Source organism: Thunnus thynnus, chromosome 18 (assembly GCF_963924715.1).
Source record: "Thunnus thynnus chromosome 18, fThuThy2.1, whole genome shotgun sequence".
Classification (NCBI taxonomy): Eukaryota; Metazoa; Chordata; class Actinopteri; order Scombriformes; family Scombridae; genus Thunnus; species Thunnus thynnus.
Window position 1 is genome coordinate 11,440,940 of NC_089534.1, and position 72,089 is coordinate 11,513,028.

Consider the following 72,089-nt stretch of genomic DNA (forward strand, 5'->3'; position numbering starts at 1 on the left):
CCGTTTTATAACTTATCAAAGTACTACACCTTGATCTTGAAGGAAGCAAAGAGAGCAAAGGGGAAAGAAAGAAAGAAAATCAAAGGTGGGGGAAACAAAAGAGTGGTGAAGACATAACAGCAAAGAAAGAAAGAAAGTATGTGAAAAAGAGAGAAAGAATGTGAGAGGGAATGAAAAATACGAATGAAAGGAAGAAAAAAGAAAACAAAGACAGGCAAGAAAGAGTGAGATGTGGGCCATTCATAAGCAGACTTCTCTAAGGGATCTCGGGCCAGCACACCTGCTACTATTCACTTCAGAGGAAATAGACACTCTGTGGAAGAGAGGCTCTTGGCCTCGGGACAAAACCGCTGCAGCGCCAAATTAGAAACAGGAAGGACTGTGGGTAAGGCTCAGATTAAAAACGCACTCCCCACATGGACTCAATATACTGCAGCCCTGATCCCGCTCTGGAAACCCAAAACCCAACAGCACTATTTTATGTCCCAGTCAACAGAACACCCGCTGTTTGCACAGTGACAGTACAGAGATTCAGTCCAATGTCAACTCCTGAATGTTGGTAAACTGTGGCCCTCTAAATGCTGCCCATTCTAATGAGGAAAAGAAGTTTCTAAGTATACTTTATCAATTTCCCCAGTCACAACTGTGGGTACTTAATAATAGTGCATCACAACTGCTTTTTCACCAAGACTACTTTGCCCTTAATACCAGAAGGTATACTTTATATGAACCCAGTTATGAGGAAATCATGTGGATGTCAATGAATACCAGTGGTCCTGAGTCTTCCTTTTCTCTCGCAGTGGCCTCTTTCTGGTCTGTACCATCTATCAGCATCAGAGCCAGATGGATGTCATGCACACACCAAAAGGGAGGACACAGCACTGAGTTTCCCACAGACGACCATTAGAGCAGCTAATGTTGTCAACAGGCAGCTAGCAAGAACTAATGATCCATAACACAGTCTATAAAGGAGTGAAACTAGCAAGAGGTCTGTGAATGTACCAGAAACGGAAATGAATATTGATATATGCCTTCTCCTTCCTCTTGTAACCCTTGACCTCTAACGGGTTTCTCCTCTGCTGACGGGAGCTGTAAGGCATTTCCTGCTCGTTCACGTACATACTCGCCCAATCCGAGGGAGCAAAGAGCCAAAAAAAAGGTTGGTTTTGTAAAAAAAACAAAAACCATCACTTCTTACAGCCCAGGATAAAGGAAAAAAGTATGCACTCATTCTCATACAATATTTCCATTTACTCATGGGCCTGTCCAAGTAGTGTGTTCCCCTCAATCTATCATTTTCACTGCGGTCACCGATGGTAGAAAGGCCTACTGTAATTATTCCCACAGATATTGAGGACATCTAGAGGTTGTTTCTCCTCACTGGAAAACAGAACTACTTCTTTCACAAAAAGGTCAAATTTTCATTACGTGAAGCTCAGTAAGAATTCACTGAAGGATTCTTACAAGTAATTGAATGCACAGACACAAGGAGGCAACAAAAGGACATATTTGTATCTTTGTGAAGGAAGAAGCAAATGAGAAAAAAATCACAATAATCCAGCTTGGAGACGGAATTTATGTTCCACTAACCACTGTCCTATTCCTCTCCTGTCTGTTTGATGTGCCTTTCTACTCTGCAAAGCCTTTGCCTCACGGAAGAGGTCATCACTAAAGCTATGAAGGGCTGCATTCACCGCAGGTCCGCTGACTGATGTCTGAGCCAGGCACACTGATGGATGTACACACATAAACACACACACATGTATACGCACATTATGCCAGACGGGGAGTGTGCTCTGTAGTGCGACTCCAAGAGGAAAACCTGCCATGACATCACCCAGGGGAGTGCAGGTGCAGGGCCGGGACAGGAAGTGAGTCACAGGAAGCTTGGTGAGGCAGGCTTTGCCATGCCACTGACAGGCTATGGGACAGCAGGGTGAAGGAGTGCGAGTTACACCTCGTAGCTGAGCTGGCTTGGGCCCTCAGGTTGTGGAGCTACTCTTTACATAAACAGGCCTGTCTCATCTCCCTCTGCAATCAGGTTGATGAGGCCTCCTTTGAAAATAAGTGACGGGTATGGGAATGTATTTTTCTCACGCACCACTGTCCTAGTCCTGTTACAAACAGAATATATAATATCTTCCTCCCTTTGATGAATTGTATAAAATTAAGCTGTACAAAACAGTATATGCATTTCATAATTCTATTTGGTGTACATTTGGCTCGGCATCTGATCAGCAGGTTCTAATTGAGTACAGAGGATACTATTGTATACTACTGTAATTTCTGTATGAGTTCTTACACAGCACATTATATGAAACAGCAATGCGAACATGACACAGTGCATGGTCATGGGGTAAAGATCGTATGTATATAGGTTGGACATAGTTCAAAAAAGTGTCTGCAAGCATTTCATCTGTACATTTTCCAACCTGAAGTGCCTCAGCACAGAGATGTATGACAGATGGATGGATGGAAGAGATGGTGTATGTGTCCTTGACAATGGCAGTCCAGTGGTTTAAACAAAGCTTATTACACTAATGAGAAAAGTGTGGGGAATGGATTTGTCCCATACCACCCAGGGAAAGAGAGCCTGTTTCCCCTGGTGCACTGCATCTGGAAGCAGCCTCCTGGTAATCTGCTCTAAGTACAAAAGGTTCAGCACCAGCTTGTTCTCATAGACCACCAAGTGAGGCCCCGAACTCCATAACAGGTCTCCTTTCATAGCTGAGGATCAACTGATGCTCGGTGGACTTGGTTCCAGGCCTGGAGCTCTTCAAGGTTCCGCATCCACAGTTTGTAACCCATGACAATATTACTAGTGTTAGTATTCTGTAATCCTAAACTGTGAAAATTTGTTCTGTGATCAAAAAAGAAGTCAAACCTTCCTTATCTTCCTTATCTCCATTGCTGCCAAGACATAGAGGGGAAGATAGGACCCTTTGTTGTACCAGTTACAGTGCTGGTTGTTGCCATCTACTGGCTAAGGACAAATAAAAGGTCATATTATGTCATTAATTTCTAACTTTATCTAACCTACATACTTGTTATACACATATAAAGACTGATTACACTTTTTTATACTTATATAAGGTTACTAAAAGCATTTTAATGCTCTAAAGTAAACTAAAGAGTAAAATCTTTGACAGTAAATCATGTAGACAGTGCTCATCAATTTTAAGCCAAATATGCAGAATATTGTCTACCACAGATAAATAAGCAGAGTGCTTGAGATCTTGACCATATAGATAAAGATATGTGTTTGATGTGAGTTTGAGTGTGTGTGTGTGTGTGATATTGTAACTATTTGGCAGAGTTCACTGTGTGTTACGAGTGTACGTCTACTATCTGTCATCTGACAAAACAGATGAGTTTTGAACTTTCTTTTCATTGCTAGCTCTGAATGAGAACATCCGCGATTTGAAGTTGTATGCATGGTAATGCATGAGATTTACTGTGTCAGAGATTGACATTTATTTAACAGGCATGCTGGGGGATGTCATGTAGCTCCCTTTGATTGATCTCTTCACTTCCTGCTACAAAGATGGAGGCCGCTCCCGTAACCACACTACCCCTTTCAAGCTCAGGGTGTAGGAGACGCCCTTCGGCAAGGTTCCAGGATCAGTCGGGTTTACCCTTCCCCCCAAACTTAACTGTAACCATCAGAGGAGTAAACACGACACTGACCTTAGATCAGTGTCTAGAGGCAAATCCATCCTCAAGCCTGTTTTAGAAGCCCATATGTGGTCCATATGGAACTCTTTCCTGTATCCTCTGTGGAAATGTGTTAGTCCACAAAGTGCAAGGTACACATCCTGAAGTCCATTCTTATTTGATCACAGAATAACAGTTAAACATAAAAGTAAGGAAAAACTAATTATCTTATCAAAACAGTGAGAGAGAGTAGGGTGGGATAGATTTTTTCACACCGTGTTCAGACATTACGAGATATGTGTGAGTTATTCAAACTACTTGGGTGAGAGATGAACAGCTCTGATATTGCAAGGTCATTTCTCCTGCTGCTGCCCCCCATTGTCCATCGATAAAAAGTGTCTGGGGTAAGGTCTTGTCCATCCTCTAAGGTTTCATTGCCTTGTTCTCTGGAGTATCATAATGGTAGACAAGCTTTTAACTCTGTACTGTGCAAGACTGTTCTGCTGTGTGTATAAGGCTATATAATGGTCTCTTCCATTGAGTCCCAGCCAGAGGTAATGACTTCAGCATGTCACTCCAGGCCAACTCCACTGTGATTGCATGGATGATTAGCTCTTACAGTAATGGTAGTAGCAGAACATATTTCAGGAGCAAGTTAGCGATAGCTTTTTAGTAATGTTGCTGTCATTTCCTACATGTGTTTTGTAATGTGAATGTACTAATACATTTGATAAGTCAAAACGAGTGCATGTGTTGCACATATGCTCACAGATACACTTTAATTCATATGTGCTTGTATGTGCAGACATATGCACATGGAAGAATGAAAGGCTTAGATTGTATATATGTAAAGTACTATCATCCGTGCAGTGATTCTGGAAAAGTAATTTCCATATTTGCTCTGCTCCTGAATCTGTGGACGCCTGTCTGTTTGATGTGTTCAGAGCTGCAGCGCAGATGCCACAGTCTTAGCTATGCTGGACGTCATCTTACTGGCTGTTCTCGGAATACAGAAAAAACACCATGTGCACCACCTCTAAAATTAGTGTGTGCAGCACATGAAGGAGAAAAGTAAGAAAAGACTCTAAAGTGGCCGCTGTCTCTCTTCACTTCTCTACATTTTCGTGTCCCACCTTGGCATGGAGCCAGTTGAGATCTCCCATAGCGACTGAGCCCTCTGTTTCATCAAAGATACACGGCACGCCACATACTTTCCAATTCTGGGCCAGCCAGAAATCTGGAAATCTGATTTTATAACCCTTATGATTTGGGTTGTTTGGAGCTGCAGATAGTTTTGGTGTGGTTTGCTGTGCACTAAACAAAACGAATGAGCCCTGCCACGCTAGTAGGTCCCAGCTTCCAGTGTTATGCTCATCAGTTGTGCGGCTGCTCTGTTGTGTGTTTGTGCGTAAACAAAGACGGCGAAGGACACCTTTAACTGATTTACCAGATGTTCATGGAGAAGGAAGGGGAAAATCTGTTTTCGGAGAGTGACTTTGCAGAGGTCTGTGCAGCAGGTGAAGAGAATCTTGCCAAGAACACAGTTGCGCTTTTATAACTAAATCATAGAAGTCACACAGACTAAATTTTTAGCTCATTCTCATTCTTTCATGCCATAAAATAAATAGTTTTAGAATCCATGTTGTGCACACGCAGTACAAAAAGGATAGGTTCTGAACTGAAACCATGTTCTTAGTCTCAATCAGTGGCTGACCACACTTGAAGCCACTCCATCCGTGATGACGTGATGAGCCTGGAAGTCAGTCAGTAATGGTGGAGATAATAGGTCCTTATTACTTTGACCTTTGACCCCTGTTCTTAGTGAGAAGTTTAGGAGAGGTCCCTAAGGAGCTGTCTGATACTAACTTGGCTCGAAAATAAGAAGCCCAAGAAGGTGGAGGAACAGTGACCAACTCACAGTCTAACTGGAACCCAACTCAGCTGGGACGGGGTGCAGGAGGGGAGTTTCAAGAGTGAGTGCTACCCATGTGTCACCCACCCTGGGAGCAGTATTTCCACCCAACCCAATGAAAGGTTTATGGACTTAAACTATAAAGGCAAACCACTAAATCTAACACTTTTTTAACGCAAAGATTTTTCCCCTCTCCTGATGTTACCTTTGAAACTCTTGGCAGAAACGTTTTTGGGGTTAAGGTTTTTAGTGTTGATTTTTATCAAATGTTCATTAAGTGTGCCAGTGAAGTGACTTCCTCCTGAAGTCCATTAAAATTGTGCTGCTACTGGCAGAGGTATGCGCAGCCCATGTGCGGGGTTGTGGTATGGTGGGGTCCACAGAGGAGAAATGGACACCAGATGGGACCAAGGGGGGTGGAGATGCAAGGTAGAATAAAATAACACATGCAGAAGATTGAAACTGAAATGTGGTAGGAGGAGGGGGTGCATATATGTGTGTATGTGTGTGTTCATGTGTGCATATCGGCAGGGTATAAAATAATTAGATAGTTGCATCATCTAAAGTAGATGGGTGATATACACCCTTGGAGGATAAGAATGGGTAAACAGGCATGATCTGAGGCACATGAAAAAAATGTGACATTTCAATGTTTTTACTGCCCGTGAATAAAGTCTCACGGCTCCTTCTGAATGTTTTGATTTACATTTCCTATATAAGTAACAAGCGTATCTTTGTTCAATGCACATTTGTTTTTGAAGAGAAAAAGCCCACCAGGAAACCCTTGAATAGATGATTGAAAAAACAACCGCATTGGTTTTCCATGCAAGCGTATGCATGTGTCTGAGATTGAAAACCAACATTCCACGGTCCCAAAGTGCGCTCACATAAAAAACATTCTATTTAGAGCATTTTGAGCTGCCTTGTGATCCCTCCAAACCCTTTCTAATGCAAACACAGCAGAAAACGCAGTCAGTCAAACTCCGCAAAACTCTCCCTCTCTGTTTCTCTTCCCTCTCTCATTATCTGATCTGCTATTGTGGCTGCACTATAAATTTTCATCTATGTCTTTCTGGAGAAGTTCTAGTCATTTCAGTTTGGTCTAGAAATTATATTGTTTCCATCAAAAACATTGCAGTATGAAGATATTGACACAGGTGTTCCTGCTTCAAACTGTCTTACTGCAACATATGATATGTTTTGTTTCTGCCAGTCAGCCATCCCCAATGTCTTTGTGAATAAAACATGACTCTTAAGCTTTTTTTTGGTGTTAGTATATGGTTTTGTTTGTGTTGCATGTCTTTATCTGCTGCTGCTGAGTCGTTTTGTGAAACATTCCTGATTTCCAACTTGGGATTTTTTTTTTTTTTTTTTATTGTGCCGAAACACATCAGAGCCTTATGACTCAGAGACGACAAAGGAAGGCCGCCAAACTCTGTAAGTGGGGAAGAATCTGTCTGAGCATGTGCAGTATGTGGACAGGTGCAGGGATGTGTTTGTTTGTCTTCATTAATTAAAGTGCCAGTAGATTCTTTTCTTGCTGTGGGCCTGTTGGTGTGTCTGTTTGCCACAGTTTGCAATCTTTCAGTCTCAAATCTTACTCTAAATAAACTTTCCTCAGAAGCCCTGCAGTACTATACCAACTTACAGACAAGTTTTTTTTTTTTTTTTCATCCGTTAATATTGGTTAGGAGCAGAAAACAAATTGGAACTAGCTTTTAGAAAAGCCTTCCCATGGATCTTTGTAGTGATATGTAATGCATGAAAACATGCTCTGGTGTTTTTCTAGTCCTCCCTTGGGAGTCTATCACATTTGTGGGCTTGTAAGTTGTCACTCCCGTCCTGTGACCCTACACCCTACTGCAGTTCATTACACCAGTGGCACCCTGACCCGGCCCTGTCACTTTCCACTCTACTCCTCTATTGTTGTTAGTTTCCAATTACATTTACCAACAGAGCTCAATGCTTGGTTTGCAATCAGTGTAAGAGTGTGAACTTCTTGTCAAGTGTTATATTTTTCAGCTAATTTCTGTCAGATTTTGAAACTCTGTTATTCATGTATACTCAGCCATGCATGTTGTCCCCTGACACAGATACATCAACAGGGGCCTGGTGTTCACTGTGGCTGATCTTGGAAAATTGGAGTGACCACGTTTTCTCACGATAAATACACATTATTTATTTACAAATAAAGTGGTTATAATAGAAATAAATACAAAATAAAAATCTGAGCATTATACTTCATGTGGTATTGCACCCATTTCGAAATGTACATCAGAAATACATTTTCAAAACCAGTAAAGGAATATTCCTCTGATTAAAATATTTATTTTTCCCAACTTTACGTAGACATAAATATATTCATATATATATTTTTTTCTTCTTCCACAATAGCTCTGTTTTGTGTTTCTTTCATATAAATAAACGTCTTCATTGGGAAACCGGGTGTCCATAATAACCTCTGATGTCTCTTTCAGTCTTTCTTTGCCCACTCTCGCTTTCTATCCATACCACTGTCCATTTCTCACCGGCAGCCACATCCCTCCACCACCATGTCCTGGTAGTTTTTAAGGATGACCTTCTCATATTCATCCAGGTAGAGCAGAGAGATGGGGCTGAGGTCAGTGGGCACACAACAGGCTCTGGGGATGTTTGAGTTGACTGAGTTGACCAGCGTCTGCACAATGGCATGATTGGTAGAATTGAGGTGGTCTGCTAGGGGGAACGGACATTCCCCGTGGCAGTAAAAGGCGTGGTAGCCAGGGGGCGCCACTATCCACTCGTTCCACCCCACATCACTGAAGTCCACATACAGGGCATGCCTCTTGCAGCTGGCCTTGTGCTGGTGCTTCCTGCGTTGTTTGCGGAGTGCCGCCTGACGTTTTTCCCGTGTGTGGAGCACTGAGTCCCCACGGCCGTCATGGCCATACGTTACCAGTAGGGGCCGAGCCTGAGGCCACGAGTCCTGGTCCTGGTGCAGGGACCGGCTCACCCTGACATGCCTACTTCTTCTCTGGGCATGCCCCCCATCTATTTCCCCCTCCTCTGGGTGAAGCACCTCCACCATGAAGCCGTGGTTGTGGCCTTTCCCAGAGGTCCACTGAGATACAGCGGGGCTGACGTCAAAGCTCTCCCATCGGCTCAAAGAGTCCTGCACTAGCCGAGTGTCCAGCAGACGTGCCAGAGGTTCCCCACCATGAGCTGCAGGAACCCCAAACATCTCATAAATGTTGATACGGTGGAAGCCACCAGCAATAGCACTATTACTAGTGCTGCTGTTTCTGGAGCTGTTGCTGGGGGATGTAGCTCCCATAACCTGATCCCTGTAGATACGTAGCTCTGCGGAGGTGATGAGCTCCTCCTCCGGGATAGAAGTGAGGTTGAAGTAGAACTGCTGGGTCGTTTTGCCTTTAAGGCTGGCCAGGGCCTCCATAGACTCTATGAGAGATAGCACAGAAACAAACATCATATAAGATGATGGGGATGTGAAATGCATGGCAAATGTAAAACAAAGAGTTAAAGCATGGTACAAGAATGAGAAACAACATCTATGATTAAAGCCTAGTGGGTTCATGGAACCACTGTGAGCAGGGAAGCACTGGCCAAGGATGGTTTCTCACATTGTTTCTTTTGCTCTCTCCCTGTGCACAACTTGCAGCCTTCTTTCTTTGCAGCCAGCCAAGCTGCCACGTGGTTAGAGTGAGTGGGTGTGGGCCATTGTCACACAGGCTTAACATACATCAAGACTTTGCATGTGTGACTCAGTTTAATCGCAGGGAAATTCTCACGGTGATGTAATACCATCATTAGTGTCATGTTCATAAATTTACCTGATTAAATGTCAGAAGATGAAAGCAGTGCGCTTCCATCAGTTGATAAGATCAAATAGCACATTTGCCTGATGAGATGGCTGCTGTGCACAATTCCCACTAATAGTGCACATGAAAAAAGTTGTACCATATCTTGATGTATTGTCAAATCTAAGTTTTTACAGAGCAACATTGAAATCAATATGGAGTCAATTAGATGAACACCAACGTAAATGCCAACACTATTAACCTTTGCAGATGTGGCTAGCTCTGAAATATCATCCATTGTTGAGTGTTTAAATGTGAATACTGTGTAAAATCCATTACCAAGAGAAGATGTAGGATACTGTTCATCTAAATTCAGGAGAGAATCTATAGACCTCAAACAGGAAGTTGGGTATAAAATGTTTGATATTTTAGTATTAAGATGGGCTAACAGTTCTGAGTCTGGAAATGCTATCATCTGAAAGTGCATTTAAGACACCTATTATAACCATCCTGAGTCATATAAAAGTCATATATACAGTATGTACTTAGGCTCATTGGTATTTCCCTCTTTAGTGTACAGTAAATGACAGAAATCTTAGTAAAAGCTGCAATTTTCTTTGATGCAGTCCCACTTTGAACTCTTACTTTATGAAGATCATAGATGATATACACTTTTTAATCTGTTTGGTGTGGTAAAATAAACACAAACTTTGAACTCTGTGCTTTTTCAAAGGAGGCATTTAGGAAATTCCACCATCTCATCCTAAACCTCCCTCCAGAGGCACAAAGACCTCAATTAGGCCTATCACTCCTTATTTGATGTGGGAAAGCCCCCTGATTCTCTTTCCCTCTCCTCTGTCCCCAATCCCTCTCTTTCTCTCGTTCCTCAGCTCCCAAATCCCCTTCTCCCTCTGTTCTCTTAGTCCCAAATCCTCTTTTCTTTCAGTCTCCCTCTCTGTCACTTTTTCTTTGTTTCTTTCTGCTGCAACGTTTTCACTCTCTCCCTGTCTGTCTCTTCTCAGAGGAACGGCTGTGTGAACAAGTTGAGGCTTGTCAAAAAAGTGTGAACCACAGATATGAGTGTATCAACATTCCTAATTTCTTTTTGCACTGCATGCCAAAACAAAAGATAAAGGCTAATGTTAGGTCATTTATCACAGACCTGTCTCTGGCAGCCACTTCCTGTGTAATGGTGGAAATGTTCTATTTGGCATGGAAAATGGTTATTTTTGAAAACTGATAGCAGTGAAACTAATTATCCTAGTGAAATTAATATCAGCATCAGATGTGATGAACGATTAGAGCTGTTTGCTTTGATGTACTGCACTTACATCTGTAGATACATGGTTATTATACGGAGTAGCCATTATTTCCACGTCTCTTGACATGGGAAGACTAACAACCCTGCAGCTCTGTTAGCATAGGATGAAAGAGCCAGGGGAGCATATGTAAACAAAGTGAACACATTCGTAATGGCCGGTGGTGTCAAGGTGTGTGCTGGCCTGGTGCAGAGGTTTCCAGTAGTGGGCTGGGAGCAGTCACTCAGCCTGGCTGCTTGGGCCGGGGTTGTTTGTAGTGTGTCAGAGTAGCCACTGGGTGTCATTGCACTAGGCCTCTGGAGAGCACCCAAGCAACCACTCAACCACCCCTCTGACTCACCCCTGATGGAAACTTCCCCACTGAAACACTTAGGACTCTGTATAAGGACTCTGTGTGGAGCCCCTATGGACTCAGTGACTGGTATGTTGTAAAAACTGCATCATGGACCACAGGAAATTGAATGGTAGATACACAGTTGCTACGTTTGACAGTAAAAGTTGCAATCCTTTTTATCATACATAAATCATTTTAATATTACGACCAGGTGCACCATTCTGCTGCTCAGCAGATAAACTTAATATATAAATAAAGCATCAGTTATGTTTTAATTCCACCTGTTGAGTTATTTTAAACAGTTTCAAGTAGCCACTTCATCAGTAACATTGTATAAACACATTCTGTATTACTGGTGAACTAATGCACTTTCTCCAGGGTCTATGAACCTTCAGTGTGTGAGCCTTATTCATCTGAGCAGCATATGTTGCCGGGGAAGTAACATGGAATTGAACTGAAACACTGAATTCAACAATCAGCGCGTATCCAGCATATAAACTAAGTGAGCAATTATGGTGTTATTGGAACGTGCGTAATGGCGCAAAGCGCGGATAGAGGGGGTGATTTGGAGAGAATAAGGCGCGCGCGCGCACCCCCCCCTTCCCGCCCCTCCACCCCCCCTTCTTTACAAGGGACAATTTCAGTCCTGTTAGAAATGACTCAGAATTCAGTCTGACACGATGACTTTGTCATAATGCGTGTTAGTATAATGTCATGTCGTGTGTTATTGAAGTGATGACTATCACCTGCGCAGAGGCACACCGCCCTTTATCCTGCTCCTGCGGTGCGTGTCTGGAAAAACTGTTTTCAGAGCCCACGCAAACACCATCAATTATTAAGAAACAAATTACCCCAGGGATACCACCGCCCCTTGATGTTTTTGAAGCCCGTGACAGCTGCGCCAGGGGAATGTTTGGTTAAAGGTTGCATCACTACATATATGGGAGTTAATTTAAGTGTGCATGAGATGCCTGTTTTTAAATCGTGTCAGTGAGTTTACAGCCTATCCCAAAACTTACTTAAGTGTTGTAAATAAATTGGACGCGTGTCACCTTTAAATGACTAACGCTCCCTAAAACACTGAAGACTCTGAAGTTCAGTCTTGACGCACTGAGTCATGTTTAAATATAGGTTTGGGTTGTCTGAGTGAGCCGAGGAGCTCTCCGGCTGACAGGTAAAGGTATGTCACTAATACATACCTTCATGGTGAAAGCTTCTAATCGTGTTGGCCTTGCTGGCGGCTCTCTCTGCGTGTTTCCCCATGCTCTTGGGCCGTTTAGTGCTGTGGTCTCCGTTTGCTGAGTGCATGCGGTAAAGGTCCACCATGTACTGCGGCACCACGGCTTGCTTGCTCGGGGTCGGCCTGCGCCTCAGTCCAAACATATTGAGAAGCCGAAGCTCAAACTCGTTGAGGAAGCTCTCCGACTGCTCTGGGGTCTGTTTCCCGGATTCGCTGTATTTCCTCCGGCCGACCTCGGGGATAAGTCCCGTAGCACCTTCCAGCAACACCTGAGCGAGCAGCAGTACCATGAGACAGCGGACCACGGCGACCATGATCAGTCAGTCCCTGTGGAGAAAGTTGGTTTCTGTCAATACACTGGCGCTGAGGTATTGACATGAGGTAGACACAGCAGGGGCTTCACTGCAGCATTCCCCAAACTGTGTGTGATCCCCCCATATACAGTATAGAAATAATTGAAGGAGGGCAGGTTAAAAAGGGAAGACACCTCTTCACTTTGAAGCAGAACAAAAAAAAGGGGGGCTGTGGAAAAAACAACCCTGCCGGCTATATAGCGCGTCTATCTGAAACAGAAGATTGATCTTAACATGAGCTGAAACATGAAGATATCAAGGTGAGGAAGTTATGAAAGAGACGAACAAAAAAGGGAGAATGACACGGGAAAGACAAATCAAAGAAAGTTGCGGGTGAGACTGAAGACATAAAGTCTCCAATTAGAAGAGACAAGAAATCATGTTTAGTGAAGTGATATATGAAAAGAGAAGAAATGCAAGAGAGCGTAGCCCGAAAGATCAGAAGAAGCATGAAAGAATGTTGTCGGAAGAAAAGTTAGAATACACAGCCCAGGAGAGGCATTCAGACGGTGCTACAAGCGTCTATTTGCAGAGGCTTTGACGGTCATGTATAATCATAAGGGATAGAGTTACTTCAAGAGGCTTGCAGGTGTTAGATCTGACGTGCGTACCAGGGCCAGATGTAGCCCGGGACAAGACATCAAAAACATCAAAAACTTAATATCATCTGAGTAGCACTTCCTCTAAAGAAACAACGTTTACTGAATTTCTCTTTTCACTGCGTTTTCCCCGAGGTTCAAAATGGGAACGCTTTAACTTTTACGCACACACCCAAATAAGCCTATATAATGGAAGATCTGACGATTCACAGTTGTAAAGTACACGTTTCTTCATGAAGCAACTCATCATATGCCTGTTGATATCATTAAGATTTCATTTCTAGGGACAACTTCAAGAGTTTAACAAAATACATCACTCTTATTTTACCTGACGAGGAAGCGCTGTGTCCGGTCGTCGTTCCACCTTTGGGCTCCGATAAATTCCACATTAATTCGTGTTTAATCCACGCTGCTTCTCCTTGGGGGACCAAAGACAGCCCATGCCCTTCGCCGATCGACTCTCGCACATATTCTCACCAGCTGCAATTCGGGTTAGGTCTTACGGAAAGGAAAAAAAATATGTTAAGTCTATGAGGAAGCGGGTTCGCGTAGGCAGGACCGATCTAAGTATAAAGCATCTTGGTGGAACATCTTCAGAGACAAAAGTTGAGCAGAGGTAAGCGCACTCAAGTGTCGCTCCTTGGACTCACAGCGTAGTGGTTCAATTGATCTTCCCCCAGCGACTCCTATAGCCGTAGAGTGATGTCACCAAGGGGCTGTCAATCATTTTTCCTCTATAAAGCACCTCCTGCGGACTTCTAACCCCGAGGCTCCAAACTTTTTCATGTCTAACGATGTCAAATAAACACACATTAGAGCCATGGACCCTTTTGATAAGATTTTGTCACAGAGACCCCCAGGAAGATTTGGTTTTGTAATGGCTTAGGGGTCAGTAGAGTGGATCCTATTGGAATAATCTCTTTTATACAGTCTCCAATTTGAATAAATTCCAGTTTCTTTAAATTATATTGAAATTAAACCATTTCTCAAAATGCCATGACAGCCCCCTAACACTCCTTCATTGCCCCCAGTGTGCCTTCAAAACAATTTGAGTACCATCAGCATGTATAAAAAATGTATCCTTCTTACAACCAACTCTTTTTCTATTGCGTCTTTACATTTTCTGGAAATTCACATTATAAAAATAGTCATAAAGTCAACATTAAAACCATACTGTTGCTTCTTTGTGTGTTTTGGGGTGATTTTCCATACATAGGAATAGCAGCTGCCTATTTGCGTAATGTTTTAAAATAACATCAAAATGGCTCACAGTCCTTAGGTGGTGTTATATTCTCATGAATTTGACGCAGAGCAAAAACATGTCAGCTCTCTGCTGTCTCATGAACAGATAATTGATCAAGGTGTTAATAGCTGGATCAAACATGTTTAGTTTTTGGATTAAGGCTAATGGATAATGGCATCACAGTGTGTTGCTTTTGTGGTTTAAAGGATTAGACCCTGCAGTGGGACTATCACATCCTCCTGCTGTACTTCACTGTGTTTGTGTGTGTGTGTCTGTGTGTGTGTGTGTGTGTGTGCGTGCGCGTGTACAGTACATATGTGTCTGACACCAGAGGTGATTTATACATGCTTCCTCCTGGATGAATCTTTTCATTTGAGTCCAATTCACAGCAGTTTATCAATATATCAGTGGCAGAATTTGGCTGCACACGTCGCTGTCTCATATTGACAATTCTCTGCTGGTTGTGTGAGAGCCAAGTAAGACAGAGTCATCCCATCAGTTTCCCAAGAGAGTAATAACCTTTCAGTTAGTTTAGGTAAAACTCCACATTACGAAACTTTGTTCACACAAAATCCTGCTTTAAAGAGACTGCTTTGGCGTGATATAAATTATGTTAATGTTAATGTACAACAAATGTTATTCATTGCCATTTATGTTCCAAAGTTCATCTAGGTTTGGGAGAAAACCTAGTGAGTTTGTACAGTACATGCTGTCAGTGGTAAAGAGGGGTGAGACAATCTTTGCTGCATTGTTTTTAGCCTGTGGGGTGTAGTCAACATCATTAATGTATGGGGCATCTCCATATGAAAAGCCCCCATTGATTCCTTCTAGTGACTTCCATTAGGTGATGATGGTGGGGCAGGCGGCTATGTTTTGGCCAAAGCAACAGACTTGTTTTCTTTCAAGAGATGGCAATAGATTAAATCCCACAGAGATCACAAGATATCTTTGTCTTCTTTCAGGACAATAACATTTTATGAGGGATAATCCCAGATCATCCACTTAACAATTAAAATACAGAGAGGCCCGTGGGTGTGTGCCGTTACCTGAGTGGCGGTGGGCACTGGTTCTTGGCCTTTCCCTAGCTGTATCCAAGCAGTTTTGATTATATATATATATATTTTTTGGTGCTGAATCTCATGATATGCATAATTTACAGTCCAGAGTAGCTTTTCATTTAATCGCTAAAATCAATTAAAGGTGATGTTTGGTGACATTAACTCTCCTTACAGTTCATTTATTTTATTCCAGCTGATTCATTCATGAAATCAACACATGGGATAACATGTTAATTCTCTCATACTGCATAGATTTGTTCTATTGTTTTGTTAATCTGTTGGCAGTGGTTGGGTCTCTGCTGTTGCCAAAACACCACTTGGTGGACCTAGTGCTCTAAATCCAAACCCAGGTAAATGCTGCTCGGCATTTAGATGCTTTAGATTGGGGGATAAGGTCTCACACAGTAAGCTGTGAGTATCTTTAATTACCCGAGTGAGAGGATTAGAAAGAGAGGGCTTTATCTGATGCTTTCTCTCTCTCTTTTTCTGTCTGTATATATAAGTATGTGTGATTTGAATGAGTGGGCATGTAAAGGTGTGTGGGTTGTGTGTGTGTGTGTGTTTTAATGCCCATATATGTTTGTGTGTGTGTGTGTCTTGGCACAGCTTGTGTCAGGCCAACACTGAGGAATGTGTCTAGCCAAGGCTGTTGAGGGACTTGATCAGTGATGCCCAGAGTGGTTTGAGAAGATCATGCGGCTCTGTGGGTTTCTAAGTCTGATATTGTGTATATCATTGTTTTGAGCCAGATACATCATGCTTATCTAATCTCTGCCACTGATCCAATTACATGCTGATTGAAAGGACAACATTACCGAGCCAAACCCTGGCAGCCAGAGAGGGCAGGTAGAGATATCCTATCTGAGTCACAAATGAACGACCTGCTGAAGAGGGCTCTGAGAGGTTAAACTGTGACTCAGCCAGACAGCGTTAAACCTGTACGACCACCAACATCACTAGCGCCATTATTTCCTTCCAGCATGCATTTGTTTGTACATGATAGCGGTAAATAATCCCTGAAAGTTACAACTTAAAACGTAAGGTCAGGATGTCTGCTCTGCTATAATACTGAAGAACTACTCTGTCCATAAGCTGAGTGGTTTATAAACTTTTTTTTTTTCTGACAATATTTCTAGATGCTCTGTTGACCCGTAGCTTAAAGGAAGGGGAAACATAATTCAAGTGAAATGCAGTTTTGTCAAAACAAGCACATGTATAGCCTTTCCCACACTTATGTTAAGTTCTTATGTAAAGATAAATTCCAAAACATTTACATACATCATGCTCATTTTTATGGCGGTGTAGCCGTTTTACAGATCCTGTTGCAATGAAAACGTCTTCACTATACACACAAACTCGATAAACAAACAAGCAATCTTTCTTTAAAAGTAACATTTAAAAAAGATTACAGGGAAGCAATTCGACTGAGAATTTTCAGCTGGCAAGAGTTTCATGTTTTGTGATTCCTCGGTGATCCATTTAGAATCTCCCATGACCCACAGGTGGGTCGTGACCCTGACTTTGAAAAACAATGCATTAGAGCACCTGTACATCATCATAACAATCATTTAGCTATAGACGGTTGTTATCAGCTTAAACTGGAGTTCTTGGAAATCCTTTTGTCCGAGCGGTAAGGACTAATACGACAGGTCTCTGATCCGACCCCCTGAGGCCTCCAGTCTATGCTTAGGAAGAACACAACACTGTCATGAATCCTCCCACTTTGTCCCATCTTTGTCCTTTCTTTATGTCTCTCTATAAGTTTCTGTCCCAATTCTGTATCATCAAACACACAGACCCTAACCCTAACGTATCATATATTTTTCTAATCATTTGAAAGTCAGATGTCTTTATTGGTAGTTTCCATTTATCCCTCACATTTGGGGAAATCATCTTCAGTAATGAGAGGAAAACCAAAATAATAATATGCAGCAAACCACCATCATCGCCGTGTACTTTTGTTTTGGCTGATAGATGTAGCTTTTATTTGTAAGGAAACTCCCTTAAGGGAGAACAATGCGTAATACATAACATTTATAACAAAAGTATAATGAATCTATTCAAGGGGGAATATTTGAGGTTATTTGAGGGAGATTAGGAGAGAACATGTTTTGTTGTTTTAATACGTAAATCCTGAGGAAGAGAAGAAGACATGGTTTATTGTACTCTGCTCACCAGGGTCCCGTACATGCTCATTTCTTCGCATGCCACAGTATGTGCTTCTCGTGTGTGTCCGTGTGCGCATGTTGTGCTGGATGTGGATAGAGCGGCCTTCTCTTGTCATCACGTACATTCCAGGAGTCAGGGGGCAGACGAAGCCCTGAGATGACACTGCAGATCCAACTATTAGCCTTTCACCTGCTGTTAACAGCAACTTGGCTAGACACAGGGCATGCATTCCTCTGCCTTGAGCCAGATGTAGTCTTAACACACTTTAACATGCCTACGAGGAGATCATCTTTAGAGATGGTGCTTGAAACCATGGAACAATTTGTTGCTGTGACTTACCTCTAATTCAACGATTGAGCAAAGCTGTCTTTTTAATTTGGAAACCAATAAAAACTTCATCAATCCACATGTGTTTGACAGGAGAAGCACGACTGCTGGGCTATGCCGAACACGTGCACATGGTGCATGAAAGAGATTGTGGGGAAATGGGACACATTTCATATAGGTTGGTCCCAAAATGGAAACCCACCAAGGTCAGAGACAGCCAGCTAGAAAGCCAGAGTCAATATTTATGGATACTGAACATGTGGCACACTTCTCTACCCACTAATTTGAGCAACAAGTCCACCTCCAGATTATATGGCCTCTCAGAGATCACAAGAAAGGGTCCAAACCTTGCTTGGATGTTTCAAATATTGAGAAGCTCGTTGAGGTTGGTCGCTGACTACAAGCTGTGCATAATTTGGCAAATTGGCACACTGTTTATTTGTTTGTGTTTTAATTTCCTGTGAAACAGGGGACAAGGGAGCTTTGATCAGGCAGTGAGGGTTAGTCCTTTATCCAGATCTAGAGTCTGTAATCATCAGTATCATTGGTATATATTTCATTGTGTCGTATTGTGAAATAATCTTTGGTCAGTTTTTGTGAAAAACAAAGAAGGATAATTCCATATTTATAGTTTTAAATCCTCTTATCACGTGTGTCATATCAGAAAAATGCACACGTTGACTTTTATTTATGTCACATTTCCTTTGAAGTCAAACTATTGCTTGTTTTTACACATATGTAACAATGTAAAAACTGCTTGATGCCCTTTGCTTTGACTATATAACAGTAATAACACCACACAGCTATAAAATCAGTATACCCGTATGAAACATTTAGCTCCGTACGGACCTCACGCTTTAACAACTTACAATAGGAATCATATAAACACATGCTCCATTTAGCGAACTAGTTGGGATGAGAGGCAGTTACTTCCATTTTAGAGAGAAAGAGAGAGAGAGACATAAATACAGGGATCTGCCCTTTGAATGCAGCTCCACTCATAAAGACACCACGCGTCACTCAATTATACGTCTGCATGATTAGAAGCTTGGGCTACGTAAACAGCCAGCGTCAAGATTTACATTTTACCACTTAAGCACAAGCAGCTGTTTACAGGCCAAGGAAGGAAGGAAAACACTTAGCAAGTATCTATACATGAGAGGGGATCGGAAGCTGTCACATCTCCAGCAAAGATGGTTTCAATTAATAGTTGTTTATGTGGATCTTCTGCAACACTTGGTTGGAATAGTTGATTGCTTTCTGTAGTCTTAATGCCTCTGCTTCTGGATTTTAAACACGTTAATGTGTATGCGGCTAAATTAAACTGCCGAGCGAAATGAAGCTGGTTTCCATGCAATTGCAGATCCTTCAAAGGTTTAGGAAACCCAAAAGACAAATAGAAACATCCTGATTGAAGTGTTGTGACCTTCACAGACATACACAAACTGACAGCATTCTCAATCACTCGCTGAACAAGATGAAATTGCAACATACTTCATATATTTCATTTGCAGTGTCAGGCTATAAGCAACAACACGCACTGTAGCCTCCAATGTTCTTCGCTTTCACAAAAAACGTTTCAACCACACAAGATGAGATTAGACCATTGCATGGCATAAGAAATTGCTTAAGTCTGTGGGTTTTATCAGTAAGGTTAACGTCATGTGTGAGATACTGAGAAGGCTAGACACAGCTGAGCATCTTATATCAAACAGAACAAGGACAGCGTATGAACATTGTTTAAAGTAAATGTTCACAATGACATTAAACACCAAAAGCTCTGAAGAGATATCTTTATATGTTGATTATATTGCAAGGGAAACATGTCAGATGTTTTTACAATTTTGAATGTTATTTTTATTAATAGAAAGTAAAACTAAGTATACCCAATTGGCTAAAAGAATAACAATAAAATACATAGCGACTTAACAATAACAACATTTTGTTTGATTTCTCAAGCTGCTCTTATCAGTATTTTTATATTAACAATGGATTAAATGACTACGTGTAATGTGAATAATGTCACTCATAGTGAACCTACGGAGAACTATCACCCGACTCGGCAGTTTCCCTCAGCTCTATGGAGCATTTTAGTATCTTTAAGCTCATTGTTTTGGTTTTATGGCCCAACAACTTTACTGTTTTGAGTCACTCTCACAGCTCTTATCAGTGTCGTTCACAGATGCAGCAGGCAGCTGTCTTAAATAAAAAAAATGAATTCCATTCGAACGTGACCATAAACACAACTCCAAAAGAATGCTAATGTTGCTCTGTATATACTTCATGTATAAATAAGCGACTGTTTGCTAACAAGTCCACCGTATCAAAAGGTGATAATATGTCAGTGTTATGTTTACAGCTTGTTTACACCGCCCCCGAGTGGCAAAAAAAAAAATCTGTTAATGTAGGTTCAAAGGTGATGTGAAGGAAAGCAGCTGCTGTTGAAAGCTGAGCTATACCAGTGGTGTTAGCAACCTTGTAAGAGCAGAAAATTACATGTTGTTACACGCTGGCTGTGCTGATGCTAATGAGTACTTTTTTATAGTCTTTGACACTGTATTTTTATTTGAAGACATATAGGTGATATTGTCACCTTTGAGAGAAGATTGACTAATTGTAATCCATTCTCAGTAACGAGCTGTGGCAACAAACGTACTAATCTACTGAATTAATCTGTTCAATCTGTTCCTAACGTTGACTTAAACATCTACACAGTTTTGTGTAGTACTGTGCATTGCAGCTGTGGTTAATTTATGCACAATATATACAGCTCCAGCTAAATGCAAACACTGGCTTTCACATGGTTGAAGTTAGTCCGGAACAAACCCATTTCATTGTCACATTTCATTATCATGGTGTCGTGCTGAGTCTGATCCCAGCCGTTCAGCCTGGAGGGAGCAGAGCAGCAGGGTTGTCTGACTAGTTGTCTAGTAGGCTATAGGGAGGACCTGATTGTGCTCTGGCATCCACAGAATGACATTATAGCTGTGTGGTTTCATGATAATAATAATCTTCAGAGCAGCTGTATAAACATTTAACTGACATCCACTCCCTCGGCATGCAGTATGTATCTTTAACTTCAACTAGGGCCAGTCTGATGCAACTATTCATATCTCCGCCCATCTCTCTTTCTCTCCTTCTCTCGCTCTCTGTCTGCTTGGGATACATGATCCTTGTTAGTATTTGCTGTAAATGTCAATGGAAAACGAATGTTCACATCACATTAAGCTTTCAACATTTGAAAGAAAAGCACATCATGTTACAAGCACAAGCTTAGCGGGATGATTTACTGTGTGTACTCACACAGAGCTGCGACAGTTGTCTTGTTTCATTCACTTTGAAAAACTGGGAAGCAGTTTTCAAAAATTTGGGACTCAACAGAGGCCAATAAATTTAGACAAACCCTCGCTCTGGCCCCTCACAATGTAGCATATTTCCTGGTACCATTTGTCTTAATTCGTGGCAGTTTGTGTAAATATTTATGTCACTAAACTAACTGTTCTGTATACAGTAAGCCCCCCAATCTTCCCTGGAATGTGATTTAATTGGCGGTTTCCTCTGTTTATCCTGTTTCATACGGTTATGGGCGAGCTTACAGTAATGAATAATCAGGTAGATAAAATGTGGCCTTAAATTAAATGTCCTCCTTAAAGGAAATCAAATGAAGGTTAATACCCGTTTCATGCCCCCTGTCTGTAATTCACATTCTCTCATCACATGCCAGATTACCATTATGTGTCATTTGTAATACAATAAACAGACTCCAGATGGCTTGGATTCTCCTGAATATACACAGAGCAACAGAAGCTATGGGGAGAGCTGCTGTATTTTACTGTGTAGTCACTTTGCCTCGGACAGCCAGGCCAGCTTGCTTTCAGCATATTGCTCTCCTGAAAACGTGCTTACTCAGACTCATAATTTGAGATGAGGAAATGAGAGCAACAATTAAAAAAAAGGTTCACGGTTTGAAGATAAGTGCGTGTTTTGTCAGTTTCAATAAGAAGAGATGAGCTAAGCTTGAACAAATGCAACCATATTGAGAAGTTTTTTTTTTTCTGCACTGCTCCTTGATGTCTGAGTTTGTCAAGCTGGCAGCGTAGTGAGCTGTACCAATGGAGTTTCCTTATTCCTCACACATCTTCGACATTGTGCAGCAGCCCAGGCGATGTAAATGGAAGGCAAGAAATGAGAGTTTCTGATCTCCCTATTCATCTTGGCTCTTGCCTTGTCATTGCACGCTGTGCTTTTAAATCCATATTGCAGGGTTTTGCCACAGCACAACAAACAGACGTGTCTGAAGGCTGGTTCTTTTCCAAAACGCACTAAAACATTTTCAAGACATATGAGATGTCAGCTGCAGACTTACCTAAACACCTCTGTTATGATGGCTATCTCACATCCGACAGTGATTTATCAGTGATTATTTGGCCTCTCTGTATTTGGGGCAAAGGACAAGGAAAAGACCACTCGTTCGGTTTATGCATGGATCATTGAGGAACACTGGGCCTCTTGTCAGCATGTCGAATTTTACCCCAGAATGAAACATTCTATTTTCCTAACCTGGTTAAGTAATCACATTACCTAAGACTCCATAAAGTGGAACAAACAGTAGCATATAACCCTGACTTCTTTTTATGTGCCTTGAGTGACAGATTGGCTTTCATCAAAGAGGCAAGCAAAGAAGTTATATAGTCATTTTGCTATGCTAAGAATACTAAATTGATCCTCATATGTAGAACATCTGGTGAAAAGCAATTTCCACCCAAGTGTTTTAGTATTTCCTCCTAATTAATTTCACATGTACATGACAAGAGTGAGCGGCCTCCCTGAACCAAGGCACAAAAGCCAGCTTTGTTTCACTTTGTTTCATTAGAGAAGTCATCTGTGGTTCCTGGTTAAAAATTTGCTGGCACTTTGACGTTTGAACTCAATGCTGAAAGCAGCATTTTGGGAAGAAAAGTTACATCTCGCGCCTCAGTGGCACAGGGGGGCTAAGGGTTTACGTTTACATACGGTCAATTGGTGACTCGTGGAGCAAGCGGAGCATGTCAGACAGAGTTGCATGAAACAGGCGAAGGTGAGAGAGAGCAGGCACAGAGCCTTCATAGGAATGAGTGAAAAGTGAGTGCTAAGCCGCCAATCCAAACCATAATGAAGGAGTGTGTGTTAAAAATGCAGTATTAGAGGCAGTTCTTGGATCCGTGCATGAAATGCTTGAAATTGTCTGTCTTGACTCACAACACCTTAAAGTAACAATTATCTGAGCACAGTGGACAGAGGACTTTTCAGTTGATCTTCTGTCATTGCCAAATATATCAGCGTATCTTGTTGATGATCTTGAAGTAGATGAACTATTAATATCATGCCGTACTATATATCACAACTGACTGAGAGACAGGCGTCTCCTCTTGTGAAGGTGATTGTGAGACTGCTGTGAGACACAACAGTTCTTGTTATTACTTGTCCAAATGACAACTCAAAGGAGATCCAAGAACATTGGCGTCAACAGATGAAAAGTTGGCTTGATCAGATTAATCATTAAAGTGAAAGATATGAGCATACCGTGGCATTGTTTTTAACACAATCTTGATGCCACTCAATCTGAGACCTCTGTTTGGATAGGGCGTCTGGGACCACCTGGATGAATGTAACTTTTGTTCACCGAAACCGCACACTTCTCACCTGAAGGTCTCTTCTTTACAATGGATTTCCCCCCGAGAGAGTCAGAGAGTCTGCTTTTCATCTCCACAAGCTCTTCATCTTGAGAGATGTGATGCATGGCCACAGAAGAAATGACTGTCCAGAGGTAGCTAGCGGAGGTCTTGTCTGTACATAGGCAAACAAGAATGGGTGGTATTTACCCACACAGATGCAGAGGTGAGATACAAGCAGGTGTTTACAGGAATGTTTGAAGTTGAAGGGAGATGGTGTGTTCTGATTAGAGCCCCCGAGGAAGACGGACACTGTAGGTGTTTCTGCTGACAGAATGAAAGGTCCTCATCCCACCTTATCTTTTCATTTCTTCTTCCCATCTGCTATGTGTTTTTATAGCTAAGCTTGACTTTCAACTCAATTTGGCACCGGGGAAGCATAACATATTGCCATTCCAAACATATTCTTACTTTGCCTTTTATACTACCAGTGACAACAAAATAGCTGCCGTTTGCCTCCTGGGAAAGAATCCATCACACTAACCTCCAGGTCAGTGGCCGTGTCTCTGTGTGTTGGATAAAGAGTTTAAGGATTTCTATTGTTGAGATCGCTATTACCTCCTCTTGTTGTGAAGCTCAGCTGCTGCACCCAGTGTTGCACTGGCCGCAGTGAAGAAGCCCTTTCTATTGCAGCTTCAAAGCATTTTTCCTGGGCGGCAGAGTTACAGGCTCTTTGTGGCATGGGTTATTTGTCAGAGGGTTTGGAGAGTGACTTGTTTCACTCTGTTCTCTGAAAAAGGCCCGTGCGTGAGTGCTTGAGCAGTCTAAAGTTACAACCATGAGCCCCGGTATTACAACCCGATGACTGACAGGAAAAATGGGGTGAGCTTTTTTGCTGGGCTCTAACAAAAACACCAATAAGAAGGAGAGGGAAACAACAGATTAGACTACTGATCTCAATCTGCTCTCCTTTGGTTATTGGGAAATAATAGCTCTGAAAAGGAAGTCATTTAAAAGGGCCTTTAATCAATTCTCCTTTGACGAGCAAGCGGCATGAAAGGCTGGAGTGAGAGGGAGAGGGAGAGCGTGCTTCTATAGCTCTGAACATTTTGGTGTGGGGGAAGTACGAGATAGATGGGCTCTAATTTGTGTTCTCATGGTGTCCAGGCATCTCCAAAGCACTTGATCACCACCACAGCAGGCCTTGATGCCATGTGTGAGTGTAAATGGTTCCAAGGCTCCCTGGTGGTAAAATCACATTGCCAAAATGACCACCAACTCTAAATGAAACACTACCCCCTTTTTAAAAGGTCCCATTCAAAACCCAATGGGTTTTTTTTAAAAGGCGCATAAGGTAGCAATTTCCCTCAAATATGGCGTAGCCCAATAACTGTTGAAGTAACTGACACCATGTCAGGGTGAATGAAAGATTTTTTTTACAACATGTATGAAGCATTAGCTAGATCTATATAGATTGTAAAAATGGTAGTAAGGAATGTTATAATTGTATGCAAACGTGTGCAACTTCAGGAGTTGTACTGTACTACATTCTTGCCATCACTGTAATTCTTTGCCTTTTTTGTTTTATAGTTACAGCCAGATAGGAAGGTCTGTGTAGTGAGTGAGTGAGTACTTTGTTCATTCCAAAGCATGCACAAATCTGTTTTAAGTTCAAGAGAGGAGGAACCCTTTAATTTAAACCCTAAAAATGAAGTCATTCATTCCCTGCTAAACTGCACGGTGACCCATAAGGTTAGGTAAACAAGTGTCCCTTGCATTACTGTCAAAAAGACCCAGCCCCTCGCTCTGCCATGATGTAAACTCCCACTATCCTGTTACAGTTGCACGAAGGGAAACAGGAGGGATGGCAGAAAGGAAGGGAAGAAATGGATTCATCTGTGCTTTTTTGATGACAGAGGGAGGGAAAGTCGGTACCTGAGGCTGTTCTCAGGAAGGTGTCCTAGGAGGAAAAAGCTGCCTTGTTCCAAAGCAGAAAACTGAGGAAGGGAGGACAGGCCACAATGCGCTGAGCCCAGCAGGCCTGCTCAGATCTATTACCAGCTCCAGCTCTAGCTCCAGCACGGGCTGGAATGTGAGGAATCCACTGGGCTGGGGTTCTAGTGCAGGGGTCCAAACCTCACATTGCTGCTCACACTCATTTTTCCTTCACTTTTAGGATTGCATTTGGATATGTGATTGTAATGCAACAGGAATGTCAACTAATAGTTTTGAGGATAGCTGCTGACAAAGTTGAGACTTTAGTCATAAAGTGTACAGGAGATCTGTTCTGATGCACCTTGAATATCGGGAAAATATAGATTTTTAAGGGTTTAAAACAAGAGTTTCAGATTATGTATCAAACAAAGCATCTGTTTATTTTAAAAATGGATGAGCAGCAGCAGCTTTGGCATGAATAAGAATTATACCCTGGATATCGCTAATGTGACACTAATTGCTTCTTAGTCTGTCAGAGGACAAGAGAGAGAAGAGACAGAAAGACAGAGGATGAGAAAAAAGGGGGGAGAGAGAGTACCGGGTGCTGACTGAGGGCAGTAATGACTGCCAATGGAATGCCTACACCCATAATCCTCTCTGTCACTGCTGACAGATCCTCTTGACCTCTGAACTTCTGATGTAAGGAAGGCAAAGAAAGGAAGTCACAACTTAATAAAATTACCTGGTGGTTAGCACTTGTTTCAGTGTGGCAGTTGTCTCTGGCTGGTGGACTGTTTACAGAGGTAATGTGTGTTAGTGACAATCACTCAATATTGCATTTTTAGAAGCAACAAGATAGGGTTTAACCTCCTGATGTTTTGGATATGCCCTTTGATTGTTGCTCTGCACATATGTGCTCTCCAACACGTAAGGTCAAAGGGCAGGGATTTTGTAACATTAGCAGTGAGTGTGAACATTTTGATACATGGAGGTAAAATATCTAGAAGTTTGGCAACAAAACTGCAGTTATTTCAGATACCAATTCTGTTCTGACACAGCCTTTATAATGCTTTGATGTGGTTTGCTTGGCTAATCACTCACACATTACACAAGTATCTGCAGACCTGACAGTGTCTGTGTGTGTGTATGCGTGTGTGTTGGAGGCACACTGCGATCTATATTTCAGCAGGCGGGCTAGGTCTGAAGACATGGGCCAAAGCTGTCAAAAGTTTGTCATCGATTCTCTCTGCCTTGTCATCAGTCTTATCTGATCACACAGTGTTTCTCGCTCCATGTTCTCCTCCCTCTTGGCTAATGGAAACACAGACTCCCTGTGCTCGGGAAATTTAAGGGAGGGCCTCCAGAGGGCCCCTTAAACAATTTGTGGGTTTCTGTGTAGTAGATGTATTTATATATGTTTTTCCCTTTGCTTAGGGCACCAACTTGTAGTCATATGATACTATTTGTCAATTAAAAACTGAATCATTTAAAATGTAATTTGATCTGAAAAAAAGAGATTCCTACTGTCAATATACAGTATTTTCAGTACACAGTGCATTGCAAGATATGTACTGCACATGTGGTGAAATCCATAAACTGTCCTTGTTGTTGATTAAGGAAGTTGAGTTAAACTGCTTTACAACTGTTGGGAAACATTTTAGATTTCAAATAAGTAGTTTGGTCAGTAACAAAGATACTGTACAAAGATAGAAGCTTTACATTCTCATAATATAACATGTTAAACATGAAAATTACAGTCAATAGCACTACACTCTCCAAAACCTGACTGGAAGTGGGGTATAACTGGTCTTCCTGAACATCCTGTAAACTCTGTAACTTGTTAACTATCACCCATCCAGCAGCAACTCACATCTGTGCAGTGTGTGTATGTATTTATTTGGACAGTGGTATCTTTATTGTTCTTTTATGTTCGTCTTACAGATCATATAGGACTATAGGAAGATACTGCTGTACATGTTCCTGTGTGTAAGCGTGTCATCATCATGTTTCGGGCCCTACTCTCTTCCTTCTCCTGAGTCTGCTGCACTGACAATTCGTTTGACAAACATGCAATCACCGTAGTTACAGACAGCCCCTTTAGTTAGGGTTGAGCGCAGTGTGAATTATGGTTGAGATGGAAACCTTTGAATTATGGGTAAGCTCTGAAGTGCCTCTCGTCCAGGGAAAGAAGAGGAGAAGGAGGAGGAGGAGGAGGAGGGATCTTTGCAGACTTGTGCCACAGAGGAGTGCTGACAGAGACCTGGCTCGGCAAACTGCAGCAGAACCAGAACAACAAGAGGCTAACCCAAACACGGACCAGCAGAACCGGAGAAACCCAGCCTGGGCAGGGTCAGACGGTGCATCTTACCGCGGAACAGTGAGGGAGGTTGATGGCGCGTAACCTCTCACCAGTCGATCGCCATTTGCTCAAGCCAGCTCTGCGAACACACGCTTGGAAAACAGCATTGCAGGCATTCCTGCCTAATTGTACATTTGTCCTCTTTCAAAGGGAAGAAGTGTTAGGCCAGATACAAAGAATCTTGGGATAGGGCGATAGGGCCAGCATCCGTCCCTAGCCTCCTGAGCGCTATTTAAAGGTACAGTAGGCTGTATTTTCCGCAGCACAGTGAGGCACCCACCCTTCCGCCTGGCTCCATATTGGAACCAGATGCTGCTGGATGCGAGGCCCCACTAATTTAAGTGGACAGGGCAGATGGAAGCGACTCGCCCTGCATGCATACCACCCCCTGTTGGCTTTTATGTGATGAAAAATCTCTGCAGTATGGCGGGGGAGGTCCATTCAGTGATGCACATATACACCATACACATGCAGCAATACATTAATACAGCATGATCACACAATCACACACACGAAGGAACTGTACACAACCACAGAGACATTGCAACGTCCAGAAAAACACACACACACATGCACTCTGGAAGACATGTTGGACTTTTTCAAGACCAGTATTTCACAGCTGGAGAAAAATGGATTATACACCATGAAATAGCAGTGTAATTCTGAAAATAAATTTTGATGAGACCAAGCTGTATTCCTTTCAAATGTCTACACAGACAAAATCATGGTCAGTGGTATCAAAAGCACGGAAACGCTGTATTCTAGTAAAATGGCTGTTTAATAGACTTGAAAAAATGTTAAGGTAATGCAAAAAATAGATCTGCACACTGAGCAAAGTTTTGACAGTCTCTAAAAATATGTGATATTGTTGGCAAGCACTATCGTGGCAGCTTTCTCCTTAAAATTTATATTAAATTCCATTCAAAATCTGAATTGGTCCAGAAAGTTTTGTGCTAGCCTCAGTTAAAAAACACTGCCTTACTTATAAAATTTCTCTTCTTTGTTTATACTCCAAACATTCAGCAAGTGCTGAAGTGTCGTCTCTCAGCCATGTATTATGCTGAATATCTCCACTAGTTAGAGAAGACTAAAGCCCTGTCAGCAAACGCTCATCACCTGGTAGGAAGACACTGATGTGGCGCTAAGCCTGCAACCCTATCCCGCCTTAATTTACAACAGCGCCTAGCAACCATAAGAACTATTGTATTGTCCCTTGGTGTGTACAAGTGTGTGCATCTGCGTTTGTGTGTAAGAAAATGCGCATGTGGTGTGAATTTGTGTGCATGCGTATGTGTATGTCTGCATAAGAAATAGCCCTCTATAGTGTGTCCTTTGTCTGGTGAGGTGACAGGTAATTGAGTCGAAGAGGATGAAGGAATTATGGCTGGGAAGCAATTTGAAACGTTGCAAGGCTTTAGAGCCAAACCCTCACTGGTGGTTGATTGCTGTGTGACACAGCCGCATGCAGTCCTTTTGCTGGGTCTGAGTTAGCGTGAAATGAAAATGCACTGTAATGCTTATATATATATATATATATATATATACACACACATACATACATATATACATACATATATATATGTATATATGTATGAATACAGTTTTTAAGTGTAACACAGCAAATCCAAAAATTTTTTATAATACAGGAAATTCTCAAGGACAGGAATAGTTTAAATGTAAATGCTCTCATATAAAATAAACAAAATGGGATTAAAAGCTTTGAGGACGTTCAGTAGTTTAATGTTTTCATTCTCTGTGCTCTGTATTGTCATATATGATCCCTAGATAACCACTGCAGATACTGTATGTTTAGGTGACCATTCAACAATGTTACTTTGTACTGAGACTCACTTGCGCACACCTCTTGTCTCTTCCCTTGGGATCATCTGGTGAATGTACACTAACTGTGAAGAGAAAACTTGCAGATTGGACAGGAAATTTCCTCTTTGATAGCGTGTGTTTGTTTAGCTGGACTCAGTTGACCTGTGCTGACCTATCTCCTCAAGCTCAGCAGTCCGCAGCCAGAGCCCTGCCTTGCACCAACAGCCATCCACCAACAGTACAAAATTTACTACACTGCTCATTGTGAATGAATAACACACGTATGAGAGCATTATCCAAACTGTTCCTTTTTCTATGGCACTGACAGGGAATGTTTGCACATCAAGTAGATTGATATTCAGAAAAACAAGAGTGGAACTCCTCTAATTGCTGGATTAATTGGTTGCTCTGATCTCAGGAAATTCCTGAAATTGATTATATAGCATTGTTGACCAACTAATCAACTGAAGTACACTTAAAACAGTCCTATACTTGAAGTTAGTCTCCTTATAAAGACAAACAAAAGTTCATCAGGATTTGGGAATATGTCACTATGTCATAGCTGTATTCCCTGTTGGTTATCCTGGAGATGTGAGTTGTTGGCTGTTGCATGACCTTTGGGGCATTATGGTTTTTGACAGCTCCATTCAGTGCATATTAGATAAACATGTGTTGGGAATCCCCTCCAGGTGTACAGTAAATATTTCTGTCCTGTGTGGAATTACAAATGAGTATCTGAACGGGATTCCTGCCCAAACCCAATGCTGATTCTGAGAAAATTAAATAGGTGACTCATTCAGAATTAATGTGCTTTGGCCCGCAAATCCCTTTGTTAAGAGCAACTTACGACCAAGGAATCCAAGCACATACACACACACTATATGCATACATGCATTAAGGAACACACACAAACACAGAGGGGTTAAGGGGTTGCTTTGTTATCATGGAGGTGCCCTGTGGCCGTGATTAAGCGTTGTTTTCACTATCCCCCTGGTGTCCTAAAGCTTAGCTAGATGTCACAGCTATGGCAGGAATGCTCGAGCGGAGAGGCCAAGAGGGGGTCATAGCTAGGATGTAAACATCAACATTTTCTTTCTTAAAAGGATTTAGGCCCACTTGAAGGGAAAAAGCTCTACCACAGCACAAAGCTTGATCCCTAACTCCACACCTGGCCTTAGGCACAGACCTATGACCAGCTTACCTCCACCTAATCCTCCATTTAAAAGCATTTGTGGGGCACAAAACTGACCTTAGATCAGCATCTTAGTGCGGCCTAGGCTTAGTCAGCACTGGGTTGTTGCTGCGTGTAGGGATTGGGAGAAGGGCTTTAGCTACAGATTGCTATCAGAGCAGACAGGAGTTTTACGCCCTCTCTGGAACTGTGCCATAGCAGGCCATGGACAATAGACCCTTTGTGCATTGCTGATTGGCAGATCTACTCATAACAGACACACTAAATGGTAAAGTCGCAATGGGAGGTGCAGGGGTCTGATAAATCCTGGTTTTCATTTAGACACAATGTTGGCTTTTGCTTTGTCTCAAGATGTCAGTTTTGAGATGACAATTGGACATTGTGTATCTTAAAGATGATTAGGGAAATGGCATTTAGGCAGGCCATGACTCTGAAAACAATATATGGCTGAAGAGACATAAAACATGTTTCTTTATATTTTATTTCTCTCAAGAAGAGAGCCCACCTCTCTTTTCCAGCTACGCAGAGATGGTTTGAATTAGCCCGGCCATCTCCCCAGAGGATGCGCTGTAATGATGCAAATTTAGGGGTTTTCTGACAAGACCTTGACACTTGATAAGTTAGTCAACTCCCCGTTCCATGTTGGTTTTACCAATCCATAAATATTGGGTCCACAGGGACTGGTGGAAAGAGAAAGAAAAGAAAAACAGAAAAAAGAAAGAAAGAAAGATTGGGTTTAATAGGCTTACTCTACTCTGTCGTAGTGTTACAGACCTGCAGCCCCATCTACTGTTGTGCCACACAATAGGAGTAAAAGATGCCCAGAGACACAGATGTCTGAGGCAAGCCTCTGTCTGTTAACCAGACCAATACCCAGCTGGAAAGGAAGCGGTCAAAGTGAATGGCAATAAATTTTGGCCAGTCTTTCTTGTTTGTCATGTGTTGTTATTGTTCAGAACTATACTGCAAAAACTAGATTTCAGTAGCTACATCTCTCTTTCTCCTTCTCCCTCACTCGCTCAGTCTCTCCCTCAAACATGTGACCGTGGTTATGCTAACACAGCATGGGATGTGAACCATTTTTAGGCTGCGGCCACAACCATGGCATCTGTAACCCTTCCACTGGCCTCATCTGGAAGTTGCAAAACCTGGATCCATGTGGTGGATGGATATATTAAAGTAAATATTAATTCAAACACAGAAAAGCAGGAGTTTTGTTTGCAAACTTGGCTCATAATAATATCTGATATTTCATGACAACTTAAGTGATTATTTATTTAGTTTTTAACATTTATATACTCAATTATGTCAATAAAAAAACAACATGATGACTGCTACCATGCAGACACCCATCATACCTTACAGTGTGACAACCTTAACACTGAAACATAAACATTGTGAGACACAAACACATGTTCTACAAAATGCAATTTGACCATCCTTTCTGCTTGGATGGTTAATGTTCTGTTTCTGATCAGGTGTGAATTTATTGCAGGATCTTGGCAGGCAAATTAATCCGGTGAAACACTGATGTATAATATGCTTACTCCATATCTGCGTAGGTATAAGATGAACAATTACAAGTATTTGTCAGTAGTTTGAAGTGGCTGTGGCTTCCTTCTGTCATCATTTTGACATGCAGGTAATGAGTTCTTTCTGACAGAGTGAAACTGGCCCAGCTGCAGCTCTGCAGGTGAGTGATGTCTTCGACTTCCTGGCTGTGAAAGGGCTCTGTGTGGTCCTAGTTTCTTTACATCATACCCAAAGGTGTGCAGATTGGTAACCTGTCATCCATGTTGCCATTTGATATTCAAGAATACTTAGTTGATTGTTGACATTACCAACTGACCTTTTTTTGTTTTTGGTACCGCTTGTGCATGTGCGTGTGTGTGCATGTATGTGTGTGTAAAGCTTCTGTAGAGGTGTATAGTGTCCACAGCTGTGAGGTAACTGTGCCTATAATCTGTCTCACCAGAACTGTGTAACCTGAGTTAGAGTGAGGTTAAGGGTCAGTTATTGAACTTGAATTACACTGGGAGAGGCCTCCCTCGGCCCCTCACCACCCCTCACAGAAACCCTGTGGGGTTTGTTTGTTTTCTCTCCCAGTCTCTCCCAGAGCTTACCCAGTCCTCTGTAATGAGTATTTAATACACACCCTCAGACATGTTTACACTGCATGTAACAGCACTGGCTGTGTGATCTTGCAACACATTCAGACATGTGTGTCAAAGTATATGCATGTGCATGTGTGTGTGTGTGTTGCTGTGTGCATGTGTATATATACATGCATGCATGCGTGTTCCCTTTCATTCCAACTCCCACCCTCTATTTTCCTCATTTCTGAAGTCTGTAGCCTGAGGGGAAGAACACCTGCCAGTTTTTTTCCCTCCTCAATCTTAGATAAGACAATAGAAGTAGTAGAGGTGTTTGGTTACACACAGAAACAGAGCAAGGAATGAGACATATTAAAACCTCCCCTGTCTCGCCCACAAGGTCACTGCAACACTCCAGGTGTGAATAATATCAAAAAAACAAATTTTTGTGTCAGTGGAGTCGGGTTAGAGAGCAAAGGAGCTTCAGCGTTTCACTTTACACTCATAATTTGACCTGAACCACAAGCCCTGGGCCCCCTCTGCAAGCTGTTAAGTTTTTAACATATCGTTTTTCACTGCACATGTTCCGTGTTATGTTAGTTACCAGGAATTTGGATTGAATGGACAATGAAGTTCCTGAACCTTGAGAGAAGGAATATTGTTAATCGTAAGCAGAGGAGAGCCACCAGGTTTAACTTAAAGTGATGCCACAGCACTCTCTGTTGGTGAGCTCGCTGCATTGTCCCACTGGAAGCATTGAAAGTCCTGGTATGAAAGCTTTGGTCTTTTTATAGGCAAGAAACCACATCCCTGGCTTCTTTGAAGAGCTCGTATTCACTAAGTAGTAGTTAGGCCTGCCAGTACTTACTCACAATTTTATAAGTATGAGTGGTAGAGGAACTCTTTGAACTGTACCCATTTAGAATCCCAAGGCTGATGGTTTCATAATACAGTAGTAAATAGACTATAGTCACATAATCAGCAGGAATGTCCATGAATTACTGTTTAAGGGTTTTCACTTGCACAGGTGGATAAAAGAAATGTTTATCTATCTATCTATCTATCTATCTATCTATCTATCTATCTATCTATCTATCTATCTATCTATCATCCATCCATCCATCCATCCATCCATCCATCTTGTTCTCATGTTACTGTACTAACATGCTAGAGCCAGATGGTGGTGCTGATCAATTTGCTTCATCGTATCAAATCCCTGTTGGATAGTTGGTACCCAATATACAGTATGTCGATTTTACACACATAACACACAGCTATATAGACATACAGAATTTTTACTTTGATACTCACTGCCAGCCCAGGATGTCAATGTACACCAGAGGCTGTAGACACGTACACAACACAAGTATTTGTAAGAGGAGAAATTGCTGTGGGCCATACTTGTGTTGGGTCTCTCAAACCACAGCAGAAAGAACGCAGGACACAATAAAACTTTGAGCAATAACATTTTTCAATTATGGTAAAATTGTAACCACTTAAGACTAAATTTGGCAGCATGCAGGGTTCTAATTATACACTTATAACACATTAGACATTTGGTATGCTTCCAATTTTCTTCCAATTTATTGTTTATTAAACAAATCATATACAGAATGATACATTTAAAATGATACATTAAAAATGGCTATTTCACTGTCAAATACAACCTAAATCCTTCCTTCAAATATAAATATAATATAAATTCATTGAAATTGGAAATATCTTTTTTGTAGAACCTTTTGGTTATATTCAAGGGTAGTGTCATTACTGACAATTATAAATATGGATTGATTAATTATTACAATAAATGTTTCAATTGGGGTTGAGCAATATACTGTGAGATCTGTCATCTGCCTTGCCACTTGTAACTTTCTTTAAGAAAAACCAAGTGTGTTCAGAATATTTGTTATATAATAAAATCATTGGAGCTTAGTGTGTGGTACTGTGGTGGCTGTATCTGCTGTTGTATTAGCCCGTCGTGGGCAAGTTTGTAAATCAATAAGCAGGACTGCTATGTTTTTTGCATCAGTGTGATGAAGCACCTTGATTTGTGTGGTAGTTTGTCTAATGGATTGTCCAAAACAGACAGACTCTTTGAAGAGTTAATTAATAATTAAATAAAGAGTTCATAAAATATACTTTAATATATATCGATATCGCAATTTAAATTACATATACTATGATAGAGGATCTTATCCATATCAGCTAATTCTAGTTTCAAGTCATTGTCTATTACACAGTCTTGTTTCTTACGGACGTTTGTCCTGCTATAAAATTTCAAATACACTTTGAAGGACTTAATGAGAATAAATTACAGGATTTCAGTGTCCTGCTTTTTTAAGGTTTAAGGATGTAGATTTGTTTCACCACAAGTAAAAAACTCATCCAAAAGATGTGCTAGAGCTGGGGTGTGTGTAACCAAAGTAAACGTCCAGAGCACAAAAAGGGGTTCATACACCCAAATCAATAAGATATTTTCTTTATTTTTTTGTTGGTTAAATTGTACAAGCACATGGGAAAAGGTGTGAAAAGGGTGTGCTGACCCCTTTTTGTGCTTTGTAGATTTGTGTCAACCAATGCCCATTCATATACCATGTCTTAAGGCTGTATACTGTATAATGGACAAATATGCAGGATATTCATATACAGTACAGAAATCATTTATACTGTACAGAGTGCTCTATGTAGGAATTATTTGCATTCAAAGTATTTCCTTCATAATGTTCCTGGACTCTGCCAAATTCAGTTATATTACACACATGCAGACCAATGTGAAAACACATTATCACAAGGTGCACTGGCAGGAGAAATCCAGAAGATGCTGCTAATGTACTGCCTTTGTACTGTGTGATTCTGTTTGGGTTCATACAGAGGACAATGCAGACATCAACTTAAATAGACCTATTGCCATTCCCAGAGGCTTTATTTATACATTCATATAATATAATCCACAGAGTTCTTTCTCTATCACATTTGAAAGGCCAGATAACTGATTCAACAATTTTTTAAATTTAGTCTAATCAATTGTCTTAGATTGATGAGAATGTGTTGTGAACACAGACATGTTCTTTGCACCCTGTTAAATCCAGCATGCTCATTGACAACCCCTCCCCAAAAAAAACCATCTGCATTGTCCTCACACAGAGCTGTACCAGTATTGAACTTTGATCCCCATTTGTACTTCTACTAAATGGAGTGTTAATCAGTTTGAGCTTTGACGTCCTGGGTTTTTTCATACATACACATATTAGTCTAATAAGATTTTACATGGATATATCCTGTTAACATCAAGCCAGTATTGGCATCTCTAGCTGAATGATACAGCAAAATGAACAGTGGACACTTGAAGGTGAAGGGGCAAAAGGCACACAGACTTAACACATTGAGCTTTATCAGAACTCATAATTCAGCATATTTAATGGTATGCTGAATGTGCAGTTTAGGAGAGATCTTGAGTTAACACTGATAATTAAAGCTCCAGCAGACAGTCATTTAAGAACACCTGTTCCTCATCATGCACAAGTAGAAACCCTGCTGCACTGTTGTTAATTCTCTCTCGATATGAAACATATTAAGCAAATCATCCATCTCACCTTCACAGTTACACCAGTGTGAGAGCCTGTTGAGGTGTCTATTGTCTGTATGTGTGTATTGTATCCGTGGCAGGTTCTGCAACCTTAAGTCAAGTCAGGTCAAGTCAATTTTATTTATATCACAAAAGAAGTTATCTCAGGGCACTTTTAATATAGAGCAGGTCTAAACCATACTCTTAATTTAGAGACCCGACATTACCCCATGAGCCAAAACTGGAAGATGGTTCCACAGAAGGGGAGCCTGATAGCTGAAGGCTCTGCCTCCCATTCTTCTTTTGGAGACTCTAGGAACCATAAGTAAGCCTGCATTCTGGGAGTATGGTGTTCTAGTAGGGTAATAGGGCACTATGAGCTCTTTAAGATATGATGGTACCTGACCATTAAGGGTTTTGTAGGTGAGGAGAAGGATTTTAAATTTTATTCTGGATTGTACAGGGAGCCAGTGCAGAGAATCAAATATGGGAGAAATATCTCGATCTCTTTTCCTAGTTCTTGTCAGTACACATGCAGCAGCATTCTGGATCAGCTGGAGAGTCTTTAGAGACCTGTTGGGGTAGCCTGATAATAAAGAATTGCAATAATCCAGACTAGATGTAACAAATGCATGACTCATTTTTCTGCATCATTTTGACATTGCCTGATTTTTGTAATGTTACATAGTTGAAAAAAGGCAGTACATGAAATTTGTTTTATGTGTAAGTTAAAGGACATCTCCTGATCAAAGATAACTCCCATATTCCTTACAGTGGTGCTGGAGGCCAGGGCAATCCCATTTAGAGTAGCTATATCATTAGATAATGTGTTTCTAAGGTGTTTATGACCAAGCACAATAACTTCAGTTTTGAAGTTCTGAGTTTGGTAGCAGAAAATTGCAGGTCCTCCAGGTCTTTGTGTCCTTAAGACATGTTTGAAGTTTAGTTAACTGATTGGTTTCATTGATAAATATAATCGGGTATCGTCTGCATAACAATGACAATTTATGGAGTGTTTCCTATTAACATTACCTAAAGGAAGCATATATAAGGTGAATAGTATTGGTCCAAGCACAGCACCTTGTGGAACTCTGTGTCTAACTTTTGTGTGCATGGAGGATTCATCGTTAATGTGTACAAACTGGAATAAATTTGATAAATAGGGCCTAAACCAGCTTAATGCAGTTCCTTTAATGCCGATTAAATGTCTCAGTCTCTGTAATAGGATGTGATGAACTCTGGTATCAAATGCAGCACTCAGATCTAACAGGAAAAGTGCACTTTGTCTGATGCAATTAGGAGGTCATTTGTAACTTTCACCAGTGCTGTCTCTGAATCCTGACTGAAAATCCTCAAATAAACTGTTGTTATGTAGAAAGTCACACAACTGGTTGGCAACTGCTTTTTCAGATCTTAGAGAGAAAGGGAGGGTTAGATATACGTCTATAGTTGGCTAAAACACCTGGATCTGGAAAAGGCTTTTTAAGAAGAGGTTTAATTGCAGCTACTTTAAAGGACTGTTGTACATATCCTGTTAATAAAGACAGATTGATCATATCTAGTAAAGAAGTGCTAACTAAGTGTAAGACTTCCTTAAGCAGCCTAGTTGGGATGGCGTCTAAGAGACAGGTTGATGGTTTAGATGAAGAAATCATTGAAGTTAGTTCAAGAAGGTCACTTGGAGAAAAACAGTCTAAATATATATCAGGTTTTACTCCTGTTTCTAAGGTTACTGTGTTTAAGGATAAATCAGTGTCGGTTGAGGGCAGGAGGTGATGAATTTTCTCTCTAATAATTAGAATTTTATCATTAAAGAGGCTCATGACGTTGTCACTACTGAGAGCTATAGGAATACACGGATCAATAGAGTTATGACTCTTTGTCAGCCTGGCCAAAGTGCTGAAAAGGAACCTAGGGCTTGTTTTATTTTCCTCTATTAAGGATGAGTAATAGGTGGCTCTGGCATTACAGAGGGCCTTCCTATATGTTTTAAGACTGTCTTGCCAGACTAAGGAAGATTCTTCCAGTTTGGTGGAATGCCATATCCTTTCAAGTTTTCGTGATGTTTGCTTTAATTTGCAAGTTTGAGAGTCATAACATGGAGCTAACCTACAACTCCAAATGTCTGTCTGTCACTGACTGACTGAGTGATAACGTTACACCATTGATGCGGTCGGCCCAGTGTTGGAGTTTCCCCATTGGCTGTTGCTCTTTCAAAATGAATTGGCGCAAACAGTTTCAATTACACCCTCAGGGGGCATTTAGAGTGCAACTCACTGAGCGCAGCCCCAAAATAAGTTTTAAAAACACACATTTACCGACTGTAGCGTCTCGAAGGCTTTGACATTGACAGGAGCACCAACCCACAGATACAAAAAGATGCAACAGATCCATTTTACTATTTTTCTCCTCGGCTGCTGTCTCAAGGAATGTGAATATTAATATGACTGGGGGCAGTGGATTCACACACACCCTGGCCCTAGGAATATATTTGACTCTGTGTGTCACTGAGTGGGGAGAACCTGTTAGAAACCACTTAACCGGCACAGGTTCAACAGCAAGGTCAGTGCAGCATCTGGGATATTCAGTGTGCAGATGACAGCACTATTGACCTCAAGTGGATTTTGAATGCAAACAGAGTCCTGAGTCTGGTCTTGAATACAAAAAAGTTGCAAGTCACTCTTTATTTGGGCAGTATTCTCTCAAATGCAGATATCAACCAAAAGAAATATCCATCATCTGACTTATTGAATCGTAATTGCTGGTTTATAGGCTAAGTCAGTTTTCCTTCCAACAGAAGGTAATTCATGGACTAGCCAATGGGTGCTCGAAAACTGGGACAATACCATCAAAAGCCAACAAAAGATTCTGAGGATCACTTGTATCCAAAGATACTAAAGTAAGTACCAGCAAACTGAAAATGGCAAACAAAACAAGACTAAGAGTCTACAGCCATGCCAGCTACTCTGTGAGGCTATACTTAGGCACTGCAGTCCTTTGAGCTGAATGCTCATGTTGGCATGCTAATATGCCCACAAAATTAGCTAATTAGCAAAAAGTACAGCTGAGGCTGATGAGAATGTAATACCTTTTGCAAGTATTGGACAAATGTATATTTTGACCAAATGGTGGCGCTAGATGGAAGTCTAGCATCACCATTTAGAACAATAAAGTTATTACAAATTTGTGTGCCACATGCCATGTGTGTACCACATGGTATGGCAATCAATCAAATAGTTGTAGAGATACTGTATTTCAATAAAAACCACAAATGTCAACTTCATGATGGCGCAAGAGGAAAAGTCAGGGGATTACCAAAGTCAGTAGAATTCATCCTCTGGGGGCCATGACTGTATAAAATTTCATGGAAATCCATTAAGTAATTGTTGAGTGTGGGCCAAAGTGCCTGACCAACTGACCAGCAGACAGACCAACATTGCCATCCCTAAAGCCATGATACTAGCATGGCTAAAAAGACTACAGCAAAATGCAGCACCAACTGGCCAGGCCAAAACATTTGTCTGTCAGACTCCCTAAAGAAAACTGCTACTCTCAGATGAAGGTTAGAGAGTCAGTGGTAGATCTGTGAAATGTTTTGAAGATAACATCAAAACCAGCATGAAGAAACTGGAAAGATGCTGCACTCCACACAGACACTGACTGGAGGTAGTCAGTTTCAGAAGCAACTGTTTTTTTGAAAATGAAAAGAATACTGTGCTGCTTACAGAGGACAAGCAGAGGCTCTGTAACATGAGATTGATCCCCTCCACCAACTAGACAACCGCTGTCACTTGTCCATGAACACAGTGCAACACAAATTGTGATGCATGTGTGTATTTTGGGTCACTTGACAAATCCACATTGCTTATTTGATAAAAGCCTCCTTAATTCTCATCTCTGCCTCATTTCCTCCTGACACATCACTGATTGTTTTCTAAATCCGCATCCGCATTTTATTCTCTTTAACAAAAAGGAAAGAAAAAAAAACACTCCATTCAGAACTTACGAGATTTCATTTTAAAAGCTTAGTGTTTATCAGAATGAAAGTAATGGGAAATTTGTGGTCTAAGTGCTTTTATATACTGACAATCCAATTATTTCCCATTACTGTAGGCCTTGTCTTTCACACGAAAGCACTTTGGCTTATTTTAGAGCTAGTTGGAACCTGAGGGCTGATAGGAAGACAGATGACGGATACCAAAGTCTGAAGCATTGAGGATAACAATGACTCATTCACAGTATAAAAACATTTGTGTCTTCGAACAATATAGATTTGTTGTTCTTGCCCGAAATAAGTACCTCTGGTTTTAAATTGTGACTCATCAGAAAATATTGTCTTTAAAGGCTAATTTTTTCTTCCTGGCCTTTGTATTTCTACTTTTTCTCCCTCTCTCTCTTTCACACACGCACTTATATCCCTCTCTCACTTTCCTGAGCTGTCATCCAACTCATGACTATTCAGGGCCTGGTCCCCAAACTGTCACTGTTAATCAATCATTAATGACAGGAGGCAAACTCAAACAAACTACTATTAAGACTGACATGAAAAGCGCCAGTCAGGATTTGACAGATCTGACTAGTTTGACATGTCTGACGGTCAGCGGCAGCCAGTGACTGACCACAGAGAGACACAGAGGGAAAACTGCTTGGAGGACTCTAAGAGTCTGTCGTCCCTTTTTGGAAATGGCAGAAAATAAACAGTGTGGGTGGCACAAAGCCTACAGGGGCTCTATGTTTTATTTAATAAGAAAGTTAAACTTAAAAAAAGTCCCAAAAGCGGTGACGCACTCTTGACTCACAGAACTTTGAAGAAGTTTAGTCATGAAGAAGTAAAAAAACCTGAAGGTGTGTGGGTTTATTGCCCAAACATGGCACACTGCTTTATTTAAAGGGGACCTATGATGCTTTTCCTTATTTTCAGTCATATATATAATGTTCCAGTGTCAGCTGTTCATATTAAAAATGGCCAGAGTGTCAAATAATGAGGTAAACATATGTAGAAGTAATCTCTGTGAGCAAAAAGCAGCGGCTTCAGATGCCCTGAACGCTCAGTTTCCAACGTTTTTTTCTATTTTCAGCCTGAGCCAACGTCAGCTAATGACAGATTTCTTTATATGGTCATCTGCTCCACGTACAGCACACGAGTTCACTGCTCTGCTCTGCTAACAGTATGGCATTTTTCCATTGTTCTTTTTTCTTTGTTCTTTTGATACGCCTTACGGTTCATGAGTTATGTGAAACATGTAATATCTGACCACATGGTGGCGCTATTGGTCCCATGTTTTAATGTGTTAAGCATTCCCACATGGGACACCTGTCCATGTAGTATGAATACTTTAGCACTTTTAGTTTTTGAGATACCACCTTGCATTCCTCCATACATTCCTCCCACTTTCTGTCATGGACTTTTTGTGTTTTGGGGTTTTGGTTTTGTTTGTTGCAGATAAGAGATTGTAGTGTTGCTTGGGTATTTGAGTTGTATTCATAATCATTCTGGTGGTTCTATGCAGGTCAGTTTATTATGAAGAGTTTTGTGTTTTCTGGGTTTTGGGTTTTTTGCTGTGCTTGCTTTGCCCATCTACACACCTGCCCTGCATCTAAGCATCATTAGCCCTGCCCTGCTTTGTGTTTCCCCACACCTGCCCTGTATTATAAATAAACCTTTGAAGAACAATAGTGTGAATGTGTATATTATGAGAACCGCACGGTTCTCATGGCATGCTGAGACCTGTTGGGCCGGCAGTGAAGCCCAAGGGGACTTCCTCAGATGTCTTGTTTTGCCCGATCAACAGTCCCAAACCCCAAGATATTCAGGAAAGCAGCAAATCCGCATATTTGAGAAGCTGAAACCAACACATTTTTTTTCTTAAAAAAATAGTGAAACAATTATATAAAATTAAACATACTTGCTGATTAATTTTCTTCTGATCAACTTTATCAACCAAACATTGTTGATTATCACATTTTTGACATTTTTACTTGGCCATAAACTAATAAAAAGTTTATATTCATGTGTATGGTACACATCTAGAACTAAAGAGGCCTAAATCACCTGACTCACCAGAAAGCAGCTATTGTATTGGTATGTCATGTAAATAGTTACATTTTGTATTTAAAAAGTCACTTAAGCATTTCATGGTGAAGTCCTTGTTACCTGGAATAATTAGGAAATAGGACTGTAACATGAACTAGAAAATGCATTTCCTGTGGAAAATGCGTGCGAATGCGGACAGCTGAAATTACTCGCAAAGAATTGCTGAAAATGCAGAAATCTGGAATTAATTTTATTTTAATAAGCTGAAAGCTCAAATGCATTTCATTGCACTGTTAAAAAACCTGGAAGCTGAAATGTAAAACTAGCAACATTGGAAGCTGAACTGTATTACCTAAAGAAGCTGAGAGTTGAAATACATTAATAGAAAAGCTGGAAGCTAAACTTTAATACTTTCAAAGATGGAAGTTAGAATAAATTGCCTGAAACGACTGAAAGAACAAATGCTTTGTATTAATATCACCCAGATAAACTGAATGCTTGTCAGCATTCACACTAATTAGCATTCTGCTAATTCAGTGAGGAACATGTTTTATTTCTTGTAAATTCTTTACAATAAAAGTCTGCCATTGTATATTAATTTAAAAGCTTTTAATATAAAGCAGTAAAACAGGAAATGTTGCGTTTGCATCGACGTAACTTAGCATGACTCTGATATGGCTGCCCCTCGGCAGGCTTCTAGAAAGCTGGCCAATCAGAACACAGTGGGCTCATCGGAAGGGGGGCCTTAAAGAGACAGGAGCTAGAAACTACCTGTTAGAGACGGAGGCTGAACTGAGGAGCTGCATAAAGGGCCAGTATAAGATAAATAATGAGTTTTTTGAACTGTGAATCATGCAAAGCTACTCTAGCAGAGTCCAGAAATAAAAATATAGAACTGGAAATGAGCATAATGGGTCCTCTTTTACTCTTCAATTATATTTTCTGTAAATGCAATCTCCATAAACGATTGTCTAACTAATATTTCAAAGCCTTCACCAAACTGCCAAACCAATCTTAGTTACTAACTTTTTACATTTTTATTTTAACTAAATAAATGAAGCATAGCCTGCAAGCTGCTTTAAGCAGTCAACTCAGGTCTGCCGCTACATTCCCATCGCATACTCCTCTCACTGCGTATATCCTACCCCCTTTCAATCATGACAATTTATTTAAACTTTGAGTGTTCTGTTCTTTCTTTGCAGCATGCCTGCTGCCACACTGCTCACCTGAAATCTATGCTGCCAGTTGATTCTGCTGCTACTGCTACTGCTGTTGGTACAGGATTATGAGGCTCACTTCCACCCCAGCATCCAACTGTAGGTTCTGAGTTTATGTCTCCCCGGGGGGAAGTTACTATCATCTCTCCCCACTCCACACTGTGCTGAGCTCGGCGCTACTTTGTGGGAAGTCACGAGGTCAGAGCCCTGACACTAAAAATCAACGCTGTACATATTCTATGTTTTTCCTGTCATGCAGTGAAAATCACAACAAAAAAACATGTAAAGATACGGTGATTATTCAATAAGGACACCCGAATACAAAATACTTCCTCTATATCTCCCAAAGAAAAACTACTGCAATTTCACATTGAGCACAGACCAAGAATAGTCAAACAAAACTGTTTCATACACCTGTTCTGAGGGTGACATAACTCCAAGTTTTTTTTTCAGCCGTGGCATTACATCCGGTCGAAGCTTGGCCACAGCTTGGCCATTTGTCCCCATATATTGGCCCTGTATTGCCTCGGACGCACGGAGGCGCTAGATCACTACTAGCATCGATCCTGTCCCTGCATTGACTTGTACAATTTTAAACCAGACGTGCAACTCATTCAGACCCCCCTCCTTCTCTCTCTCTCTCTCTCTCTCTCTCACACACACACACGCTCTCTCTCTCTCTCCTCGTCTTCGCTTCAGCTGCATGTCGCTCAGTCAGTCAGTCAGTCAGTGGCCCCGGTCCGCTGCGCCTGCGTCTGCCTCAACAGCTCTCCAAAGCCGAGACGCGCCACCGCCGTCGCCAATGCGGGCATGACATACTGGCAGCAGTAGTGGGCTTCCGTCTGCCTTACAAAGGAGGGGAAGAGAAATAAGAGTAGAAGAGAGTGAAGTGACTCATTTCTACCCCTGCCGTGCGTCGAGAAGAGTAGATGAGTCAATGGCAGGGGCACAGCCTGGAGTTCATGCGCTGCAGCTCAAGCCAGTGTCCGTGCCAGAGAGCCTAAGAAAGGGCAACAAATTTATGAAATGGGATGATGTAAGTAATTGCGAGAGAGACCGGCTGTGAATCTTTCTTTTTTCACTGCCGGCTTATTTGTGCACGCTTTATTTGCATTCACATACCACTAGGATGTATTGTACAATCTATAGGCTACTCATGCAACAGTAGCCGATAGATTTAATTGTCAGTGGAGACTACAGTGAATGGGACTGCCTGCCTTTGGCTTGCTGGTTAACGGTTAACATAAAATGCAGCAGCTTTAGTGTCTGCTGACATGTGCTTTGTTTACATATCCCAATGTACAGTACGTGCGCGCGAGTGAGTGCACGCGTGTTTGAGAGTTTTGTGTGTGAGAATGTGCTCATTTAATCAAATTAAACATTTGAACTAAGCTCGCCGCTCCCCCTTCACTGGAAGCGTTTGATCAATTAACTACAATTAATTAGTGTATCGGGGCTCAACGCGCGGATCATAGTGTAACCACTAAGCAGGAGTTGAATAACGACGGTGTGTTTTGTTTCTACAGTCCGTTATCATTCGCCCGTACTCCTGGCAGTCTAGCTGTAGAGAAATGACCTTGATTAATATTGATTGCACACTGCTGTTGAGTAGCCGGTGAAAACATACAGTAGTGGCTTTTTAACAAACAGCTATGGCTGCACTGCACCTCCCCTAAATAACAAATGAACACAAACCTCTAATAATCCCGTAGAGACTTAACATAGCTGTTGCATTCAAAGCTGAGTTTAAACTGAGTGACCTTATTACACCTAATTGACGTCTCCATCCTCTGTGTTGCCACCACAGTAGCTCTATAGTCTGACAGGGACTTTCTGTGATATTTGTTTCACATATTTCCGCAACCCATCTCATTTGAATAGCTGCTTGCATTCCTCTGGTTTCGTCATACCTTGATCCATGTGTATTGTGTGAGCATTTGAATATGAGCACTGTCATTCCATCAAACCGCTTGCTCTTTTTCCTTGCTGAAAATGCAGAGAGAAGTCCCCACCTGTAATTGTTGTTAATTATAGTGTTATTGTCTACTGTGAAAGGACAGTAATAAAAATCTCAATTCTCATTTAAGATCAAAATGTACACAAATCTTACATGTAGATCAGTATAGATCAGATTTGTGATGATAAACTGTTTTGTTTGCACTAGTTTTATATGAGTGCCATTTTGAAATATAGTTTTATGAGATCATCAAAGACAGCAGTGAAATGATCTTAATCACTGAGCTCAGGTGATACAAGCGCAGCACAGATGGCTTTAGTAAATAAGCGTTTGAGGAGTGTGAATTTGGTCAGTACAGGTGGCAGAGATGCATCTTTGCATTCATGCCAGTCTGTCAATCATCAATCTTATATTCAAACAAGAAAACTGAAGTACTTCCTTCACTAGTAATTACCAAGGAGTGTGAACTTCTTTCGGGTCTCTGGTTGGTATGTTGTGAGAAGGGGTGTGAGATGTACGTTTATTTTTCCTAACAGCTGTGTTTGTGTACTGTAGTTTATACATGTGGGCCTATCTACCAAAACCAAATGCCCATCAGGCGTTTCCTGCGAAAAACACACACCCTCCAACACAGACGTACGCACAGATACTTTCTCTGATTCATTTCCCATGCACTCCTTCCTTCCTCTTTCCTCTCTCCGTATCATTCGTGGAAAGAATCACAGAGGAAGACAGGGACAGACTGAGAGAGAAAAAGCTACGATAAATTTTGAGTGAAAAAGGATTGAATTAAATCAATTTTCATCTTGTCATGGTTTTTGGATGTTGGGTCCACTTCAACCTCTCTTAACAAGACATCTTACAAGCACCTGACAATTCTAATATTTGACTGAGTACAAACTTTAATTTATTGCTTTACTCTGGAAGGGATTTTTGTTAGTTTCAGGGAAAATTACAGCCTTCGCCTCACTGCTGAACATTCAGTGGAGACAGAAAGGTGTGCAATTTTATTTACTGTGTCAGGATGGTATACTGCACTGTAAGGAGCAACAGCCTTGACTTGTCTGAGTTGGTGAAGAGAAGCACCTCAGACTTCAACACACAGCGTTTGGTGGTAGACTGTTGAAAAAGAATAGATAGCAATCAGACAACCTGTCAAAACGTTGGTAAAATCCTGGAAGCTTCAGACCTGTCCGACCTCTCTCACACACCTTGTATTTTAGTCGCTGCCACAGCACTACCACTGTAGCTCATAAAATCCCTGGCTGTAGTTTAAAACATTGCCTGGCAGATTATTATCTGTCAGTCACTTCAAATGGCAGATCTAGCGCCATTGTATGTCATATTGCTGCTTTCCGTTAAGAGAGAGTGGAGAGCAGGCAGACATCCAAAGCCTCTAGGAAAGGGACCCTTCATCTGAAAGATCATTGACAGAAACTGGCAGGAAATATGTGACAGATGATGGTGGGTCAGCGTAAACCCAGATTTTCGTAAGCTTATGCTTGTATCAGGCATTTTGGTCTGATGTGTATTGAATAAGATATTATCAGGCTCAGCGGGGGATCTTAAAATCCCATAAAAGTAGTAGAATATGTCATTAGCATACAGAACAGAAATATGCTGAGCTCAAATCTCCTCTCTAACACACCCCCTTAGGTGATGGCTAATGGTACAGACGCTTCACTAAAAATAATGGCAACGTCGCCTGCCTGGGATCGGTTCCCTAAGGGGTTTTTGTACTGTTTTGTAAGTCAGTCACTAATCTCATCTTATTTCAGCAAAAAGAAGGCCGCCGCTGCCTAATGTCTCCCCATTAATGACAAATCCTCAAAATAGTCAATTGACAATAAAAAAAACATGAGCAGTACCATTCCGAAAGTAGTAATCTCTAAAATCACTCTAAAGTCTAATCAGCAATGTTATTAATACTCGTGTTTTCCTTATATGTGCAGACCCATGGGAAAATCTTTGCTAAGAGTCCATAATGACTTAATGTGTTTGTAGTGGTGGCCATGGAGAGTTAGGACATTAAGAAAGAAGCTGGTGAAAATGACTGCTTTCACATCATTAGGCAGATTCCCAGTGCTCTCAAGCCATCCTCTTTCTTTTTCTCTGACAGCACATACAATCCATCAATCGCCATGATGTGACTTCTTAACTTGGTTTATTGAAAATATAAACAACTTGTCGGTAATTTTATGAAACTCACGATCATTTGATAAAGTCTTCATGGAGTAGCCGATGTCTTCATGAAGGATGGCAGAGAGATTTTCATCTGTAAAAACTGAATTGAAGAAAACCGGGCTGCGGATCGTAACTTGAGTGGAGATCAGAGATTGCGGGGCTGCAGTTGATATGAGACGCTATATCTAAGAACTGCGAACATGAGGCTTTTTTCCTGCCCTCAGGCTGTAAAGCGCTGTGTGCGAGCGTGTGTATGCTGCATGCGTTTAGTGGTATGAGCTGTGTCTTTTGTAATTCAATCAAGCTTGCAAAGATTGTGCAATCATGTGAACACAACCAAAACGATTCCTCTTGAGTCTCTAATAGATTTCACGGGAATGGTGGGTTGCCATAGCAAACGTCACTATAGCAAATGCCTCTGATGTGACAGCTCACCATTTTCAGCATCGAACGAGACACTCATTTACTTTCCGCTCTCTACCCTTTCTTTCTTTCTTTCTTTCCTTCTTTTTTTCTTTCTCTTTTCCATATTTTTCTATGGGTTCATAAATGTGTGGAATTCAGTATTAATCTATCAGGTGTGCCAGGTTCCATAAGCTGTGATTGACTTGTTTAGACAGTATGAAATGATTTCAGAGCACTAATGGTCCTCTACACCCCACACAGACTTTGACTCCTCCACTGTCTACCAGCACCCAGCTCAAACCTTTCATGATACCCTACACTGTGTGTTGCACAGGGTCCCACCCAAATATGACAAGCGTGTAACAGATGCAGACCATTAGCTCTATCTCCCAATGCTGTGATAGGGACATCATTAGAAGCCTTATGAAGACACTTTGAAGATTTTCTTGCTCTGTGCCGCAAATGCAGTTTTCATCTCTCTGATCTCACAGCCATGGCTGATTGAGAAGGACAATATGCTACTGTTCAGCTGAACCACAGCCACTGTGGACACAGAAAAAAAAAGCAAAGGCTCTTTCTTTTTATAGAAGCATCCAATAATATCTGGTGTTGCCATGTATGCCTCAGGGTCAATCTTTGTTTGTGTGTGTGAGGCTTGGAGCTATCTGTGTGTATGTGGGAACTGAGGGAAAGCGTTTGTCTGTTACAAGAGGGGAAAATGGGAACATCAGCTGTGAAACAACCTGCACTTCATGATGGCAGTTGTCTCAAAAATGCGCATGCACACACATTCGTGCGCGTGCACACACACACACACACACACACACACACACACACACACACCAAGCTCCTTAGTCATTTGTGGTGATGCCAGGTCATAGTGAGGAAAGTCCTTTACTACCCTAGAAGGAAATTATTATGTGCATGCTCACAACATAAATACCACTTTTGGTGTCATTTCAAATTCTAGTATGCATGTGGGATTACAAGAACTGCGCTTTGATACTGACAAATAAATTAATTGATTTACCCAGAGAATATTCTGCTATACACTCAAAAGCGCTTGTGTAAAAGCACAGATTCAGACAGGCATACACAGACATAAGCAGACACACACATTGACTCCAGATGTCTTTTTCTTTGTTTTCCTCCAGGATTCTACCACAGTGACCCCGGTGACTCTAACTGTCGACCCTAAAGGTTACTTCCTGTATTGGACCGATCAGAACAAGGTGAGACAATGCACATCAACTATTTTGGTCTGGCCAAGCCTTGAAGCTTGCACTTGTAAATTTCACCTGAGACACTGGTTCTCCAGTGGCAGTCCTAATCCATCAACCCTTTGGATACATTCAGATCGACAGTAGCACTACAGCAAAACAACAGGAGTGTGGGTACAAGAAGATTAGAAGATTAAATTTAAACCAGGAAGCTCAAATTTTAAGGCTTATTAAGCAGCGAGACCCACACAGCAGATTTTAGTCCTTCAAGCCCAGATTCAGCAAGAATTGTTTTCCTCTCTCTGTTTTGAAATAGGAAATATCAAATTAGCACAATAGCATGACGTACATGATACAAGGTAGTGCACCTCGATTGTGTGCTTGCACATATGGTTGGCTGCCCCAGTACGTTGCTGGATGCACTGCATTGCACTGCAGTAAATTGTTGCCTCAGTGCCAATCTGAATGTTCTCAGTGAGTAGTAAAGGAAGTAGGAAATAAGTAAGCGTTTTTATGCCCTCACAGAGATATAAGGAGCTCCACAGTACTTTCTGTTTTGTTGCTGTCTATAGTCAAAATGAAAATCTATCCTATAAAAAATCCTATATAAAATCTAGCCTTTTTTTTTTGGCATGAACAGGTGTCAGCAGAAGGTATTGTGTGCACCTGCAGGCACAGAATTGAAAAAATGGAACGGACACATTAACATGCTGTATACATTAACGTTTTGGGTCATGATGTGGGTCAGCTGTCACAGAATCGATTTCTATAGTTGGAATTGTGTTTACAGGGAATGTTACAGTGCTGCAGGGCTGGAAAGCTGATATATCACCACAGTAAAGGCATCGTTTGCTCACTCATTTCACAGACAGTTGCTTGAACTATCCGACTTTGTCATGTACCGTCATTGCATGATCCAGTACTCATTACCATGGCAACCCCATTAGAATTCTATGACAGCCGTGTTACGCGTTTCAGTTGTAATAATTATCATAGTACACCTAGGATTAGAAAAGGTTTGGAAGCTGTCTGGGAAACATTTAAGCTTTTGGAAACAGCGTCCAGAACTGTGTTGCTGTCAGAACCAAGCAGGATTAAAAACATCTATTTTTATTTTATTGTGCTGCTATTCAGACTACTTTCAGGATCACTCTATCGTGTATCTTTGATTTGCTTTTTTTTTTTTTTTTCTTTACAAGGCATGTTGCTTAAGGACACTGACCCATCTTTTATTCATAATCTAAGTGCTCCACCAGGAGGAAAGGTCCCTTCTATCCATTTTGACTGAAGCCAGTGAAAGAGCAGCGTTGGAAAAGGGACAGAAATCTGAACTGCTGCACCTGCAGTGCTTAACTTGACACCTGTGAGAATATTCCATAGCACATTGTGTGTTTTCTCCTCCCTAGTTATGGCAAAGACTTCAGTAATAACCAGGAACAAGATTGTGAAATTTAAGATACTAGATGCTATCAGATGCAGTAACCTTATCAAGCACGTGACTCATTTTAACCTTGAAAGCATGTAATTGGCACAGGCTACTACAGTTTTGTCAAGTTGTTATATGCTCTGTTTTTTTGGTAGTTACATAAAACTATATATAACTACAAGTTTGCCTATCCAGTTTCTATATTCTCAACGGGCTTAACGTGTTCCTGTTCTATTTGTGTGTATATCTGTATCAGCAACGGCAGTCAGAGGTAGACTAATTAATAGCTACCATTGATTTTATGTTTGCCTAGATGAGGGTATTTCACTGCAGCCTCACTAAAGCATAGACAGGAGTGCTGAGCATGACTTTACCTCTATACACACACGCACTTCCATACATAAATAAGCACACACACACGTCATTTATGAGTGTAGCGCTACTCCTGTTAGGTCATTGAGGAGGGATCCTATTATGTTTAAATTACAATAATACATTATATGTAGAAAAAGAGGGATGCCTTCAGGGCGTATGTTCTGTTCTGCCGAACAATCAATGAGGAAAGACTTCTTGTTCTGGAAAGAGAGAATATATGTATATCTGTGGTCAGAGATAACAAGCACTGAGTGTGATTCTCCACTAAGAGAATTGAGAGAGGCTCTTTGGCATCAATTTGTCATTATTTCCTGTGCCTCTGTCATAAGGCGAGGATTTTGAATGATGAGGCTTTTGTGTATGTGTGTGTGTTTCCGTGTGTGGGTGTCTGTTCTGTCTCCCAGCATTGAGCGCAGTCCTGCTGCACGCATAATAACTCAAATTGATATCTAGCACAGCCCGAATGAAACTCTATTAGGGCATAAAGAAAGGCACCCGCTATACTCCTGGATGCCATTGTGAACACAAAACTGTGTCTGTGTATGTGTGTTCATAAAGATGTCATGTCTCATGTTTTCCCTCACGTTTATTCATGATCGTTTTGCGCATCTGTTCAACAGGCCAATTTAAACAAGCTACGATGCTCTGTCCAGTTTTCAAGTGTGTTTGTTAGAGACACAGCCTGATGGCCTGCAGAGTAAAAGCATTCCTCAGATTCTTCAGAAGCACAGCAGAACTGTACTCAGTGTGCCTACTGCGCTCACTTTCAAACACACATTGTCACTGATGGCTACAGCTTTTAGTATTTACTGTATTTTCAGTGCTGTTATTTACTGGAGGCCTGAAACAGGACACGTTTAAAGCTAATGAAGAGTTATTGTGCATTTGAAATGCGTGTTTTCCTTGAAAAGTTTGATCAAAGGAAACTTTTATTATGAGCTTATTTGATCAACACGTTAAATTAACTTTGTTTAATCTGTATCCAAACAGAAGTTGTGGTTTTACAGGAAGTTATGTAGATGTTTACCCCTGTTTCAAGTCTTTATGCTAAACTATGTTAATAATCTGCTGGCTGTAGCTTCTGAGATCGGTATCAGTCTTCTCATCTAACTAGATGTCGAAACTATTCCTTTAAGGACATTAATAGTGTGTGTAAACAGTATCTTGGCACGTGTGAGACACTGAGACAGAGAGAGGGGATGAGCAATACATGAACTGTGCTGCTAATCCCAAAGTTTTTCTTTCCTAACTAGTCATGGTTTCTTCTATTATAATCTATCCACACGTGGATTTCAGCCATGTTTTAAGGTCAAAAAGGCAAAGTTTAGTTTTGACAGCAGCAGAAACTCACATGTCACATCTGTTTAGGTGAGATGTTCTGTGCCTTTTCTTTCTGGCTAGCTTTTAAGTTGATGACTCAAAGCTTAGGGATTCCTTTAGTTTCATCTTGATACCTTTGTTGTAGTCACAGTAAGTCATGCTGACAAAACTTCAAAAAGACAGTATTCTGTGCAGATGTTGTCAAAACTGCAGTAAAATACTTTTATTGTTTCTTGATTGATTCTGTCGAGGTAATGGAGGTGACTTAACGATGGCGGCAGCTCAGGAGATGAGCTTAGACACCTTGGATCCAGAGATAAGCTTAATTAAATTTTTCGCTTGCCTGCCTTCACTGGTGGACAGTTGCAAAACAGGAGCTTAAACAATGCTACTCTTGTTGAAGGTAGTTAATCTAGTCTGCTATAGTTGAAGTGTATTGTACAATCTCTCAAATTTTCTGCTGTCCAAACAGGTGCAAACCATGTGGATTCTAATATGACGTGAGCTCAGATCCGCAATATCATCAAACAGAACCAGAATATATTACACAGTGATCCATCCTCGCAGAAATTGTTCCCTGGACCTCCTACTTTTGTCTCTAGAAGGGCTCCCACCCTACAAGATAAGCTGCTCCACAGCCATCTATCGCCAAAGACTTCTTGGCTTCACAAACCTATGGGCAACTTCCCCTGTGGCAATTGTTTCCATTGCATCAATATTTCTAAAATGGACAGATTTGTGGATGTGTTTACCAATAAGACATAGGAAATAAATCACTTCGCCAACACTTCCTTTCTGGTATATCGCCTCGAATGCCCTTGTGCACTTCTCTATGTGGGGAGAATAAAAAGGAGATTTAAAGACAGACTTGGGGGGAGCATAAAAATGCTATTCTCGCAAAAAAATCCAAACTATTCTATGGCTGTTCATTACAATCAAGTGGGACATGGGAGCCCCCCTTCTTTGAAAGCGGTTGCCCTTGAAGTCATACCTAAACATATAAGAGGTTGCAATAGACTAAGAAAACTCCCTCAATGAGAAACATTTTGGATTGTCACACAAAATGCCACTAAGTCTCCAGGATTGAATGATGAGGTAGACTTTCTGCTGTTCCTCTAATATCCTATGGCTTTCTATGTGCTTATACTATCACCAGTAGTTAGAAGCTATTGTGAAATTTTAATATTAATTAATCTATTAAACATTATGTTCATCTAATGATCATTGACTATGATCAATCCATATTTATAATGCTTTTATACTTTAATATTTTACTGCCACTCACTTGAGCATAATGTAATATTCTTCGATCTGGCAAATTTGAATATGCTTGTTCATCCCTTATACATGCCAACTTTGCAATAGACTTTATCACCTGCTTTAATTATTTGGCCATTCTGCAGGGGATCAGATAACTAATTGTCAAACTGATATTTGTCTATCTACAAATGGTGTTTTCTTGTATATATTTATTTCTCCATTGAAATGACTTAATGTAAATCACTTATTGTTGTTGTGCCTTATTGTAGATTCATATTTTTCGGGCATGTATGCATGTATGGGGCCCATGCTATTGTTTTAGTGCCCTCTATTAGTGAAGACTTAGAGTCGATACGTGTTGGTCTGCTTGGTTGCCTATAAGCTTGAAGAATAAATTCACAATATTATTTCACCTGAAGACGGAGTGCCTTAGTTTTTTTCCATGGTTGAATGCACCACTTAAAAAAAACAAAGCAAGCAAGACTTCCTGGATCTCGTTTTTTGTACTTTTACCTGCCCCACTAAAGAGCACCTGTCGTATGAGCCATCAGAAGCATCCCACACTTCCTTCTCTCACTGTAAAATAATGTCAGCTGTGTCTGCATTTCTGCAAGGGCTGTATTTTTAAACAGGGTGCTGCTATGTAAACTCCTGCAGTCATAAGTCTCCCATGTTTGTATGTGTGAGTGCATTTGGCCAGCTCTTCCTGTTTCTGCATGCTCTCTCCTTCACCTTGAAAGCTCCACTGTAATGAATGCGCACACATACACACACACACACACACACACACACACAATGTACAAACACTTTCACAGACAGAGAATGAATATAATAATGATGGTGACCTATGACAACATCAGTAACAATAACATCAGTAATGTAAATGAATACCATGCAGTGACCTTATGTCAACACATTTCCACCCTACGTTAGAAATACATTTACAATAGTGTCATAAATATTGGTGGAAAGTCACTATATCTCCCATCACTGTAAATCACCAAAAGTTAGTTTCAGTTCAATTGTTGTCAGGTTTCCTATTCTATTAAATGAAAGCCTTCTATGTTGAAAAGACAAACAGGTGAGGTGCTTTCCCATATTCGAGGAAAAGAATACTACACTTAATGACAGGGAACTTAAATATTTTTTTAGGTTCCTGATTCAAAGTTTTAACATAACACTTCCTTTTGGAATGATTACAACAATTCTGCATCAGTGACTGTGAAATGGGTAATTATGTAGCGTCTGTTTAAGATCCAGCGTGTGAGGATTTAGTGGCATCTAGCGGTGAGGCTGCAGATTGCAACCAATTGATTACTCCTCCCATGTCCCTCCCCTTCCAAGCGTGTAGGAAAACCTACGGTGGCCATAAAACTCGCAAAAATGTGAAATGTTTGGTTTGTCCGTTCTGGGCTACTGTAAAAACGGTGCAACATGGTGGCCTTCGTGGACGGGGGTCTGCTCCCTACGTAGATATAAAGGGCTCATTCGGTAACGAAAACGCAACGATTAATATTTTCTTGGGATCATATACTAATTAAAATATACTTGTGAATATTATATTCCATTTCTGCCAAGTCCATTCTGCTAGATGCCATTAAATTCTACACACTGGACCTTTTAATTGTATTGGTGACTGGCAAATTTGTACAGCTTCTATTTTTAGAGTGTGGTTGTTGTCATGATGCTTCTGCTCACAATGGCTTTGCTTAGAAACAAGGCAGAAATGGCCTTTAAAATCATCACAAGTATATCTCTGAGTTACTTGACTTGATCCATTATTGCAGTGACATACAGCAAGTCACAAAGTTACCGTTTCCACTCGCCACTATGGTTTACTACTTTACATATCACAGTCACAGTGCCATGGTTACCATGAAATCAGCCTGAGGTATTTAGAGCCAGCTCATTTGACCACATTTACATGTATGCTATGCTTCAAGAAACAAACTCATATAAATGCAGCATACCAGCGTACAACCTAAAACACCCATTCACACACACACACACACACACACACTCACATAGCCACACACATTCCTGTAATGTCCAACCAGGAACAGGTGCTTCTTTAGGAGGTTAAAAATAATTTTTGCTCCTGTTGGTTGAGCCTGTTTTGAAGGGGAGGAGCTATGCAACACTGAGAGGTGGACTGACTCAGTCAAATTAACAGTCTTTTGGTTTAGTTGCCATGGTTGCCATGCAACAGCACACACCTTGGAAATGTCACGTTCTCTTTCGGCCCCCGCTCATATTCTGAAGAATGTTGCCACTTTGAAACTGATATCATTGTTTCCTTGTATGCATGCATATGACTGTGTGTGGTTGTGCATTTGTGTGTGTTCTCCAAGGCAGGCTGTGGTTATGAGAAAAGGTTAAATGCTTTCTCTTGGGAGATTTATGTTTTAGCAGTGTGCCAATTTTCAGGACATTGACTGGACAAGCACTCAGCATATGGCATTGAATGATGTTCAGGGTTGAAAAACAGTTCACCCCACAACGAGACTCACACAATTGCCAGCGGGTGTGTGTGGGACATTTCTGAATGAGCCTTGAATTGACCTAAACTCAAGCATGAATAAAGCAGTTTTATTTTTATGTTAAACCTAATACACATCTGATGCACGAACACAAACACACACCCTCTTCTCTCCGCTCTGTCATAGCAGAGTTCACACATCTGTTTCCCCCAACACAGCAATTTTCTGTGATTACCAAGGCTGCTGCTCCTCCACCTCCGTCAGCACTATATGGGAGTGAGAGAGAAGGCATAAATCTGTAGCCAGTCTACTGAAAATGAATTGTGACCTCTGCCAGCCTCTTATAGGCTGGCACACCGAGGCCCTATTTCATCTGTAACACCGGAGAGAAACACACAGAAAAAGAAAAGGAAAAAAAGAAGAAATAGGAAGAGGATGAGGACGATCACGATGAAGAAAGTGACTTTTGTCATGTCCCCTTTTGTTATCTGTGGTATGGTATCAGTTCATTTACTTAATGAGTCTCTTTCGTGGTAAATGATTTAGGCTGGTGTTTGATTATGATTGGCTTTTAGCAGATTTGGACCTTTGCTCATGTAAATTTATCATGCCATTGTTAAAAATGGGCAGTTTTGTAGCCGGCCAACCTAACATGTGTGACTTAGCAATAATGAGGGGTATTGACACTTTGTCACTAGTAAGCATTGAAGATATATGTCTAAAAATCCATAAAATTACATAATTTGTACTGTATTTGTACTCTAATCACATGTACTTGCATTTCGCAGTCTTGTTACATTTTGACAGATCTGCCTTTCCAGTTGGGTTGTATCCAAATTATGTGCAGAATTCAGGTCACAAAGGGAGTTTGATGACCTCTGATGGGTGCTGGCTCAAATGTCTAATGTTCCTGGCATGATCAAGTGATAAAAATTAGTTTCCGATCACAAGTGTAAAGGCAATCATAGTTAATGTAGCATGACCAGTAATAGAAAAAAGACTGTTCTTAACAGTTTTAACATTGCTTTACTTGATGAGAGATTATACTTGTTAAGTGACTGACACACACACAGTACTGCCTGTTTGTCATTTTGATCGATTACTTATATCTGCTGAAATCAACTTATCTCGTATAATTATTATATTATATTGTATATTGCCACATGAAACATTGTATTGTGTATTGTCAAAAAAGATTTGAATAGGCAAAATTATAATCACTCTCACACAGGATTGTTTCCTGAAATGCTGAGATCTGCTGTAGGCTAGGTTCTTTGTCAGTGTCGTGCTTCATAAAACATGACTTTTGGCTAATTCTTCCTCATGAAAGCAGAGATAAATCTTTCCAAATAGGGTAAAATTGCTTAGTTAAGATATTCAGTCATTACCATTACTGGTAGTGAGAGGGTTAGACATTGCTGTCAACACTGAATGGTTACAGCTCCCAGCAAAAGGTCAGAGCAGACAGTTATTGATATCGGCCATAGATGTCTCTGTACAGTAGTTTTATAGACTTTATTTATTGGTTTTCAGGCGCTGGACTAAAACTGTTGTCCTCATTGTCACTGCAGCGCTTAAATATTATGACAGTTAGGCAGGCCACTCCATGCCATGTTGTTTGGGAACAGCAAATGTTCCTACAGTGAAATGTAAAACAAGGATTGCTTATTTTCATCTTGCAGTTTTTATTAGGTGACATGAACTACAGTTTGACACAGGGCACCCATCCTAAAATAGGAGAATGTAAACTGTTGACCTGTCTTTTTTGTAGGGCTGAAGTGTAACATAGAGAAACGGTGGTCTTTGTATGTGTGGCACTGTAGAGTGAATAGTTCTTTGTCAGAGATGAGAGTCAAAAGCAGAAAAAGAAGAGTGTTAAAAGAAGAAAAGCACTGCCAAACTCTTTTGGATTAGCAGTTCCTGGGTGAATTCAGAAGGCTTTGTTTGTGCTTGAGTTAGCTCTGTTTTACTCCTTGAATTCAGATTAGGACTTATTTTCCACTGCTTTGTAGGGATGGGAACTGAAAACCAGTTCCAAATTAGAACCAAATCCAAAATGCCGAGAACCAGGCACCCATTAATAAATTTGAATTTTGGTTCTGCTTATCAGTTCCTAAACACAGTAACCCTTTATTTTTGCAAACAAAGGTTACATATCTGCGAGGATGTGGCTATCTGCCAGGACCTATCTATGTCATGCATCAACGCAACAGTGTGTTGATTTGTTTAGATACGAGCATGCATGGCAAACGTCACAACAGTAGTGAAAGATGGACTCCGCTAAGCACTCAAAAGTGTGGCTTCACTTTATTCAAGAAAATGACAAGGCAAAGTGCAATGCAGTTAATAAGTTGTAAGTCAGGTTGCACATCAAATTTGACCAAACATTTAAGGAAACTCACCGTCGATCTGGCAGAATGTCAGTGTTTGATGTCTTGCGGTCTCCTAGCCAGAGTGTGTCACCAGCCAGTGCTAGCACCTCGATAGGACCTCCAGTAGAGTCATGGATACCTAGCTACGACACAACACGTATACATGTACTGTATTCCTGTTGTCATTAAGCTGTCGCTTTTCTTTTCTCGACTTTTTCTTGTTGCTCAGTAACATACAGGAACTCCTCAGCTGCATCCAGACTGAAAACAGTTCTGTGTAAAACATTACAAGGGGCTGTGTTGGTGGGGGCGTGTTGTTTAAAATGAAATATGATCCAGAAAGTCTGGTTGGAGTAATAGATTATTGCATTTAAAGGCTTATCAGAAAAACACTGCACAGTGCTTTGTAATAATCACAGACTTGATTTTACAACTCTGGAAAGTTATCACACTGCAACCACATCTGCAGTCCGTGTGCAAATCCACAGCTGTCCGCGGAACGCCAAAAGCATGAATTGGCCTTTACAGTGACAGCACACTGTCGTTGAGGGAAAGATGAGACAGAAAGTACTCAAAACAAAAGCAGAAGACTTTGAATTTACTTATTTTAATAAAACTATAAAAGTCAAAGTAAACGCTTAAAAAAATTAAGATATTTTTGTTATCTTAACATTTGACCTCTTTTATTTTTACCATATTGAAATTGAAACTGGGGATTGATAAGAACCAGAATTGATAATCAGAATCGGTAAAATTCAAACAATACCCGACCCTACTGCTCTGTGCTTGTCTACTGGTAAACAAATACATGCTAGAGCAGGCAGGCACACACACACACACACACACACACACACACACACACACACACACACACACACACAAACACAAAGTAACATTGAGGAGGAGGAGAGACATGGTTCTGTTAATTTCCTCTCCTAAACAACTGGAGTCCGTTCACAAAAGTTGGAGCCACAAATCCGGAAAGAGTTCTAAACAGTATCGGTGCCAACACTGTTCATTGTGAATTTGAGCAACTCAGCTGAGTCTGCCAGGGCAACGGAGGTGACTAAATGATGGCAGCAGCTCTGACTGGGAGGCACAAGAGGGCAGCTAAGACACCCTGGATTCAACATTGCTTGTAAATGATGACGATGATGCAGCAGCAACTGAAGGATAAAAGTTATGATTTGCCCAAAGTCAGCAATAATATTTAGGAATGTACAGGGGTTGGACAAAATAACAATAATACCTTAAATTGAATGCAGTCTTATACAACAGCCTTGCAATAAATACTCCCCTTGTGCAGCTTATGCTCCATTCTTGTTGTTAATTTGTTAAGAGAGTGTTGAATCATTCAGTGTGACTACCAACACCTCTAAACACAATGTTGATTTTGAATACTCTGATGTTTAAAGGATAACATCTGTAATTTTAGTATCCTCTTATCACTGTGATTAGTGTCCATGACGAGTAAATCTGTTTTGTTATTGCCACAGTCAGAACCTACCACTGTCTGTTCCACTGCAAGTTGATCGTATCAACCATTTTTTAAGAAATGTACTGTATATTTCCCAACATGACTCTTGTAAACAAACAAAAGTTATGGTTACATTCAGTATTACTCACCGAAACCTACTACATGTATCCTTAAAGTCTAACAAACATGTTGAATGCATTTCCTTCCTCATAAAACATTTCCAAAGCAGATTCTCAAAATATTTTAAATTGGGATTTTTTTGCATTCATATGCCATGGGCATGTTTGCTTGCGGTCTTCTTTTTCACTTCCTTTGTTGACACATTGCTTTGTTTCCTTGCAAGTTCATATCACCGTCGATCAGTGGAATACCACAAAACCAACGACAGTATGTGAATTGCTTTGGTGCGTCCGGCTGTAAAAACATGGCTTAATAGCATCACTAAAGGTACCTTTAATAACACCACAATTATAATGTCCTTGTACTTGTATGAAAAGGTATGTTTTAGTACTAAATGTAAAGAGATGGTTGTGTGTATTTCCCTCTCATTTTCCTTTTTGTTTAAGGAACTTATTCCTAAAAAGTGTGTGTTAAGGGAAAATGGTATTTGCGTTTTTAATTGCTAAACACAAACAGCGTTGTAATCATTTCAAAATCATTTAATGATAGTTTACAGCCTGTACTCTGGCACAAAATTTATGTTCAACTCGACTGAACATGATGGCCCTGTATTGTAAATGTGACTGGAGAAAATATGATTGTATTGCAGTAATTCATTAAAGTGCTCCAGTAGAATTACATCAGTTACATTACAGACAGGCAATGAGTCATCTGTAAAAACAAAAAAAAAAAAAAAAGAAAAAAAGATTGAAATCTGAAACTTATATTAGTCATAGATGATATAAAGAGTTTACAACAAAATAGATGGTCTAATATGATTATTTTTAGACTGAGTGCTTGTGTACATGACTTACTGTCCAGAAACTCAAGGCTCATGATGGCCTGACTGCCTGGTTAAAATATGACAGCAGAGTGAAGAAGATGATTAAGCTTCTCATTGTCTCATGAGTCCAGGTATTTATAACATTTATGCTGGCCTATTTCTGGGCAGCTTATTCAAAAGTGATCTCTATTATGTTGATTCCTTTCATCTGACACAGTTCACACAGAATGCAGTTTGACATTAAGTGCTCGATATTTGTATGACGGGTACGTTGCACACGGTCACAGGAGTAGAAAAGAAGAGCGGGAAGAGAGACTTACCTTTGATGAGGATGACTGAAATAATTACTCTGCTTACTTCAGCCGTCATGTTCCACTCACTTGAACACTGTCAAAAAAAAAAACTCTTATTTAAAGTGTAAAAAACTTAAGGAAGACTTTTTGGTGCCAAAGAAGGGGCTTAATGAAATTTTGATGCACAGCACTGAGATGTATGGTTAACGTTGATGCTGTTAAAAGTGACTTTATCTCTGTTCAGTAGACTGCAGTCAGCTGAAAGGTCTGCTTCACGCTGTATTTTGTTAACTTCTGTCTCTACCTTTGTCTGTCTTTGCCTCTCTGTGCACTCTGTCATTGCACATCCTGATTACCTTTTCATTATTACCTGCCCGGTTTCATATATTGGTTTTGCTGCAATAATAAGATGCGGTGCTCTAACAGTAGCGACCCTTATTACCCACCAGTAATGTTTCTTGATGAAATGACAGTTGCTTTTCTTTTATATTAAGAATTGTTTTTGAAAGACGATTAATAGTTAATCTTTGCCATTGCTCAACCTTATTGCTTTTTCTGATACCTTGCTGAGTGCAAGGAACAAAACTCAAATATTAATACATACAAAAAGTTATCCTCTGAGGCAACTGAGAGTGATTTTATCACAGGAAGTGAGTTGAGCCAAATGTGAATCTTGAACATTTGAACCTTTACCATAAAACATCAGGAGCATGGCTCTGTAGTTTATAGGCCCTCAAGCCGCAGCATTTACCGGCGTTTTGAGTTGTCATTCTTGCGTAGCTATGATTTGAATAGATTTAAATGTGTGGCAGAAACCAGGCTGCTGTTGAGGCTGTCAGTTAGATATTTGCATGGCTGAGACAGAGCTGAGCTGTTGGTTGAGCTCTGCATCACAACACAGCTGAATCAGTCGGCGTCAGCTTGTTTATGCTTGTTTTGTTTTTTTTTGTTTGTTTGTTTCCCTCTGCGTCGATCTGGCAGTGCCAGCAAACTGAACTAGTAAAGAATGCCTGAAGTGCGTAAATGTCTAAAAAGTGCATAATGGCAGATTAAGATTGTCTACTGTAACCATTAAATGTATCCCTGCCTTCCCCTTATATATTGAGGGGACTTTAAATTTACCATGACACCACTGAGTTTATAAACAAATTATGGTGTCAGTATACTACATGGTGCAACGTGTAATCTGAGCATTTGTGTATACCCGTTCCGAATGGCCACACCCAAACCTGCTGTCGCAGAGAGCGGCAAAACGCAAGGAATCATACAAATGAGGATTATGGTGTACCCTTTCAGACAGTCTCTCCTCAAAGGCTTTCATGGTGTTCTATTCAATTTCATGCATAAAAAGTGAAGGAAGGAGCTGTCTGAAGAATGAATAAAACAGAGAGAGAGAAGTTCAAACCCTGCTTTCTTGCACTCCTCAAGACTCCTGACCAGTCGTTGTGTGAATGATTGTTAGATTAAATTGTAAAATGAAGCAATGCTAAATGTTGCAAGCCTTTTATTTAACGGGCACAGGTGTGACTTTTGTGTAATCATTAGCCAGTATCAGTAATTTGTCCCACATATGAAAAAAAAAACAGTACCAGTCAAAAGTTTCTCATTCCAGAGAAGGGGGAAGGTGTGTACACGCTTGTAAACAAAAAAAAGCGAATGTGTTGATTCAGCCGAGCATTTTCACCATTGTTTCGTCCTCTCCTGTCCCTAATTAATAGTGTTATGAATGATTTTGCTTTGCTCACAAGAGTGTGTCTTAATAAGATGATGGCTGCACATTGACTGTTATGGTGAAAAGTCAATAAAATATGTGGATCTGTGGTTTGTCTGTTGCAATGGGATGATCTGACATTTTGATGATGGGGTCAGAAATCAAAGGTTACAGTTGGTCACAGTAATTTATTAGATCTCTGATAACTGTTTCTCTGAGGAAGACTGGATGCTACTGTTACAGGTCAGAAGGGATAAATTAAATCTCTCAGTCATCGATTTGTTCTATTAGTTTTAATTATGCTAAATCAATTGCGGTAGAGAATTTATAGCATAGACGTTTAAACACTCATGCTTCTAGTAAACTGACATTTAAAATTTGTGAGGACTGTGTTTTATGAGTCAACTGGTACACAGCGAGACAGACTGACTCTCTCTCTCTCTCTCTCTCTCTCTCTCCTTCTTCCTCCATTCCCTTCTTTCCACCTCAAACGCTAACCCAGCCCAGTTGCCATGACAATCCAATCCATGCAGCTTGTTTTTTGATGCTGCAAAGTACTCAAAACCCCCCTGCTGCTGCGATTTGACTGCCATCGCTGTACTAAGCCAGGTGGCTGCTATCCTCAGGGAGCCCTTTCAAATAAAGGCATTCAGCCAAAAGACTTTGAAGTCCCACTGTAGACAAGCTCTCAATAAGAGAACACACTTCCTGCCTGTTTCATCCCAGGCTTGGCCGGGGGAAGCTTAGATGGAGCACAACCTCATGTTGCTCATCAGTTTGTTGCGGTGCAAATGCTACAAAAAATACACAGTGAGTTTTAATCCTCAATTCAGCTCAGTCCAACTCTCAATAAAATAATGTCGCAGAGATTCTTGGCTGTCAAATAAAGGGATTAGGATGAAATGTGTGATCAAATGGTGTTACTGGAAGCTAATCTTTGAACAGATCGCACTCACAGTCATGTACAGACAAATCAAGCAGTTTGAAGATATCACCTTGGGCCCTAAGGGATTGTGATAGGTATGTTTTTCTCATTTTTGTGACTTTTCACAGTCCTGTAAAACAAACATTTTTATGCTAACAATCACACTCTAATATGGAGTCTCCAATTCAGCTGACTTGCTGAATTACCCAAAATGCACACAGAAAAGACCACTGTTGAGATTTGAACCCATTTGATTTTTTTTCTATAGGTACCTGTGCAAAACAGTTAGCTATCCTGCTACACTTTTGATTATGCTTTTGATTCAATAATCAATAATTCTAACACATTAGACCCTTTTATATCATAAACAGTGCCATTATAAAACACAAAATACACAGGAAATGTTAAACTTAACCTCAGAACGTTTAACCGCACTGTAAAGCAAACTAATCAAGATGAAACGGGGACACATCTCAAAAATGAGATTCAGTTCCTTGCTCATGTTAGCTTTAGATTTAAAGTCTAGAATAGAAGAATACACATCTCCGTTGTTAAGCCATTAGATTTCCCTTTAATTTAGGATCTTTGCCTGTGCAGTGTGGGTCATAAGTTTACCAAGTAATGAAGTTCTCCCATTCTCTCTCTCTTCTCTTTCATCTACGCTGTCGCCAAGAACAGAAAGATGAGAAGTGAAATTAAAAGAATATTGAAGTCTGAATTGCACATCTTAAATTAGCCCCTTCTCCTCTGAAGAATGTTGTAAAACTGACACAAGTTCCCTACCTTTGGCAAATTCATTATTGTTGCTATTCTTTCCCTTGTGAATATGCCAGCCTTAGCAAAATGGCTACATCTGCTGACAATGGGAAGGTTAATGTGAAAAATTAAATGAACATACACAATTTTAGGTAATGCACATTTTGTCAGTGTGCAGATTGTTGAACTACCTGAACTACCTGTTCAGGAATGTTGAAGGAGTCTGAGAGTAGCGTGTGAGTTTCAGCATGCTAATAGAAAAATCACTTTAATGTCTCAAGGTTAGAGTACAGACCAACATGATGAGCTCCTTCACTTTTTTTTCCACCGCACACTATAAGCACGTTGCATTAATTTATTTATTATGTGAATGTATATAGAGTTGTTATTTGTCTATTTTCCCTTCCTTCTCTTCCTCTCTTAACTAATGTTTGAAACAGGTTTTTCTGCATTCATTGAAAGCCTCAATAAATGTTATTTAACTCATTTTGCTGGAGGAATCAGGCCAATGGATGGCTTACACTCAAGTCCCATTTACTAATAGAGCAATTATAGGCTTTTTGCTTTAGAACTATTTCCACTGCTTCCTGCACATAAATGAATGACCAATTGCTCAAGTGGGCGACTGGAAAGAAAAGGTCTTTAACTCCATTTCAAAGAGACAGACGCAGAGCGGTCATTGGGATAGTAAGTATAGATAATCACAGAGAGCAAAGAGTGAGTTTTTTTTCCCCTCTCGACTGGTCTTGTTAATCATTTACAAGCATGTTAGAAAGGGCTGCATGTCTCGTGCTCACTCTAAGAAACCCTGAATTGTACTCGTCTCATATTGCGACAGCTCTCTCAGACAGATTTTTACTTTGTGTTATTGATTGCTTCGATACAGACTAATCGCAATAATTACATTAGATGAGCTTCTGATGTTCGAGAGGGCTGTAATTCCCACAAGCTAGGGGTTTCTGAGTTTTCATGCCACCCTGCTGCTTTTCACTGAATTCCTTTGTACTCTGTCGCAATTATCCAGCTGCTGTCTCTCCATCTCCAAATGTTCATGTCAGACGGCTTATTAACAACACACTGAGGGACTCATTTTGGCCTTTATTTTCGTTTATTAACATCTCTACACAGACACATACAAACTTAGGTTAGGAAAAAACCCCAGAAATCCCCTTTATCCACTATCATAGCGATATGTTTACTGTATCTTACATTGCACAATGACCCCTCATTGTTTTTTGACTGATAAATGGTGTGCTGGAGTGAATCCTGCCAAGCAATCTGTTGTCCATCCCCGAATTTCAGGTCCCTCAGACTCCCCTCTTCCTCTCGCCGTTCCATTTCCGCTCGAGCAATTAAGTGTGTCACAAATGTGGGTCAGTCGCCTTTCTTTACCCATTAAAGTCAATTCAGTTTGGTGGAATGATAAGAAGGTATCAAATTTAAACAGCTTGGAGGTGCTCTGGGGCAAGACAAAAAGCACAGCAGTCTGCCATACTTAAAATACCAGCACCAGCTCCTCTCTGAGAGCCTTCCTCGAGAGTTACATGACGGGAGGGAGAGAAACGACACCTGGCGCATTAGAAGAGAGGACGAGAGGGACATGGAGAATTACTTTTCATCAGTACATTAGGAGACAAGCTGAGGCCAGGGTGGCAGTGAAACCTTTTAGACAGATTTTCTCCATTTGGCTGTCTGATTGTGTTCTGCTGATGGTGATATGGTGTCTTTATTCTATTTTTTGTATCAAATGCTTTTAGGACCTATTGACAAAGACTCATAATTGCCTGTGGTTTCTTTGACAGGAAAGAGGATAAAAAGGCACTTTGCTTCAGAGTAGCAGCGGGTCAAGAGTAGAGCCTGACCAATACATCAGCATGGCTCAGTTTACGTTATTTTATTATATTTTATTATTCAGTAATGTCAAGGAACAAGAAATTGCAGTAGAGGAATACAGATATGTTTGAGGTGATTTAGAAACAGTGCGGCTGTTACATAGTTTGGCCACCAGAGAGAACTAAAAAGTTTATTGGCTGGACCGCAACAGCAGGGCCAGCCCTATAAACACGAATGTGTGTGACTGAGTGATGAAGTTACACCCTTTGCCTCAGCTGGGTGTCGCCACGAGTCACCACTTCCTATATCTGTTGTTTCAAATTAAAAGCCCTCTAGCGTTTCATACACGGTCCAGCCATATACTAGGTTTTGACCTAGTCTTATTTTTAGTCACGCTAGCGGCATGGCTCAAGGGACAGCAATGTCAGTTTGTTGGTCAGTTGGTTTATGACCAATCTGACATACCTAAAGAACTAAAGACAATTTGTGTTTTGTGCTAATTAGCAAATGTTAGCAAGCTAACACACTAAGCTGTCATTGTGAACAAACATAACCTCCTAAACATCATGTTAGCATTGTCATTGTAAGTATGCTGACATCCACATTTAGCTTAAAGCACCGCTGTGCCTGGTACATTCTCACAGAGCCGCTAGCATGGCTGTAGCAAGACTTAGTTTTGTTTAACTCTCAAACATCCATATTGATATTCACCTCAAAAACCCAATATTGGTCAGATTCTAGTCGAGAGTGCTTACATGTTCAGTGGCTTCAGTGACATGTCTTGATAAACACTTTCAGTGGGGACTTAGTCAAACGGTTCAGTTGACATCATGGAAATGACACAGAATGTGTAAACAATACTCTTAACTGTGTTTTGTGTTTTAAATCATCTTTTGGAAAGTATTTTGTTTTGTATGTAAACCTAATATCCTGTCCTTTACTCTCTCTCATTGCACTGTATTTAGTGTTAACATGCACTGATCAAACTGTTCAAGTTAGACACAAGAAAAGTGTAAACGGAGAAAGAAGGATAACTAGAGAGTGTTTTAAGGAATGATCTTGGGGAGGAACAGACACAGATACAGAGAGAGTGACAAAAGCTTTGCCTGCAGAAAGAAAGTGAAAAATGCATTTCTCTAAGCCGTCCGCTTTGTCCTGACTTCAAAGGGCCCGTGGATTGCACTTAGGAGGTGTCTAAATGAGGCGATGTGAGAGATGAGAGCCAGAGCTGCACTGTATCTGCCACTGGCAGTGATTCTCAAAGGACTTCAGTGGAGAGCCCCAGCAGAGCACAAGCACACACAGGCACGCTGCTCACTTGTAGCTCACAGTCTTGAATCGAGAGACGTGTTGTGGTTGAACATACCTTTCAGCCATTGCTTGAATGCCAAGAATTTTATTTGTGTGAAAACTCTCTGCAATGACATGGTGAGTTTAGTATTCAGAAAGAAGAAGAATATAAGGAGAGGTTGTATAGACGCCCAGAGGAAACTGTATTTTCTGACTGAATAGAAAAAAGGTCTGACATAAAAAGGTTGCATGTGTGTGCAAGTGCATTACAGTGTGTGAGTGTGTATGTATTGCAGTGTCTGTATTTGTGTCTTGTCTGGCCTTTAATTACCTCAGTTGAAGCTTTCTGGGGATTTTTTATGTGTTTGTGCATTCCTGCACTCTCACTCTCCAAGGACTCTGAAGGGGATCTCAGATGTTTCACTGCAGCAGATAAGAGTCATCCACAGTGTGCCTGAAGGAAGCCACACAGATAGAGGAGCAGACGTAAATGGTGTGGAGAAGTCAGGACGGAAGAAGACGGAGGAAGGGATGGGAGGTGGTGTGTTAGCATTTCTGTGTGTGTGTGTGTGTGTGTCGGCAGGGGATCAGACAAGATGTGAACTGTCATCCAAAGACATGAGAGCTGCTGTTAAGATGCAAGAAAACAGGAGGGGAGCACGAAGGGAGGGGAGGATGAGGAGGACTAGAGGAGGCAGATGTCCAGAGAGAGGATAGGTGAGACGAGTGAGACAGAGAGGCACATGTCCAAGACAGCGGAGGCAGTGATGGACATGAGAGGATAGAGTACGTGAGGGAAGGGGGAGGGGGGAAGTAAAAATCCAGCCAAAAGCATAACAAAGACGGAGCGAGGGAGAACAACAGAGGATGATGGACAGATGAGGGAAGCAGCTTTGCTTTCTCTGTCATCCCACTCGGTTCTGCTATCTATCAGAGAGGAGTACACTCCCTCCAGTATCCCTCACTACACTCCATCCGTCACTGTGTGTGTCTGCGTGTGTGTGCCCGCGATTTGATTGGTCTGGCACGCTCCAAGGAAAATGGTGACCAATGTGAGCTGAAGAGCCGGTCACATCATCGCTCTCCGTCACAGAGTATTTATAATGACTGAACACAGCAGACACTGCAGATTGATGATAGAGAGGAGTTGGAGTTTGTGTGTATATATGCACAAGTGTGTGTGTGTGTGTGTGTGTGTGTGTGTGTGTGTGTGTGTGTGTGTGTGCACGCGCATATGTGTATATATGCCTATAGAGTTGTTTGTGAGCATGTGCTTTACCTGATGTGTGTGTGCATGTGTGTGCAAGCATGAATGTGTGCGCTGATGTATAGAACAAAGCTTCCTGCGGCTTTTATCTCAACGTTGGTTGTTTTGCGGAGCATGTCGGCTGCTGATAGCCACTATCAGCCACAGCCATGCTTCTCCACCGCTTGGCCTCAGTGATTTTTTTTTTTTTTTTTTTTTAACCACAAAGCTGTTCCTCCCTCACTCCTCCCTCTCCATCTTTCCTCATTCCTTCCCTCATTCCTCCTGACCTCTAATCCATGTGTCCTCTCTCCATCTGTCTGACCGTGATGAACTCAACCTCAAACTCATAACCAAAGTCACATGAACCCACATATTTATGACTTAACTCTACATGTGTATTTCAACCTACTGAAAAGGCACATTTAAATGTATATGTTGATGTGCATGCTACCTGACAATGAGGGTTTAGTGGAATAGGAATACCCATAAGTCCAGAGAGATACGTTCTTATCATATTTGTAGATGTGATATCCTGATCCTGATTTTGACTTGACAGACAACTTAAAGATGTGAAATCACATAGGGTGCAAGTAAATTCTACATTCTGAAAGATCCACAATCCCTCCAGTTTGCTTCTATATTATCCTTTTTACATTACTACAGTATTTGTGAAAGTCTGTACCTACATTTTAAAAACAGCATGAAGTCTGTGGAAATTTGGCCGAATGGTCCGTGACAGACATGGCAACCGACAACCAATGAGATCTTAAAGTAATGAGACATGACTTGAAGGTTGAAACAGGGGATGATTGATGTGCATTTAGTGACAATGAACAAGGTATTAAAGGACTAATGTAATGCTTATTTACAGAATTTACAACAAAGCATGACAGACTGCACAGAGAGGATGAGGAAGGGAATAGGACCAAAGGCAGTGCCAAAAAATTATATAAATAAAACTCATTGTAGCTTGTCAGCATCAGTCCAGTTCAAAACAAACAATGTCTCTGTGTACCTACAATGTCAATTCCCTTTAAAATACTGTAATACAAATTGAATTCGATAGTTTTAACAAGCAAAGAAACACCAGTTTGTCAAAGATACACAAGCAGAATGAGCAAACAGGGATTTTTTGGGGGGTTTGTTTTAAGGAGTGGATTGTTTGTGAGTTAACAACTAATCCAATCAGTTTAGGTCAGATCAGGAAGGACAGGTGTGTAGACCAGGTGTGACTGCACCTGTTAAAGATAACAGGTAGATAAAGCGCATGAGAGAGATACGTACTTTATAACTACAAAATAAATAACTCTCCCTCATGTTTTCTCACACTCTCTCTTGTGACAAATCTCTACCTGCATTCACAACTTTTAAATGTCAGGGTAAAATTAGGGCTCAGATAAAACTGTGACACATCATGGCTTTAAGATTGTCAGAAGCATGCTGGCATTCAGTTGACCAGATATTGGGTGTACAGGGGTCAGTCGAAGTGTGAGCACAGCTGAGAAGCCTTTGCAGGATTAAGTAAAAAACAGTGCAGCCCCACATGGTGGCTGGCTGAGATCTCTGCATCAGCACAGCACATTTGTCGAAAAAACACAGATTTTGCAGCAGTAGAGGTTAGGGACAAACTAGCCTAATTTTTTAGACATTTCTCAGAGTGGGTGCACGGGTAGCACAATTAGCTGCACAAAAAATTTAAATTAAAAGAGACTTTTAGGCTTTGCTTGAGCTTATGTGAGTTCAAAATCAATTTTACAGATATACAGCCAATGAGACTCTGAAGAAAAATACACAGTTGTGTCGGGGGTAACTGCTTTCAATTCATTTTAATGCCATTGTAGTGGGAATTGTCCTTTGTGGATTGCTCGCAACAGAGCATTGATTTGTTTGAAGATTTTATTTCAGTTTTTTGATGTTGTACTGGAAGAGAAGGGAGAGGGGGAACTGGAGATAGAGAACAGGGTGGATGGATGAAAATCAGAGTGAGTAAGTTGCTCAGTTTAAATAGACCCTTGGGCAGCCCTGTGGCAATGTCAGGCTCTCCAATTTGGCTCAAGGCCTTTGTCATATGCCGTACCTCATTTCTCTCCCACTTTTGCTGTCACTCTCCACTTCATACTGTTTAATAAACCATTTAATCCATGGAAATAATTTTAAATGTAATAGATCTTCTTGTGAGTTTTAAGCCATCGTAGACTACTGGTAGGAAGCAGCATTTGTGCTATCAGTGCAGAAGATGCACACATGTATACTGTATGTGCATACATTTAAATGCAAAATGTACACAAAATCATGTTCCTCCTACATACAAACTTTCTGCTCTTTTGTCTGGCTGTTGGCAGCTCTCTATCTCTTTAGTCAGCCACTTTAGGTGAGGGGGTTTGTGACTTTAACACTGTGGGGCTGTTAAGAGTTGCTCTATAGGAACCCAAGAGTGGAGCAGCAGAGTGAATGTGACTCTCAACTAAGTTCAAGTGCAGCTCTCCACAAACCATTTTCCCTCATAACAGTACATGTTTCCTGGCAGCCAAGTGTCACTGGAGTGCCACTTAAAGTACAGGCATAGCACCTGTGCAGCTTTGGTGTGTTTTGTTCCAGATAAGTATTAGTTCTGTTTATGATCGCTCCTAATGAGCAGGTTTGCACCTTGCATGGCAGCCTCCGCCATCAGGGTATCAATGTGTGTGTGTGAATGGGTGAATGTTTACATGTATTATAAAGCACTTTGAGTGGTCAATAAG

General features: G+C 40.9%; 2 protein-coding genes across 5 annotated transcripts in view; one reads left to right on the forward strand and one right to left on the reverse strand.

The window, feature by feature from the left end:
• Positions 1-6,311: 6,311 nt before the first annotated feature.
• Positions 6,312-13,869, reverse strand: bmp2b (bone morphogenetic protein 2b). 2 transcript variants are annotated; one of them, XM_067572842.1, is made up of 3 exons: positions 13,537-13,869; positions 12,216-12,583; positions 6,313-9,004 (listed from the first exon to the last, which is right to left on the reverse strand). In XM_067572842.1, exons 2-3 carry the CDS (start codon positions 12,568-12,570, stop codon positions 8,091-8,093), a joined length of 1,269 nt encoding a protein of 422 aa, XP_067428943.1. In that variant the 5' UTR covers positions 12,571-12,583; positions 13,537-13,869; the 3' UTR covers positions 6,313-8,090. The 2 variants fall into 2 exon arrangements, with proteins under 2 accessions (XP_067428944.1, XP_067428943.1); XM_067572843.1 differs by lacking the exon at positions 13,537-13,869 and having other exon boundaries at positions 6,312-9,004; positions 12,216-12,574.
• A 30,650-nt stretch (positions 13,870-44,519) lies between these two features.
• Positions 44,520-72,089, forward strand: part of plcb1l (phospholipase C beta 1-like) — a 111,431-nt gene continuing 83,861 nt past the window's right edge. Inside the window, exons 1-2 of one of the 3 annotated variants that reach the window (XR_010924374.1) lie at positions 44,520-44,908; positions 49,573-49,650. Coding sequence is in view for 2 of the 3 variants with exons in the window: in XM_067571894.1 (XP_067427995.1) it covers positions 44,810-44,908; positions 49,573-49,650 (177 nt within the window). In the remaining variant the exon portion in view is untranslated. The remainder of the gene's footprint in view (positions 44,909-49,572; positions 49,651-72,089) is intronic. The other 2 variants (XM_067571894.1, XM_067571893.1) reach the window with 2 other exon arrangements.

What these genes read in the sequence shown, in the direction of transcription:
- bmp2b (XM_067572843.1), bottom strand. Translation starts at nt 12,570, where the DNA reads ATGGTCGCCGTGGTCCGCTGTCTCATGGTACTGCTGCTCGCTCAGGTG. An exon ending in TAGAAGCTTTCACCATGAAG is followed by an intron (nt 9,005 to 12,215) that starts GTATGTATTAGT and finishes TATCTCTCATAG; the next exon opens with AGTCTATGGAGGCCCTGGCC.